This window comes from Lepidothrix coronata, unplaced genomic scaffold (assembly GCF_001604755.1).
Source record: "Lepidothrix coronata isolate B3197 unplaced genomic scaffold, Lepidothrix_coronata-1.0 Scaffold46, whole genome shotgun sequence".
Lineage (NCBI taxonomy): Eukaryota > Metazoa > Chordata > Aves > Passeriformes > Pipridae > Lepidothrix > Lepidothrix coronata.
Window position 1 is genome coordinate 3,726,719 of NW_016690226.1, and position 72,089 is coordinate 3,798,807.

The window sequence follows — 72,089 nt, forward strand, 5'->3', positions numbered from 1 at the left end:
TCCTGTGCTCCTCACTATTTGCTTGGCTGCTGAGAACTGCCATCCCTTTGATAGGCACAATGAATGGATGCAACACGGTGGAAAGGATGGTGGGAAATCTCATAATTTCTTGCAGGAGGATGATCTGTGGGTTGAGGAGGAGGAAACAAATCACTCAAGTTTTACCACAACAGGGAGCTGCCTGTTAAGGTCTGGGAAAAGGAAACTAAGGTAGGCACTTATAAAGTCATTTACCTGGTGCTTCCACATACCTTCATGACAGACTTAACTGTTCTGTTTTACCATGGCAACATGTTAAAACCCTTATACATCCCACAGAAGCCTGAGTGCACACTGTCCCTTGGGGGCTGCTAGCTCCAGGGTAGGTTGAATGCCTACGGAGCCCCATGGTCCAAGGAGCTCTGACTGGTATCTGTGATGGACTTCCACTGCATGGGTATTTCTTATTTCCACCAAAGTGAAAACAGCTTTAATGGGCATTCTCTTTCTCCCAGTTTTTCATCTCTCTTGTCTTTACTGCAAACCTGTGAATCCAAGTCAGTCAGATTTCTCTGACACCTTTAATGTATTTGGCCTGTTGCCAGAAATATGTGAGGCCATTTATTCTGCTGAAGATGTGTCTGTTCTCAACAGAGACACTTAGGCAGACTCCAACCCCTTTCCCCATACTGCAGCGTACCCAGTACTTATGGAGCACACATTGCAGAAAAATAGCCATTTGGTGAGGGAACAAGAATACATAAATGCTTCCTTCTTTGTACTTTCTTTTGTCTAACTACCCCCCAGATGTTTCAGATTCTGTGGTTCACACATAGCCAAGCAATGCTCTTGTTTTCGCACAGCAGGAAAGAAAGGGATTTCAAAAACGGACACATAACAGTTCCTTAGGTCTGCTGCTTATCAAATATTTCCTGGCAACGCTGTCTAATCCCTGATCCCTCTCTCAGATTTTCTCTCTGAAGCAATTGAAGCCTTCTGTTTTATAATCAGCTCCCATTCCATTTGATAAAGTTCAAAACAGCTTTAAGTGGAAATAATTTCACTTGGTAAAACCAGCTCTGGTGTGGCACACTGCAAATAACATCTAACCCTACTAATCAAGCATGTCATATGAATGAATTTCCTAGTTTACTCACTATTAAACATATTGTCCTCATCCAGTTTTACATTTTTTCCAGTGGTATTTGTCAGTGTATACTTACTCTCTTTATGAAAATGTCTTCCAAGGAAGACACTATATAACTACATTTCTTATTTTCCAGATGAGTACAGGGTCAGATACATCTAAAATTAGTTAGACGTCTAAATAGCATTGCATATGTAACCCACAATCTGTTGATCCTACCTATGATGATTAAAGATACTTCATTTTTCTCTGCTTTTAGAAGGGTTATTAAAAGTTCTCACCAAGCATCTTTTACCTGCTGGCCATCTTTATTCCCGGTGGTTCACTTTCTTCTACCATAGCACCTTTGTACTGTTGCACTCTAAAGCTGAGAACTTGATGAACTGAAAAAGTTTGTACTGGTAAGCTGTCAACTTTGCCTAGGTACTGATCTGATTTTACAGATTTTATTCCTTTTGAAACTTTCCAAGTGTGTAGTAATACAGCCATTAAATCACCCTACACATACTATGCTTTAAAAATTTACAGTTTAGGGGATATGGCTCAGGGTTTCCTGGTTTTGTCCTCATCTTGATTCCAGCCTGACAACAAAGAATATATTGATTTTATGATTGAGACATGCCCAAGAAACACCGTGTGTTCTTACAATCCCAGGCAATGGCAGATGAGTGTGTTAATTTTAGAAGTATAGAATCATAGAATAGTTTGGGTTGAGAGGAACCTTAAAGATTATCTAGTTCAACCCCCAAAGATCATTCTTTTTCAAAGTCTTGTCCCCTGTCTAGCAACAGCTCACAGAGACACTTGATTTTTAGAATTCAAGCCCTTCTGTTTTTACCACTGAATGATACTAAGGGGATAAGTGTTTGTCCAGTTATTAAACCAGAATTTTGTGGTTTCCCTGCTGGACATGAAATACTGATTTAGAATCCTGTTCTCAGACATTTACTTTGCAGAAGCCATTTATATTTTAGGACTTCTTAAATCTCCAATGTCTGCCTTTATCCAGTGGTTCCAATGTCATTCTTCATCCTCTCAAAGTATTTGATTGGCATTGTCTATGCTTCTGGTATATGGTTTGATTCTGTATGATATCATGCCAAAATGCTGCAACATTCAGGTTTTATTCCATCATGCTCACAATACATTCAGTATTGTCATCCAGAATTAGAGTGCAATTTTTATATAAATGGTCTTGCTACAGACCATGGTCCCATCTTTTTTTTGCGCATTCCTTTGGAATAAAATAAAACACAAAGAGGATAATCTGTTCACATGTATAATATTGTGTAATATTTCCATAAAATCTATTTTGGCTAACATATGGCTTAAAGTGGCAAAACTTCTCTCACGTCTTACTGACAAATGTAATGGGCTTTTTTCTTCTGCTCTTGTTTTGATTGTGTGTTTGAGGTTTATCTGTTCTTCCAGGGAAAAAGATCATTTATCCTTATGACTATGAAAAATTTTATCTGTTTGATACCTTTGACTTTTTTTTTCCCCAGAATGAGATTTCTCCTAAAAGAACAGTTTAATCTAGGCCACTTTTTGATCAGATATCATACCTCTGGGACACTTATCTGCCCTGGAGTAGCATAGTGAGTAATTTCTGCAACTTTGAAAGAATTTTAGCAATTTTAACAGTGTCCCTGTTTGATTTACTATGTGATGGAGATAATCCTTTTCATGGATAATTGCCACAATCTTTCTGAAAGAAAACCAAATTATTTTGCTTTTTGGGTATGTCATGCCTGCTGAAATGCCTCTTTGCTTATTCTCTGATGGTTACTATTGTAATGCCTGGCAGTCCATCTAGCTGCCTGAAGTCTATATAGCCATTAACAGTAGCAATGTAGTTTGTATGGATTCCTGTGGAAAAACCCCACATTTCTTCTTTTCTACAATGCTCAGGACCATACTATATTTTTTCTTTCAGTTCATCTTCTTTCTTCTGCTTTAACTATGTGTTTTTGCACACAGCTCTTCAATAGGTCTCTGATACTTGTAGTCCTACTTGCTCACTGTATGGCATTTGTGAACAACTTTTTCTGTTCCTGAGTTATGTGCTCCCAGCCCGACTGTTGTTTTCATAAGATGCTTCCTGAAAAGAGTTTTCTAAAGCTGTACCTGCGTGGCATGGTGCACTGAGCTAGTCCTGCAGCCCTGTGCTTTCTCTGCCCTAGCAAAGCATGATTCTCAGTCCAGCAGTGGAGGAGTCTGTGTAGAGCACTGTGCTTATGAAGAACTAACATCTCTGGAGCCTGTCTCATTATCTCTCCATGGCACTGTCTGCTGTGTGTACCCTAAATTTTTATATGTTGTCATAATATAGTGACCTCTCCTGGAGAGCACTCTGTCACTCTATCACTGCTACTTTATTTCTGTGGAGACTTTTCCACCATCATGGAAGACTGATTTTTAGCCAGCAGAATCATACTTCAGCACATGGAAATACTGCATTATATATAATTCCACTTTTATTTAATCTCAGTAGATCTTAATTTAAAATAGCCTAATAGTAATTTGGTCTCCCGTTGTTTAGTTGCTGCAATTCCAAAATTCTTTTAGAGGTACCTACCTCAATATTCTCCCGTTCTTACTCTTAAATGCATGCTAATTGTTGTTATTTGACATTCAGCAGCTATAAAGGTTGTAGTTAAACCAATTGCCTCTCCAACTGTGTTTAGAGCACTTAATCTGCACCAGAGAATTAGGGGATTTTCTCAAGTTCTTCTAACACCTCTGTCTGGGTGTAAAAGCACATTATATGTGAAGTCTACTGCATCAGCCCTCTGTTGTCTCAGTCCCTTGCAAACTCCCTCCAGATGTTAGAGTAACCTCCTGCTTCATAAAACTAATCAGAATCCACAGTGCACCACATTTCCCCTGCACAGACTCCAACTGTTGCTTTTTGTGCTCGAATCGCTGATTCCCCCCCTCTCTCCTGCCTCTGGTGTGCTGCCTGGCACAGGTAACAAATGCTTCGTCACTGACCCGTACTGGTGTGAAGGCCCCTGGGTTCAATTAAATGGAGCAAGAGGCAGTAAATAAACCACATGGGCCAGGGCATTAAATCACTCAGTGCAGAGAAGAATTGGATGCCGAGAAGGTTTGGTTTGGAGGTGGGCCGCGTGCACTTGCACCCACACTGCAACTTAATACCCTTACTGCAAGTTAATGACAATTGCAATCAAGCAGGGTGATGTCCCCTTTCTTCCTTCCACTCCTGCTTTTTTTACATTCCCAACGCTCTCCCCAATAAATTAAAACCTTTCTCCTCCGTGCCCCTGCTGCCCTCCCCTCCTTTTCCTATTTTGTTTTACTGCCTTCATGCTGTTCTCCTTTATTTCCAGCATTTTATTTCAAGGGGTGGGTTTGAAGCGCTCTCAGCCCATCTGCTGGTTTGGTTTAGAACAAGGACTGGAATGAGACAAGGGCTTTTGGAAGTCATGAACTATTTATAGCATATTTGTTCTTTCACATTGGCACTAAACTTTGTTTATAGAATCACCTGCAGTAGAACCTGAGCCAGGGGACCACAGCTCACTTGATCTAAAATTGGCTTTATTTCTTGGGTTTCTTAACAGAGACCACATGTGTGTGTCCGCTGCAGGCCAGGGCGTGTTTGATGCTTACACACGTGTCAAAAGCACAAACATGAAGTGCCCGTGAGTGCCTGTGTGTGTGAAGTTCCCAGTGTGCCCTTAAGAAATATTCTTAGACATCATATGTGTATTTGGAATGAAAAGGGAGCTGTACATGTGCATTACCACTGTCTAAAGAATAAAGATTCCCAAGAGAAAACTTCAGTGAAAAATTTTTCATTACAATTTTTCCAGTCAGTTTTCATTTTCTCCGAACAGTATTTTTGTCTTGGGTTGGCCTGTTGAAACGCAATGCCCGTTTTTGTTTTCATTCTGTGTTAAATATTTTTTTTTCAAAACAAAATAACAATTTAAATTGAAACTGAAGCAAATCTGTCATTTTAAATTTTTATTTTGATGTAAAAGCATTTCATTTATTTTTCTGACCAAAAATTGACATTTTAATTTGAACCAAAACAAAATTTTTCATTTACTTTCAAAGTATCAATTGCAAATGAAAATATTTTCATTACTTCTGCTCAAGAAAGTCAGACTATTTTGTGCTTGCAAAATTGTAGGCATGTGGCTTTGCAGTGTTTGTGTGTGCATAATTGTGGTGGTGTGACTATTGTGCAGGATGCGTGTTGAGTATTTGCAGGTGTTACACATATATACGTTTTGCAGAATGTGCCCTCATCCACAGAGTTTGTACATCCACATTTGCACAGCGGCGGTAAGATATGCACACATACGTTGAGTTCATGCCAGTAATATCGACATGTATTTACTTTTTTAGGTTTTCCTTGTGAATGTGTTTTTAATGTGCATGGGCTTGTTGCAGTGTTGCCAACGGTGTTAAAAATAACACGGCAAGACTGAGTAAGTAAGCTGTAAGTTTTGGGAAATTGATAGATATTTATTTCTTTTGTCCACTTTCCCCTTTGTTTTTTTTTTTTCTTAGCTTGTCAGATTCATGTTTTCAATCTGATCTTTACAGTTTTGATGACAGAAGAGCAACATTTTCATTGTAAAAATAGATTTCTGATTCTGTAGTGCATGAAGAAAATAGCATGACCTGCATTACATTTTGGGAGCTGGTAAAAAGGGTTTCTGTTTCTGTTTGCAGGGTAGATAACTGGGTATGTGCTTGTAATAATAATACTATATACTCATGCTTTGTGCTTGCATGCATCTGTAGTTAGCTAAATGTTTATATGTTTTTGCCACATGTTGGCGTGTATAATGTATATTTTTAGCCATATTAAAGTTTTACTTCTAGTCTAAATCAGACAATTACTTCATAGTAAGTAGAGAGAAACTTTCAAATCAATGAAGTCATTCTGTCCTAAGATTCATCTCCTCTGATAGTGGGGACACTTTTGGACATATATTTAGACTAGCCATCTAATTTTTAGGTATGCTGACTGCTTGTGTTTAGGATGTGTGTTTGCCTGTGGTTTATATATATGTTGAGATCCATATGGCAGTTCTGTTTCTATGTGCAATGTGCCTGTAGATGCTCGTGCAATGTCTATGTACATATACATGCATGAAAAGCAGTCAGCAGGAGTTTTTGCAGAGCATACTGTGAGTATAAAATCCTTCAGTCATCGTTCAGCTTGGATCAGACAGTTCTGCTATGTTCTGCTTACCTAAAATATTCCAGAGCAGCTTGGTACAGCATTAGGCCAAATGCTGGTGTTATAACTTAGCCTGATAACCTTTTCCCAGAGCTAAGCTCCCTGAAAGTCCCCATTTCCCGCAATACCATACAGGTTTCATGTTGCTCTGTTCCTGCCTGGCTCCAGAAGGCATGAGCCAACTGAGGAGAGGGAGTATAGTCTCATCAGGAAGCATAGTCCTTCACAGAGCATTATGTTCATTAGGGGACTAACTTGCAGTCCCTGCCAGGCAATTTACCACAATGAAGCAATGTAGATTCACAACGGCATTGACCCCCATGGAAGTGTTTTGATTTGGAGAATGGTGATGTGATATGTCAGCACTTCAGGACATGAAAATTCAATTTTCTGCTATTTTTTTGTAAAACCATAATTTTCTCTTTTTGAGAAATGTTAACATTTCAGTTGTTAAGCTGGGGTAAAACAAGAAGGTGAGATGTCAGAATTTTCTGTTGGATAAATATTCTGAATTTTGCTTAGTTTTGCATTTGCAGGTAGTCTGTGTATTTGAACAGGTGTATGAATATTCTGTATTTAATGGGAGCCCTTGTGGTCAACACAGTGAATACTTTCTGTGAACTGAATAAAACATATGAAACTAGAATGTGTCTAGTTTCATACCTAGTCACATACCTAAGCACTTTCTGGTTTGTAAATATTCATGTTAGCATTTTGGGGATTTGATCCCAAGCAGGTGAGGACTGGTATAGGCCCTCTGTCTTCAGCTGCCTCTGTTGACTGCTGCCAGGATGGATTGTGTCCTAGAAAACATGCTTACTATGAGAGATTAAAAAGGATCTGTTTGTTTCACTTGTAGAAGATCTTAAGAAATGATTCAATCATACTCTATAATTACTTATGCAAAGAGAAAATAACTGGTGTTATGGGGCTCTTCAGGCCAGCAAAGGTATAACAGGCTCTGACAGCTGACTAAACAGCTGTAAGGCACAGCTTTTTAATAGTGGATGTACTTAAGCTTTGGGACAGAGAAGACAAATCCTACATGCTCTTGTAAGATAAACATAATGGGGTATTCTTCCAAAGATGCCAAGGCAGTAGAAAGATTAAAAAAAAAGGTTTATTTTAAATGCAACGACCACTTTTTTATGATGGTGCACCCATCAGGCCCCTGGGGCAAAAGGCAAAGCCCCTCGTCCTCCAAGGCTTTTTGTATTTTCTCTTTCTCCCGCCCCACTCTGGCCCAAGGAGGTCTTGTACATGTCTGCAAACATGTTATCTCTCTGCGTACCAGAAAGCAAGGCTGAGAACTTTTCTTGCTATGCAGGGGTGGGGAAGAAACACTGAAAGTGTCTTTGAGAAAGAGCCACCGTCTATACAGAGAGCCTTCCTGGTGAAACAAGTTCTGACTTTCCATTACAAATTCTTTCAGAAATGTATCTATTCCTACACTGAACTTTTAAAATAACACTCTGTGATTCCCTAAAAGATGTGCAGTGGTTTGACTTTGAGCTGTTGAGTCAGAAATTGAATTACTGAGGAAAGATTTGTGGTGGGTACAGAGTCAGTGTAGACTGATTACCTGGTATAAAAGCCCAGTAAGAGCCACATGAATGCTAGTCAGTGATTGGTTAACAATTATCTGGTCAAAATTATCTGTTTGCATCAAAGAGTTGCCCCTCGCCCCTCTGTGCATGCATGCACACATAGGGCATGTGCAGTTGAGCTATTTATTCTGGGCTGTGATGTGTGTTTGCTGCTGGGAGCATGGGGCATATTTCTCGGGATGCTCCCATGCACAGCATGTCAGTGACAAGGAGTGGAGCAGAGAAGTTTATACAGTGCCTCCAGGATTCCCCAGTGGGGCCCTGCTGGTGAACTTTGGCTCCCCTGCTTGCTGCCAAGCATTAACTACAATACTTGCACTTGTTTTTGACAACAGCGTGTAGGTTGTATTTCACCAATTGCTATTTTGGTTTGGGAGTTATGGCAGAAATGTCTCTGGGTTCTTGGCTGGTATAAGCGGAGCAGGAGATTTACTCTTATTGTGTAATGTCACCTTTCAGTCAGTGCTTGGGGGTAAAATTATGGGGTGTCATTTGCTCTTTTAATTAAATTTTGAGGCCATGCACCTCTTGTGTAGGAAAAGTATCTGGGGACTAACTTGGCCTGATTCTGCCTGGAAGGATAGCCTCATCGATTGAGCACTCTTTAAAATATGAATTAGTCCTTTCTTATTTTTCTTTTTGTCAATAAGTTGGGACCTGAGGCAGCAGCAGTTGCCATTTTCCAAACTGCTGCCTGCGATGATAGATGAGTTTGGCCCTGGAAGGACAGAGAGATACTGAACTCAGCACAACACAGATGTTGCAAAGCAGCCAAATTAAGCTGTAGTGGGAATGTGCAGGTTGGGTCTTAGTCAGAGTATCTCATGCCTGTCTGCCTCGCTGAAAAGCAAGGGCGAAATATTAGCAGCTGACCTGGTGGGATATACGCTTGCCCAAAATATTCTGTTACTGGCTGCAGATGAACCAGCATCTGATCTGCTGTGTGACTTTCCTGAAGATCTCACAGCCCTGGGGTGGGGAGGCAAAGGAGTCCTCCAAAAGAAATATTGATTTCTGCAACCTTCATACCCCAGTTCTCCATACATCACAACACAGGAGATAAAGAAGAGATGTTACAATGGCAGGCCATGTTTATTCCTTAAACTTGGCTCAGTACACCCCAGGAAACATATCTGAACATTATAGACTGTGAGAAAGATTCCTGGGAGCTTCTGGTATAAAATAGAAATAGGTTGCTAAATTAATTATTAAGATGGAAATTATAACTGTGGTTATGACATAAATTGCTAGTCTACACAGCCAGAAAGATCAACTGACTAACATTATTCCTTAAATGAACACACCAATAAAACGTAACGAGAAAGTGCCTAGAGAGCCACAGTTATAGATGGCAAAAGCTGTCTCTAGGTGAAGGTCCTGTGCAACACTTTCAGTCTAATAGAGGGAAAGAGGAAAAACAGGATAAAGGTAATGGGAAAGAGTCAAGTGTGGATACAAGGAAAACAGTATCAGAAAACAAGAAAAAGTTCTCAATAATGGTTTCATGTTGCAGAATAATAAACATGAAATATAGTAAAGGTGGCAAAAATGTAAGGAATGAAGCAATGAATATTTTTTATTGTATCAGCCTCTTTATAACCTTGAGATTGTAATCAATGTGTTCTTGGTAATAAAGTGATAGGGTAACCCAAAATTAAGAAGTTAAAGGGGACAAATATGTCTTGAAGTCTTTCTTAAATTTTTTTTTTTTTTTCTCCAGCTGAAGATAAAGAAGAAGTAATAATAGAACCAGGGATTTCCCCCAGTAGAAGAGTGCAGTTCTGGGCATGTTAGTTTGAACTTCCTCATAGGATTTAACTAGATCGCAACAGGAGGGCAGAGGGGATCTAAAAATTGCCTGAAAAGCAATTCTTCCTTGTGACCAACAAGAGGGACAGACTGTAGACAAATATAGTTTCTGGAGGGTGCAAGTTAAAACTAGGTTGGATTGTCAAACACAAAACTCTGTAAGAGACTGTGTAAATAAAGAAATACAGATGAGAATGTGCTAGCAGACATATATATTTTTTTATATGACCTGCCTGTGATGTGACTTTGCCGCTCCGCATATGTAAAAATAAAACTGAAGGAGACTTAATTCTTATATACTCCTAACCTTATTATGTATATCCCTCTTTTAAAAATACTCCCTATAAAAGAAATTAATGTGTGTGGGGAGGGTAGATATGTTTTCTGTTTATACAGTGAAAAAGTATATCTGCTATAGGCATCAGGAAGGACCATTTCCACTCACACTAGAGGAAAACAGAGTAGCATTGAGTATACAGTTTTTTAGTTGTTTTTTTTTTTTTTCACTGTAAAACATATGCATGGATTAAAGCCTTTACAAAACCAGCAAAACTATTTTACATATAAGCCCCAGATACAAAATTGTTTCTCCTTCAGGTGAATAATAGCAGAATGTTTTTCAGTTTTTAGTGTTTGTACACCTTTTTCTGTTTTTCCCAAATGAAATTTAATTTTTGCTCTTCTTCTTTTGACCACTGAAAGAAAACGCCATTGAGAACATCAATGCTTTTATTTCACTTTTTAGTTCTTAATATTGCTTCATTTTGCTTTTTAAGACTGTGTCAAATTAGAAAAACTTAAGAAGGAAAATAATTGAAACTGAAACTGCTAACATGCAACTTTATCAGCTTCGAAAAAGAGAAGCTGAGTTGTAGGTTTTTCCCGTAACTTTTCCAGTGCCTTGAAGAATTTGAAAAGAAATAAATACTAAAAAATTGAACTAAATAAACTTAAAAAAAAAAAATTGAACGACTTAAATATCAACAGAGCTCTAAATATAATCCAGTCTGTTGTAATTCACATTCTAAGTGTTTGAAACATTTTGATTGTTAGAGAGCAGAAAAAAAAATTAAATAATGTTTTTGAAGAAAATCCTGCTCCTAAGAAAGGGTCATTTTTTGTGCAATACAAATTTTCAATAGAAATTTTTGACTGGCAAGAATTTAGTGTCATGCTTAAAATAGGTAAGGCAAATCAGAAGAGAATATTTTGTTCCAAAACTGATGTTTTAAAACTGGTTCCCACCTGGGCTACAGAAAGCGAATTAATGCATGAAAATTTGGTTTGATTACTGTGGTACAGGTTTTTTCCTGAGCTTGTAAGACATCTCTGACTGCACATCGATACAATATGGTCTGACATGATGGTGCTCTCACGTTCTCTGGTCCTGGTGACCCTGCTTGTCTGTTTTTCTTCTTTCTTCACTTTCTTCTTCCTTACTCTCCTGCCAAGTTTTCCCTTTCAGTCTTCCTTCTTGTGAGGTGGGTATGAAAAAGCTTAGTGTACAAAAACTCACATAATGATACTCTGAGGGCGAATTATGTTCTTGCTCTCCTAGGCAGTTCAGAGTTGCCTGGAATATTGGAAAACAGTGCAGATTTAGGCTCTAACAGTAATTTTTATCGCTGCTATTTAGGAAATGGTTCTGGAGTCTCTACTTGGCAGCTCTCTTTTACATCCATCAGCAATGCATCATAACCGAACCATCAGCACTAAGTACAAATTCTCACACCCTGCTGGGGACTCAGGACAAGCCTCCCACAAATAGCTTTCCATTTCCATCCTGAATTCAGCATTAGCCAATTTAGAGGCAATATGTGGTTCTAGGAATAGGCTGTCATGTACAGTATGCACAAGACAGCTCTCCCCTAATCTCATCTAATTGGCAACAGAAGTCGCTGTCATTAGGCAGAGTGTGAGAGGCATTAGAGTCATTAGCATTTGTGCAGGCTATCATAGGGAGGTCAAACATTTGGGGAGATTCAGACTGGTTCCCTGGGAAGACAGTTGCACTCTTGAATTACTACTTCCACTAAGTGAATTCCTCAGGACAATTGAATATTTGCCCTGCTACTACACTCATGAAGAAGAATGAGAAAATAGAGATTTTTAGCTCAGACTTTGGGACATATGGAAAATGCAATATGTTTTATATTTTTTATATAGAGATTTAATAATTCAAGATTCAATCATCTGCTTCTGAAATACAGATTCTCCTATAAAAAAAATTCTAGAAAATCCTATTTTCAGATAGATGAAAACCTTTCATTTTGAGACCCTCTTTTAAATACATTGAAATATACACTGCAAAGAAAAATATTACAGAAAATAGATTCAAGGTCACAGCCCAAGGCTTCATTCAGAGAAACCATCTCCCCCGGCTTTATCTCTGAAGCAAAACTTCCATGAAATCATCACAGACTTATGAAACAATTCCACTGTAATTAAATTAATTCCCCAGTGGCAAATAGTTCTGCTAGACACCTTCAACAAGCAACAGTGCAATTTGACCGTAGTTCTGGTACCCAGACTGGTATAAAATGCTGACTTAGCTTTTGAGAGAGGCCCCAGGACTGCAGAAAGTAATTTCCAGCAGAGAGTATGGTTTCTGTGTACTTAGTCAGAGACGTTTTTATTCATTCAGCTGGCAGAACTCCTGCCTGCAGGTCAAGGGGATTGACGCTGAATTGTCCCATAGAGTAGCACCAAGGACATGCTCTCGCAGGTCTGCGCAGAGGCTGTGAGGTGTAATGGCCATATCTTCTCCAGCTTTGGGCCATGGCTCATCTCCCTATCTCCAAGGCACTGACAGCACTGACTGTTTTCAGCTGTCCCTTCTGCTTCCCTGAGCATCTCACATGGCCTGCCTCCTGGGTCACCCCAACCTCCCTATCCTTGTCCCACAAGGCTTCTCTTCACTAGTCCTGCAGAAAACTCCTTGTTGCTTCGGGTTTATTTAAGCGGAGACTGTCTCACCACAAACACCTCATTTATGCCTTTTCTTTCTCTGGAAAATTTAGGATTCATGCAGGGTTGTGGTTCGAGGAAAATTCAAGTCCAAGCAGAGCGCTCGGTCAGACTGTGGCTCATGCAGGCGCTCTTCACTCAGCACTAGCATTGAATCTTCCAGGCCGCGGCGCCTTCACAGAGGCAGAGAAAATCATGTTTTTCTGTGAGCACAGCATTCCTCTGACATGTTTTTTGTTTGCATCAAGCTCTCTCATATCACAGGCTGTGAACGGAAATGGCAAGGTAGTTCAGTTTGCTACCAGTAAAGGTTTTCAGCTGCTCACCCTTCCCCCTCATCCTACTACCTGAGGGTTCTGTAGGTCTCTGTGCAGTGCAGATGATATGGTAGTAGATGAAAAAAGCCACTACAGGTACCAAGATGTTACTGAAGAGGTGTAAGCTGTAAAACGTACCCTGATGATCCAGTGCCCTGGAGCACAAGCAGGAGATGGTGCTAGAGCAGATAATGTGAGTTAGAGCTGCCATGGGAAATAGCTCTGATCTTGTCAGTGTCACAAAATTAGTCTGCAGGTGATAATAACAACAGCAATTACTGTTGTAAGAGGTCATATACTGGTGTAGTAGTTTAGTCTAGGCCTTCCTTGGTGACCAATCTGTAACCAAGAAAGTGCCCATATCACCCGGTATTCCCTACGATTTTTATGTAAACCAGGAGTATAAGAAGAAAGGAGGAGAGGCCTTCAGGCTCTTTCCTTCTGGCGGCTTTGGAGGTGCAGACTCCCTGCTGTTGAGTCTGCTGTGTTAGGGAGTGAGGCCTTGCCAACCTTGGGAGTCAGAGGTTGCTGGCAGTTGTTCCAGTGCGATTTTCTGCTGTCCCAAGGAAAGTAGTAAGATATTTTTTGCTAATTCTTTAGTTTGCTAGATCCTGAGTTTCTGATCGTGTGTATATCTATTTTGGGTTTTTTTGGGGTTTTTTTTCCCTTCCCCCTTCCCTTTCCCTTTTCCTTTTGAAATTGTACATATATTTCAATTGTATGTAAATGTAATATAAGTAAATATATTTATATATATTGCTTTAGCTGCCTCTCTCTCATTGTGGTTCTCTTGGTTTTTTTTCTTTTCCCTCGGTTTGGGGGGGAGGGAGGCAGAGCAGGGAGCCAGCTTCAAACCACCTCAACTGGACAAATGCTGTTGTGCTGTGATTGTAGGATGTTTCAGCACCTTATTGCAGGCAGAAGCATTGCTAATGGTAAGAAAACATAGTGAATCCACAGCTAGTATATTTGCAGTGCAAATTATCTGAGGCAGGTGAGCAATGAAGGGCTGGTGTTGTGTCATATCAACCCTCCGAATGCCATTCCCGTAACAAGGAAGTAACACAGGCAAAGTACCACTGAACTCCTGGTCCCTGATCAGTTTGCCTCCAAAAGTCTCCACCATGAAATCCCCAAGCATAGCAGGCAATGATGACTTTACTGTATAAAATTCTAACTCTTTTCCCTCCATTCTTTGCCTCATTTTAGGTGAATTTTAAAAAAAATCATGAAGTGCTGCTTGGCCAGCACATCTGGGTGGTTTAGCTAGAACATCAGCCACAGGTGAAGAGAGTGGTCAGTGCCATACTGAAGATAAAATAGATGGATATTTTCCCTGACTTTGGCTAACAAAACATTTTGCTGAGGCTTCTCATTAAAAAATCATATTAAAAATGCTTTAAGGAGTGTATTAATGGTGGGGCAAAAAAGACACAAATAGCATTCATTGGAAAGGAAGCTATCTAATTATCGGAGTGCCCACAAGGGATGGTGGTTGCACTGAGAGGTGTGACAGGTGCATACAGTTCTGCTCCAGATGTCCTTCAAACAGGCCTGGCCCATGGTTTCCACACTCACTTTACAAGCAGGCATTGAGCCAGCTCCACTTTGTCCCTGCAGAACAGGTCCTGCCTTGTCCTTTTCCTTGTACCTAAACAGCTATTAGCCCTGGTTTCTTTGCCAGGCTCCTTGTGTGGGTGCACAGACACTCAGAGCAGCACAAGAAAGGACATGGAACGAAGAGCGGGTTTAGGAGCTGGCAGTGGGGCTGCTGTTATTGCAGCAATGGCAGCTTATGCCACCTAAAGAATCAAGAGCAGGTTGATGGTGCTATTCGAGACTGCAGCTAAGCCTGAGACACAGAAGTCAGGAAAGGTGTTTGTGGGGCCTGCTTCCTCCTCCACACCATAAACATCTTCCCACTTCTGTGCTCCTGCTGGTTTTTTTCACATCTCTCCCATGCTAGTCTGATCCCACAGTGTTTAAACACCATAATATTGACATTACTGCTGGGCTAGTTGTGTGAATCAGTCTCTAGTGGGATCAGGTAAGCACAAAGGCAGGAGTAAATGACAAGGTGTTGAGACTGGTGCAGTCAGGAAAGGGAACTAATACCCAGGAGATGAATGCCTTTCAGTAGCAGCTAGGCAGACTGACTTGATCATAACATGAACTTGCCTAAATCTCTGATCTCCTGTGTTTTGCACGGGAAATACTGATTTTGAGTAAGGACTATCTCAATTCAATATGCTGAACAGCTTCCAGTGTTCCAAATCTCTTGTCACCAGAAGAAATGAAGGCAAACGGCTGTTGGGAATGATGCAGGTGGAGTTGATACTTTGTGAGGCAGAGAATGGAGATGATCTCTGGAGATCCCTTTTGGGACAATTTTCTGGAATTTTCTCATTGTGCAGGATAAAATGATGCACTGAGAATAGAAGACCTTGAGTCTTTCCTGGTATTTGATGTCTATGATGTTGCAAATAGTGTTCATTTGTGGGAAGTGTCTTATTGACACCAGTGTGTTTTTTATCTTAGGGTATCTGGCAGAAAGAATTTTAACAAATATCCTACTTTAAGAATTGTTTTAATCAGCTGAGAAGGTATATTCTAATCCTGAAAAATCACTAAAAGTAGATGAAGTAACACATAAGTAGTAAAAACAGTTAAAACCTTTTTAAAAAAGTATCCATTATGCATTTTTTCCCTAACAGGTGCACCTAGAAGTACACATCGTTGCATTGTACAGTGTACCTTTCCTGTGTGCCACAGGGCACTGATGGAAAAGATGCTACAATCACATCACAGGAGACCTCTTTTGCTATTAAGAGGTCTCCTGGAGGCTTCAGTGCAGTGCAGAACCTTGCCATCGTGCAAAATGAGCAAAGCGTTTGTTCAACTCTCAGTTCCTAGTTGCTGGCCAGGGTTATAGAATGCATGTGAAAAGGCTGGAAGAGGTCAAAACAGAGGAGCAAGAGTGGGACTTTGTGCTGATTCAGACCCATTCTGTAAGCCAAAAAATATACTGAAAAGCAGCAATTGCCACTAGCTGCCTTGCTGATCTTAGCTGGCCATTTATGGTGGATGTCAACGTAGATGTGGAACTGGAGACGAGACCTTCCTCTGAAGCTGCATCAGGGGTTAAAGAAATAGGCAACTCCCTGCTTATCACTAGGATTTCTAACAACAAGCCTGAATGTGAGGTTGGCACTGATATAATTATTTCAGCACTATTAAATTGGTGGAGCCCTCTATGGCTGTGGATGCAGTTACTTTATACCATAGTTCTACAGCTTGTTCTTTACAACACGTACAGATGATCTGTGATGTAAGGCATTGGTGTTAACTATCTGCTCTATAAGGACCATATCTTGGCTGTTACAAAATCTGTTCATTGAAGGACAGAAATGTGCCAGGAGGCAGGACATTGTACTGGATCTCACTTCTACAGAAGGAATCAGTCAGATCACGTGCACAGGGACAGTTAAATGAGAGCACAGAGCTGGGGAAATGACAAGGTAACCAAGAAATATCTGTATTGTAGATTACTGAGTCACGTTATTCCTACAGGTTCTACTGGTACTTGGCAGCTGATAAATAATAAAAAGCGTTTATCCTGCTGATATAAATCAAAGCAGAAAAGAGCCCTAGGATTCTGCCAGAGTATGCTGCGTGTTCCTATGGGAATCTGTCCCAGCATTGCTTTCATTTGAATCCTCCTTTGTTTATTTTGCAAAACAGAAGAATTATTCTGGAGGACTTTTGGCTGCTCCAACTCCTGCCTTGGATATTCCAACTTCCAATGAAAATCAGACACCCTCTGGCTCCAGACAAGTAACTCCCCACTGTTTTCCCTAACCACTAAGAGGTCTAGCACGTACAATTTTGAACTGAGTATTGAAACACAAAGAAATTTAAAATACTGTGACAGACTACGAGTTGTGTTTTTTTAATCACATTTATAATTTTTGTATCCTGTTACTCATTAGAGGTGTGGAAACTTCCATTTAGGCTTGAAGAAAAGAGTTAAAAATTATTAAATATAATGGGTCTCCACATAGTGTGTAAGACATTAGAACTCAACTGGCAATAAGGAGCAAGATGAAGCACTTTTTAGACTGGCAACTATTGTCATTATAGGCCAAAACCCAAGTGAGGCACTGAATTACCAATGACAATAAAACTGTGGGTCAACAAAACATCTCTCCTACTGACCTCTAAAGTGATGTAGGTTAAAATTAGACCAACAGGGAAAACCTTTGCAGAGCACATCTAATTTATTTGGTGAGAAAAGTACATCATTAGGAACTTAGAAAGAAAACTGTGATCTCCACCTAGATTTCACAAGTAAACATCTGCCAGCAACCAGAAGAGACACAACCCTGACTTTCTGATGCACCTGTATGACTGACACATTCATTCCTATCTGGAGCCTCTTAGTACTGCATGCCAGGACTGAAATTTTAAAAAAAGGAGAGAAAAGTCAGGGGAAGAGACTGCAAACAACAGAAAATGGTAAGGAGAAACTATAGACAAGCAGTGTCCTTTTTATCATCTTTCAGGGCATTTTTGGGTCAGTCTCCTTCCACTCAAGGGAAAGAGGAGCTGTCAGAGAAGAGGAAGTGTCCTAGCCATTTCAGTCTGGGGGTGGTGTTGGCTGACCATTCTTCTGGGCTCTTTTTGACAACCTAGGACAAAGATATCCCACAGATAATTGAATTCAGAGGTAACTTTTCTTTCCTCTGGCCAGAGCCCAGGCAGACTCAAGTTTCCTTATGAGTGTGGTCCTTTCTGACACCTCTTTCAATGTAAAAATCCCTTAAATTCCTAGCCAGGCAAAGACACAAATCCATTGAGTGTCTCCACACAGATCACTCCGTGTCAGCAATTCATGTCACTGCTAGAGAAGAATCACTTTCTCTTCCAAGTTAAAATTTCACTTGTGTTAACTGCACTTCTTTATGTATGGCTAATTAATAACTTAAGTCTCCTGCCTTCCTGGGGTCCAGATGAGGGATATTAGTAGGAGACTCCCTGAGCTAATCCAGCCTTCTGATTATTATGCATTGCTGGTGGTCCAGGCTGGCAGTGATGACATTAATGAAAGAGGTAGCAGGGTAATTAAAAAGGACTTCAAGGCACTAGGTTGATTAGTTAATAGGACAGGAGCATAGGTAGTGTTCGCCTCAGTTCCTGCAGTAGCAGGGATAAATGAGGAGAGGAGTAGGGAAAACCCATTTTATAAATAAATGGCTAAAGGTGCCACTGGCAGAATTTTGGTTTTTTTGACCATGGGGCAAATTCTATGGTACCTAGCCTGCTGTAGCCCGATGGGCTTCATCTATCTAGCAAGGGCAAAAGGACTTTAGCCCTTAAGTTGCTGGGGCTGATCAGAAGGGCTTTAAAATAGATTTGAAGGGGTAAGGGATTGAAACCAGGCTCTCCATAGATGAGCCTAAGGGTGGAAAGCCAGAGTTAGAAGTGAAATCAGCAGCTCACCTGAAGTGCATGTACACCAATGCACACAGCATGGGTAACAAACAAAAGGAGCTGGAAGCCATTGTGCAGCAGGAAAGCTATAATGTAGTCACCGTCATGGAAACGTGGTGGGATGACTCGCATGACTAGAGTGCTGCCATGGGTGGCTACAGGCTCTTCAGAAGGGACAGGCAAGGTAGGAAAGGTGGAGGGGTGGCTCTATATGTTAGAGAGTCTCTTGATTCCATAGAACTTGAAGTCGGTCATGATAAGTTGAGTGCCTGTGGATCAGAATCAGGGGGAAGGCCAACAAGGCTGACATCCTAGTGGGAGTCTGTTATAGACCACCCAACCAGGATGATGAGGGTGATGAATTATTCTACAAGCAGCTGGTAGATGTCTCAAAATCACCAGCCCTTGTTCTTGTGGGTGACTTTAACCTGCTGGATGTCTGCTAGAAACTCAACATAGCAGAGAAGAGGCAGTCGAGGAGATTCCTAGAGTGTATAGAGGATAATTTCCTGCTCCAGCTGGTAAATGAACCTACTGGGGGTGGTGCCCCACTAGACCTTCTGTTCACAAACAGGGAGGGGCTGGTGGGAGATGTGGTGGTCGGAGACCGTCTGGGGCACAATGACCACAAAATGGTAGAGTTTTCAATACTCAGGGACACAAAGAGGGCCATCAATAAAACTTCTATGCTGGGCTTCCGCAGGGCAGATTTCATCCTACTCAGAAGATTGGTTCAGAGGGTACCTTGGGAAATAGCCCTTGAAAATAAAGGGGTTCAGGAGGGATGGACATACGCCAAGAAGGAAGTCTTGAATGCACAGGAGCAGGCTGTCCCAGTGTGCTGAAAGGTGAGCCAGCGGGGAAGATGGCCAGCCTGGCTGAACAGGAAGATTTTGAAGGAAATTAGGGGAAAAAAGAGAGCTTACTGACTATGGAAAAAAGGGCTGGCTACTCATGAAGAGTTTAGGAATATAGTTAGGTCATGTAGGAAGAAAATTAGAGAAAAAAAGGCATAATTTTAACTCAATTTAGCCACTTGTGTTAGGGATAACAAGAAGTGCTTCTACAAATACATCAATAGCAAAAGGAGGGGCAAGGAAAACCTCCATTCTTTCTTGGACATGGGGGGAACATAGTCACCAAACACGAGGAAAAGGTTGAGGTATTTAACACCCTTTTTGCATCAGTTTTCAACAAGAAGACAGGTTGTCCTCAGGACAACTGGCCTCCGGAACTGGTAGACAGAGACAGTAAGCCGAATAGCCCCCCTGTAATCCAGGAGGAAACAATTAGTGACCTGCTGAGCCACTTGGATCCTCACAAGTCTATGGGACCAGATGGGATCCACCCAAAGGTGATGAGGGAGCTGGTGGAAGAGTTCGCCAAGCCGCTCTTCTTCACCTACCAAAAGTCCTGTCTCACTGGGGAGGTCCCAGATGATTGGAAGTTGGCAAATGTCACATCGATCCACAAGAAGGGCCGGAAGGAGGACCCAGGAAACGACAAGCCTGTCAGCCTGACCTCAGTGCCTGGCAAGGTTATGGAGCAGATCATCCTAAGTGCAATCACACAGCACCTACAGGATGGACAAGGGATCAGATCCAGCCAGCATGAGTTTAGGAAGGGCAGGTCCTGTCTGACCAACCTGATCTCCTTTTATGATCAGGTGACCCGCCTGGTGGATGAGGGGAAGGCTGTGGATGTGTCTGTCTGGACTTCAGAAAGGCCTTTGACACTGCCTCCCACAGCATTCTCCTGAAAAAGCTGGCAGCCCATGGCTTGGACAGGGGCACTGTGCTGGGTTAGGAACTGGCTGGAGGGCCGGGCCCAGGGAGTGGTGGTGAACGGGGCTGCATCCAGTTGCCGGCCGGTCACTAGTGGTGTCCCCCGGGGGTCAGTGTTCGGCCCAGTTCTGTTTAATATCTTTACTGATGATCTGGATGAGGGGATTGAGTGTACCATTAGCAAATTTGCAGATGACACTAAGTTGGGGGAGAGTGTTGATCTGCTAGAAGGCAGGAGGGCTCTTCAGAGGGACCTGGACAGGCTGAAGAGATGGTCTGATTCCAATGGGATGAGGTTCAACAAGGCCAAGTGCCAGGTCCTGCACTTTGGCCACAACAACCCCCTGCAGCGCTACAGGCTGGGGGCAGAGTGGCTGGAGAGCAGCCAGGCAGAAAGGGATCTGGGAGTTTGGATTGACAGGAAGCTGAACATGAGCCAGCAGTGTGTCCAGGTGGCCAAGAAGACCAATGGCATCCTGGCCTGTACCAGGAACAGTGTGGCCAAAAAGTCCAGGGAAGTGATTCTGCCCCTGTACTCAGTGCTGGTGAGGCCACACCTTGAATACCGTGTCCAGTTCTGGGCCCCTCAGTTCAGGAAGGATATTGAGGTGCTGAAGCAGGTCCAGAGAAGAGTAACAAGTCTGGTGAAGGGACTCAACCACAAGTCCTATGAGGAGAGGCTGAGGGAGCTGGGGTTGTTTAGCCTGGAGAGGAGGAGGCTCAGGGGAGACCTTATCACTCTCTACAACTACCTGAAAGGAGGTTGTAGCCAGGTGGGGGCTGGTCTCTTCGCCCAGGCAACCAGCAGTAGGACAAGAGGGCATGACTTTAAGCTGTGCCAGGGGAGGTTTAGGTTGGATATTAGGAAGAAATTTTTTACAGAGAGAATAATCAGACATTGGAATGGGTTGCCCAGGGAGGTGGTGGATTCACCATCCCTGGAGGTTTTTAAGATAAGACTGGATGTGTCACTTAGTGCCATGGTCTAGTAACCATGGCAGTTTTGGATCAACGGTTGGAGTTGATGATCTGGTAGGTCTTTTCCAACCCAGTTGATTCTATAATTCTGTGATTAAATTCAGGTTGACTAAATCTCACTTTCCCGATTCTTTTAGAAAGCATAGCCATTTTGCTGGTCACATCTGAGCACAGCCTGTGATTCATGAGTCCCATTCAGACCACATACACACTCTGCACAGTGTGATGGGGATTTGAGCTTCCATGTAGACAGCTAAACTCATTCAAGTTCTGTCAGTTTGCATTTTGTGTTCATAGCCTGCTACTGTGATCATGTCACTTTTTGTTTGCAACCTTCCCCTGCTTCTTCTGCACATTCTGCATTAAATCATAGAATCACAGAATCATTAAAGTTGGAAAAGACCTCCAGGATCATCAAGTCTGACCTTTGACTGAACACCACCATGCTAGCTAAACCATAGCACTAAGTGCCATGTCCAGTCATTTCTTGAACACTTCCAGGGATGGTGACTCCACTATCACCCTGGGCAGCTCTTTCCAATGCTTGACAAGTCTTTTAGTGGAGAAATTCTTCCTGATGTTCATCCTGAACCTCTCCTGGCACAGTTTGAGGCCATTTCCTCTTGTCCTGTCGCTAGTTGCCTGGGAGAAGAGGCCGACACCCACCTGGCTACAACCTCCTTTCAGGTAGTTGTAGAGAACGATAAGATCTCCTGTGATTCCTTTTCTCCAGGCTAAACAACACCTGCTCCCTCATTTGCTCTTCACACATGGACTTGTGCTCCAGACTTTTCACCAGCTTTGTTGCTCTTCTCTGGACTTTCTCCAGCACCTCCATGTCTTGTAGTGAGTGGCCAAGAACTGAACGCGATGCTCCAGGTGCAGCCTCACCAGTGCTGAGTGCAGGGAGATTATCACTGTCCGAGTCCTGCTGGCCACACTATTTTTGATATAGGCCAGGATGTCATTGGTCTTCTTGGCCACCTGGGCACACTACTGGCTCATGTTCAGCCAGTAGTTGAACGGTACCCCCAGGTCGTTCTCCACCAGGCAGCATTCCAGCCACTTTTCCCCCAGCCTGTAGCACTGCATGGGGTGGGAGTTAGTCTCTCCTTTCTAGCTGTCTGCAGTCAGTTCTTATACTACCTATTATCTCTCATTCCCTTGGAAGATACTGGATCTTTGGGCAGCCTATGGTCCATACCACAGTACCTGCATGTTACATTTTTTAATCTAATTACCATGTTTTCTCCTTTTTTGCCCCTCATTCCCGGAGGAATTCTCTGTAATAAAAGACAAAATCTGCTTCACCAGCTTCTTTCAGGCTTCACTGTCTGGAAAAATTGTGATGGAAGTGTTTTCATGGTCACTGACATGTGCCGGTTTGCTGCAACTGAAAGGTTGTGCAAGTCCCATGAGGATCAGTCTGACAGGGGTTGTCCCCAGCAGGGGCTCCACACCCCCTCTCACCCAATGTTGCAACAATTCCGGTTTTTGTTCTTGCTGGACTGCCACCAAGTGCTGAGATGCAAATTCCTCTGCAAATAAAATTACTCTCTTGGATCAGTTCTCTTTCCAATTGTTTCCCTTCCAGTGATGCCTACAGTGACAATGGTTAGGTTGCAGCCCATTGCACTGACCAGTGCTGTCTCTCTGTGTCTGTGTGCTCATTCATCTGTCTGTAGCTGTCCATTGTCTTTTGTCTTATGATCACTTTGAAGGGTGGAACTATGTTTTCCTTTTGTCCTTAGACCTATGGGACTTTGGTTGAAAAACAGGCATCTTATGCCCTACAGTAACATAAGCAAGAAACAATAAGATGTTTCTTTCAGTAAGAGGACAAATGTTGAGTCCTTACTCAGGCAAACTCCTATTATAGTGCAGCTGAATGCTGTTCGAGTAGAAAAACAGGAAGAAGCTAAAGATTGGTTCAAGAGAAAATATAAAAATGCACACTGTCCTCAGCCTTCTGCATATTGACAAGCATGCAATCTGCTCACTGGCATGATGAAGGGACCTTTCCCAGCACAGTGTAAGCAGCAGGCAGACACAGACATGGTCTGCTTACTGGGAGTAAGTGGAAAAGAAACCACATCATTTTGGTTGTGGTTTGCACAAGACATATAGCAGGACTGTATGTCCTGATGCATCTTCTGAACAGTCACAGGGTGAAACAGGCTGTCAGTCTTCTAGGTTTGCAGAAACAGAAAATGGCAGTGATAAGTGTATGTCAACCCTTAAAAATGAAATGAGCAGTAAAGGAGAGTGGCATTCCAACCATTGCCCAAAATGTCTATGGAAAATACTCATTGGCCTGTGTTGCCCCTTACACTGTGCCTTGGCTTTGTCCATGAGGGACTAGTTGATTTGGGGAAGCTGTGTCAGGGCATGAGCTAAAAGTTAACATTACCGATTGAATAGCTCTTGAGCCCTAGTTAGTTTATTGGTAGAACTACAGCTTATATACCAGAAGCACATAAATACAAAAGATGAGGATTCAGAAGAAAACTGCAAGCTCACAGGCAAGAAAACATAAATAACCCCTATAGATAAGAGCCTGGATAAATGGATTAATCAAATGACTAATGTTGAAATTCACAGTGTCTCCATGCCCTGTCGAAGTGTCCCCTTCCCTCATGTCCAAGGTAGGCATGCAGCTCCTCTAGGTGCTTCATAAACCAGTAGTATTGGATATCCCTAGTACATGACAGCTGACAGTCTGATTACATCAAATGCTTTAAAAAGAGGATAAGAAACAAAGACATAAATGAGGAATTTTTAAGTAAACCCAGTTATGCTTATTTTGAGTATAAATGCATTCATGCATATCTTTTTTGAGAAACTTTTCAAGAATGAATGGATGTCTCATTAGACACATTTGCATATTCTTTTTCAAGAACAGCTAAGACTAAAAGTACTGTGGCATTATGACTCTCAGGAAGCCATTCCGTAATTTTGGAGTCTCGGACTTATTTATTAAGAGATGTCATGAATCAGAAATTTCAGTGACTTGACGATGCAGATTATCTCCCTTCAAGCTTACTCTGAAAGTGCTGCTTTTATTCCATGTATCCCTGAAACAGTCAATGAGGTACAAATTCAATGACTGGCAAGGTTAATACAGGTCAGCATAATTCATCCTTAAGTGTTGATCAGTAGCATAGTTACAAAGGAAAGAATTTGCTTTCAGTGTTTGCAAGTAGAAAGAAACTTAAGTTAGACTTAATGCAAGTTTACCAGAAGGTGGAGCTGGATAGTAAATCTAAACAATAGCTTGAAATTAATACATTCCAAGGATTATTTCAACTCAGAAATATGAATGTAACTGATCTACCGGTAGTTTTGTGCACTGTAATTCAGATCCTGCAACTGCTAAAAGTTGGCACCTATTACCTGGACAGAACTCAAGTGATCAGAGTAGCCACAAAAGTGTTCATTAATAATATAGTGGTAATATGGAAAAATACTGCAGAAATATGGTTTGAAAATAAAGAAAATGAAATGCTAATTTTGAATCCAACTCTCTGAAGTGTTGAAATATATACATATATATGTGAAGAGCATGAAGACTTAAATTGAGGCTGCAGGGGAAAATAAACTTCAGACAATAAAACACATGCATCAAGATAAATAGTTTTATCAGAGTTATTGTGGGCTGTATCTTAAAATTATATTTCATTGTATTTTACATTTCCATACTCCTATCCGCTGTAGGTTGCTCTATTTCCAAACAAATACTTCTTTGGGCAAGTGAGGCAGACATTAACTTCATCTTTTTGTCCTGATTCATGAAAAATATCCTTGAAAGACCATCCTTCACTTTGGATGGCTAGACCAGCTTTGCTGGACCTTCCCATAGACTGTTTGTAAATCCATCCTCTCAGGGAAGGCGTGGGCTTGAAACTGACTGGTGACTGGAGAGCCTCAAACCTGACAGCACACGGTCAACCTGCCAAGCATCCAACTGCTCTCCAGCTGATCCCACGGCTTCTGCAGGGCATGGTGGCACAGCACAGACCTCAGCTTTCATCTGGACCACATGGCTTCTCAGAGCAATTGCAAAGGTCAGGACCAAAACATATTGAACTCTTGTGTTTGTCAGTGAAATACTGTTCGAACAGGTTTGAGGGACAGGTGCACGTTCTGGCTTCCTCCTTTTGGAAAGATAACCAGCCACTATTGTCCAGTGGTGCTGGGCATCAGGGCAGCATGACGTGCCCCTTTGTTGGTGATATTTGCAGTGATGAGTATTACGATGCCAAAAGAACTCCCAAAGCTAACAGGTATACACCAGCATCAACCACAGATGAAGCCCAAAGTGAGAAGGAGTGCAGATGTCCTCACAATGGTCCTATGCTCTTTCTTTGGCCATCTACAGATCATGATGGAAGCCAGTTTTGGTCAGGAGGTATCTGACAAATAATGAAGAATTGGCACCAGACTCAAGGCCCACATTCACTCTGTTCCAATTACAGGGAATCTCAGAATAAAGAGCTGTGAAAACCTGGTAAAAGCTGTTTGCAGAGGTTGTCCAGGAAAATGATTTTCCACAGGCAGAAAGAATATGGTAAACCTTTTCAGTGGAAGAAATAATAAATACAGAGCTCCATTGTGTTCCATCATAACTGACACAAGGTATGATTAATGATTAATGCCAGCCCAGTAAAGCCCTCTCAAATATGCCTCCCAAAGAAGGAAGAAGGCGTAGGGTTTAGGTCTTTAGCTGAGGTATCTGAATTAATTCAAATATGATTGTATCTCACATGCTTGGTCTTAATTGTCTCCTCCTGAAAATTCAATACCTGCATTCATGCTCCTGGGCTCCAGGGATTCCAGAGCACCACACTGTCCCCACTGAAAGGAAATGAAAAATCGGCTGATGCTAACCAGACCCCTTCAGCAACTTTACCCATTTAAGTGCTGTATCCTGCAGAGTGATTAATGATTTTTTTCCTTTTACATCTAACAGCAAAGAAAGAAGGAAAGAAAGAGCGTGTACTGTCGCTCACCTTCTAGCCAATAGACTACAAAGGCGTAGTTTGCCAGGATATTCACTTTCCTCCTGTGTGTGATTTATTTTTCATTTGTATCTGACATTGCCTCTTCCTAGGATATGGCTGAAGCCTGCAGCATCTTATCAGCAAAAGGTTTGGCTCGCTCTTGTATGTGACTAGCATTCTGCTTTCTTTGGGCCTGTTTAAAACTGCAACCTGAACCTGTTCACCAGCTCTTTATTAACATGTGTTTTATGGTACAGGTGTAATAATTAATCCAAATGGTTAGCAGATGTGGCTGTCTATCTCTGGGCATATCAGTTCCTACACACCACCTCTTAATCAAGCAGTGCCCAAGCAATGCCAAAATAAATGAAAGAAAATAAATTCCACCAAGATATTTATGTGGGCCACCTGCATAGGGAAATACCTTGGCCTTTGCCTGTCCCCTGCTCCAGGTGGCTACAAAAGGCTGAAGTCCCTTTATAAATACAAGGCAAATCAATCTTGCAGGGAGCTGAAAATGAAAAGCTGTGCTTGGCTCCCTAGTTTAACCATAATGAAATTTTGTACATGTGCTCTAAGAAAACCTTCCCACTTCACCTTATTTATTTGAAATTTCCCTTCTTTTTACCAGTGCCAGCACCTGATGAACTTCACATAATTCAGGTTGCTGGTTCTTGCCTCTGTTTCTGGCAAGCCAAAACTAAGGATCTTCTTTGTGTTATCAGCTGGACTCCGGGTGTTGCTTTGCAAATCACGAAGGCTGATGCCAGATTTTTACACTCCCGCCATTTCCACATTTCTTTTTTCAATTATTTATAGTCTTCACACAGGTAATTCCTGACAGATTTTCATCACATTCAGCTTCTGCTGGGACAAAAGGCTTTGCCTGTAAAGGGGTGGTTGTTCTAGCCTGCCGCAGGGGGAGCTCGTCTCTGATGGAAGCTGCAGCCTCAGCCTCCCTACAACATCATGGCAAAATGCACCTCCCACCACATGGGACACGTCCACACATCTGCTGCATTACATCCAGATGCTCCACTCCAACAACAACCCTGAGAACACCATGGATAAAAAGCCAGGTATCCTGGGCTGCATTGAAAGTGTGGTCAGCAGGTTGCGGGAGATGATTCTGCCCCTCTAATCTGCTCTTGTGAGAGTCTACCTGGAGTGCTGCATCCAGCTCTGGGCTCCTCAGCACAGGAAAGACATGGACCTGCTGAAGGGAGTCCAGAGGGGGGTCATAAAGATGATCAGAGAACTGATATCCCTGCCATTACAGGTCCCTTCCTACCCCAACCATTCTATTATTCCCTGAGGTGGTGTGATATCCCCAGATGGACGACAGGTGCTCTCCAAAGCCACTCTGTCACTTCCCTCCTCAACCAGACAGGGGAGAGAAAATACCATGAAGGGTTCATAGATTGAGATAAGGACAGGGAGAGACCATTCACCAATTACCGTCACAGGGAAAAGACACTTGATTGGAGGAGGTTAGTTTGATTTACTACCAACCACATCAGAGTAGGATAACAAGAAATAAAACAAAGTCTTAAAAACACCTTCCCCCTACCCCTTCCTTCTTTCTGGACTTGGTTTTACTTCTGATTTTCTCTATCTCCTCCCCACCAGAGGCTCAGAAAGATGGGGAACAGGGGCTGAGGTCATAGACTCATAGAACAGTTGAGGTTGGAAAGGACCTTAAAAAGCATCTAGTTCCAATGTCCCTGCCATGGGCAGGGACACCTTCCACTAGACCAGTTACTCAGAACCCCATCCAGCCTGGTCTTGAACACTTCCAGGGATGGGGAGTTCCCAGCCTTTGTGTGCAGGTCAGTTCATCACACATTGTTCTCTGCTGCTCCCCCCTCAAGGTGAGGACAGCTTACACTCTTCCCCTGCTCCAGTGTGGTGTCCCTCTCACAGGAGACAGTCCTCCACAAACTTCTCATGTGTGAATCCTCCCTCACGAACTGCTCCAGCATGGGTCCCTTCCATGGGGTGCAGTCCTTCAGGAACAAATTTCTCCAGTGTGGATCCCGCATAGGGTCACAAGTCCCACCAGCAACCCTGGTCCAGTGTGGGCTTCTCTCTCTGTAGTGCTACAGGTCCTGCCAGGAGCTGGCTCCAGTGTGAGCTCCTCCTGTGGACATAGCCTTCAGGCATCCACTTGCTCTGTTATGGGGTCCTCCACAGACTATAGGTGGATCTCTGCTCCACTGTGGCTCTCCATGGGCTGCAGGGAGACAGCTGTCTCACCATGGTCTTTGCCATGGGCAGCAGGGCAATATCTTCTCTGGTGTCTGGAGTACCTCCTCCCCCTCCTTCTTCACTGACCTTGGAATTTGAAGAGCTGTTTCTTTCACCTATTCTCAGTCCTCTCTTCTAGCTGCAATTGCTGTCACGCAGCAGCTTTTTCCTCTGTTGAAGTACATTTTCCCAGAAATGCTACCACTGTTGCTGATGGGCTTGACCTTGGTCAGTGGCAAGTCTGTCTTGGGGCCTCTATTGGACAGGGAGGAAGCTTCTGGCAGCTTATCACAAAGCCAGCTCTATAGCCCCCCACTGTCATATAAACCCAGTACAGGTGGGCAGGAGTTTTACCAAAAAAGTGTTGGAAAGTAAAGTTTATGAAGAATGGGCACTGAATACTGCTTACATTCATGGCCATTGGATTCTCAGTGAATGAGAAGCAGTTAATTCTGGGAAAAAGCTGTGCATGATAGAAGAAATCAGCTGACATCCTTATTTATAGCTATAAATCTGTTTTATCCACATAACAAAAAATGCAGTTATCAGTGCACCTAGTTCCATCACAGGCACTGCTTAATCCTTAACAACTATGATGTTAGACTATATAGGTAAAATGATGTGCCAAAAATAATATATAAATAAATTAAAGCTGATAATGGACATGTACCTTACTATTTTAACCTGTAAGCTCATTTCCTAATAAAAAAAATAGGAAAAAGTTTCCTTTAGGTTGTTGTTTATCTATTTGGCAAGTTTTGTCTAATAAGCCTATATATTCACTGCCGCCACAGATGAAAAAATTGAACAGGTGGATCATTGGAGTGAAGCTTAATGCACTGATTATGCTGATACAGTTTAAATATTTACTGAAAATTGACATTTAAACACAAGGGGAATCAAAACCTTTTTCAGTTTGAACTATTACTGCTTAAATATCCCCACTATTCAGTCATGTTAGAGAGAAATTGCTGAACGAAACCAAGCACATGATTCATGATTAAATCTGTGAGACCTATTAGCTATCAGCTTTCCATTAACCAGTCTGAAACTCTATGCCAAGAAGTGTCACAGTCTGCTTAGAACAGCAGTGGAGCCAACTTCAACCAAATGGCAGCAGCAGCTAAAAACTCCCAAACTATGCTGATTTCATAACGTCTCCCCATATTTTCATCCCCACTATGCAAGGTCTGAATGTTGGAATGAATTGTCCTTGATAACATGGAGATGCCTAATAGCTCTTGGAGTCTGAAGTCTCTTCTTTTCTTCTTACAGAGGTTTTGGAACACAGATGTTCACAGAAGTGTGTTAAATGGATTATGCTTCCATTATTTTAACTTGTTTATTTGCAACATGAGAACAGCATGAAGTAAACACCTGGGAAGTTTCAACTGGAAAAGATCAGATGTTCTTCAGTTATAAAGGCACAAAAATAGCATCTTTTTAGAACAAGCTCATAAAAAAAAGTTCAGAAAAGCCATATGTTGTGTAACTTGCAAACTGACATTTTTCTTGTGGCTTCCAAAAATATCCACTTCTGCACCGAGACTAATGCCTGTTACAGTTTAGCCAAAACAGGGTCAAAGCAGGTGGTTTAATATTAAAGTCCCATATCAAATTAAATATGATATTTGATATCTAGTAAATACTCTTCAGGGCAAGTTGAATAAGAGCCCTTATTATACACAACAGATTGGAGTAAATAAAAAGTGTGAGACAAACAAAACATCCACTCTCTGTAATGAAGCATTCCCTCCACCACCCATTCTCAGGGGAAGAAAAAGAAAAGGAAAACCAGCGGTCAGATGAAATACTTTAGATGTGAAGGAAGCATGTGTCTGGCAGCCTCAGACACGCACATGAAAAGTAGACTGTTGGAACTAAAGGGTTTCTCCATATGTTGAACTCTGACTCTCCCATTTCTTCCAGAAATGATTAGCTAAGGATATTTTCCACTTTTCAGTCAGAGAAAACAAAATGCTGCAGGGAGATGTTAGATGTTCCACTGGGAAATGTACATCTTCTTATCTCTCTCTATGAGTATTTCTTCCAATCTTTCTTCTCCACCTGCCCCAGACCCCAAGCCAAGTTTCACGGGACTTATAGTTTCCTGCATCTTCCTGTTGATCATTTATAATTACTGGCATGAGACTGGCTTTTTTTTTCTCCAGTTCTGTGCAACGTCCTCGGGAACCTAAGATTTATTTAAAAACTATGTTAATGGTTCAGAAAAATCCTTAGCCAATTCTTTTAAAACTCCTGACTGCAGTGGATATTCGTTCTTTGGTATCCTAGGGACAAAGCATGTATGTTGGAGGTAAGACATATGGCACAAAAGCAATGTGTGCAGCTCAAACAGGCTCTGTTTATCCTGTATCAGTGGTAAAATACACACAAGTTACACAGCTTCATCCAAATTTGTATTGTCATTCCCTTCACAAAGCTGCCAGAACCGCCTCCTTTTCTTGTTCTTGTCCATCTGAGAAAAGGAGGAGGATGGCTGAAGATGCAGTTGGTCGCTTTGTGGATTGTTGTCTGCCCACATTTCTACTCGTTCAGTTTTTTCCTAGACCCTGCTTTTGCTGTTTTAGCTCCCCAATCATTCACATATGTGAAATGTGCTTTGTAGATATGAACAGAGGAATGGTTGTCTCTCTGGTCACTGTACTCAATGCCGGTTGTACTTAAATGCCAATGCAGATATTCCAGATTGATGAAGCTTTGTGCTGTGCACGAAAGATGGAAATTATGCAAAAAAACCTGCTTGGCCAAAGGACCACAGTAAAAAGCCTTAAAGATGAGAGGGAGAATTTTGGACTTCCAGAACAGGGCTGTAAACTCTAGCAATCTTAAAAAATGTAAAATATGTACATATCTGTGTAAAAGTTTTCCGACAACATTGCTTATAAAGAGGAAAGTAGCATGACCGAAACAAGCAGATGCCTGTCTAAAACTGGTAGGTAGAATTCTGGAGGCTGAGGCAGAGCTGCTGGAATCAAAAATTAGTATGTTCAAAGTGGATTTATGTAAAATAGGTCTTGTCCAAGCAGCTTGAGATATAGGGGAGATCAAGTTTTAAATATAGTGCATAAAGATTAGTGTGTCAATAAAATAGTCTTCAGTATGAAATTTCACTTGGTGTCACTATGTGTTTTCATTCAGAAACTGGCATGGTAAAAAATTAATGCAGCATATGTTAAATGTTTTAGAAATGAAATGATAAATTGGAAAGTCATACTATAAATCTGGAATCTTTGTTAAATAACCTAGTTTTATCTGGAGCCCTATATGGGTCAGTTTTCAGAATTAAACTACTTAGTATTAGTATCAATGTCCAAGGGAAAAAATATGCAGTTACTACTGACAAAGACTGAATATGACACAAAGATTATGGAGTGGGAGAAAAGAAAAAAAAGAAGAAGAAAAAATAATGATGCAAACCAGATTGCCTGGTGAAACAGATGCAAGCAACATATTAGGAAGTAAAGACATTCTTCTGAAAAAAAAAAGAAACCAAGTCATACAGACGGAATATAATGTATGCGTACTCTGGAGGGTGCTTGGGACCACAGTGAGTACACAGCCAAATAGAGGCTCCCTGAAGACCTTCGGAAAGGATTACAGAGGTGAATTAGAAATGACAAAATCGAATATAGGCATGGTATTTGATAACAATGTGACATAACATCTATATTCACTGGTGTCCACAATCCAAGCTGGACAGCGAATAGGAAAAGTCTCATAGGAGAATTAGGAGGATAATTAAAAGGCTGCAAAACTTACACCAAAGTAAAAGCCTACAAAAAAAGTTCAGTCTCTTGAAGAATGTTGTAAAGATGACTGTCAATATCTACCTACACTGAGATCATTGTTTTGTTTTGTTTGGGTTTTTTTGTCTACTGGATAAAGATATCACAGGATCCAATATCTGGAAATACAAACACGGTAACTTCAGACCAAAAATAAGGCACATATGTTTTTACCAGAGAAGGACAGCTAATCATCAAAGGAACAGATCTCGTGGTTATATAAGGTTCTCTATCACTGGCAATTTGAAAATTAAGATTGACTGTTTCTCTTAAAGATATGTGCCTTACTTCCAAAAGGAAGTAATTCAGGGAAGAAGTGGTTTGGCCTATGCTCTCCTGGAGGTCAGGATCAACGTGCAGGCTGCTCCCCTCTGACTTTATAAACCATGAATCTGTTCCTTAATTCTTTCATGGGGAGGTCTATTCTTTTGGGCTTTGCTTTTCTTATTGAATTGAAATTAGACATGATTGCATTTGTAGCATTAATTCTCCCAGACAACTAATAAATCAGCCACATATTTTGCCTGGGATGTTTAGTTCACTTTAGCCACAAAAAGACTAAGGAGGAACTTGGACTGGAACATGGGTATTACAAAGGGAGGAAGAGATAGCTTTATGGGCTGTGATGAGATGACCTCATCCAACATTGCCTTCCTTAGATGTCAAAACCCTAATTGTTTGGAATTGTTGTTCTCCATTTGTTATTTGCTCATTTTCTCTTAATTGAGGCTAAACTTAAAAGCAGAGTAAAAAGTTACAATGGAGCCAAAGCAGGATGAGCGCTCTTTTTTCCACCCCTCTGAAATTATCCCAAGTTTTAACTTGAAGTGGGTTTAATCTAAGGACTCCAGCCTCCCTGTAGCCACATGTTGAATCAATTGAAAAGCAACCAACAGGTAAATATCTCTAGCACGGCACTGCTAATAATGTAGCAGACCTTTAGCAGAAGAGGAAACCCTTTTGACCCCTCTTGTGAAAGCTTTTCTGTGGCCTCAGGTTTGGTTGATTTTTTTGTTAAACTATCATTACAAATGCAAGAAGCAGACACCTGCAAGAAGCTGATAACTTTACATACATCAATAAGGAGGGAAAGCAGAGGCAAATAGGTTTTATTTGGCTTTAACGGAGCACCAGGGAGAAATACAGAGAGAGATTGACTGACAAGGGCTTCAGTAGAAACCCGCCAGCATGTAATGTGAGAAAGTGCTTGCAAATGAACAAAAAGCCCGCGGCCCTTTCCAAAACTAGGACACTTTGCCTAAAATATTCTACTTTTCCCCCATTGTTTCCTATCCTCCTGTGGTGAGGTCTAACCACAGAACAAGGCACCACTGACCCACATGGCCATTCTGTATATCTATCTGGAACATGTCAGGCGTTGGCAGCCTGCGCCAATAAAAACCCTGAAAAGGGAAGGAGGTAACTGTTATGTATTTTTAAAACAAAAGATTCTGCTGCGTGATACAATCCTATCAGAATTTACATTCTAAAAAGAGTTGGGCTAGGTTCAACATATAAACAGGAAACTCCCAAGAAACATTGAGTTTTTAGAAAAACAGTAACAGAAGATATCAGAAGCTGAAAAGATAGCATGCTCCTCAGGAAGTGAAGAATAAATCAATTTAGAGATAAAACACTTCTCCTACCTACTTCTGGGCAAATAACATTAATGAACACCGTAATTTTCTTACAGCAGACAATTGAAGAAATTATGAAGAATTTTGTTACTATTACTTGAAAATGTCTAGTCCTAAAAAAAAGTGAGACCGTTGATGATTTTACAGAGCTGCTTGCTAAAATTAAAATATTAACACAAATTCTCAGGCAAATTTTACCTCTGACACCACCTCATGTTCTAGCTTTTACTCCAATAGGCCTGGGGATTTTTCATTCTGCTTTTAGCTGTTTTAAAGAGCTGTGGTGTTTCATAAAATACTACATGGAGGTTCCGACAATAGACAAGCATATCCTTTGGGAGATGCAGGTAGTAACTCTTTTGTTTAACATGTATACCGTCATCTTATTTATGCATTGAATAAAGTTTAGGTCGTGGCTGTTGTACATGCATTATAGTGCCTATCTTCTATAATTCTTCTGCTTAGCAGAAGCAGGTAGGTTTGTCTCATGACCGAAATCACATAGGAAGTGATAGTTTCATTGTTTCAGTAGCAGGTAAGCTCAGGACTTTGAGGCAGTATCTCTAAGATAGTAATGCACTACCTTTTGTGCTGTGCTTTATCTTGGTAGTGGAAGAAAAAGTGCTTTACATATGTTTAGAATTTTTTTAGTTGCTCAAGTTGCCTCATTTACCATTGCTGCTGCAATTTCATTCATTTACTAGGCTTTACTACAACCTGAAAAGTCGGAGGTATCTAAGATGCAATACACATACAGAAGTTTAATGCATAAATATTGGGAAGTGACATTCTGTTCTAGCAAATTACTGGAGCTGCATAAAAATATTCATTTAGCACTGTTTAAAAATAATGTTTAAAATGCCCTTAAGCATCTCTTTACCCTAGCTCTTGGTTTCCATCAGTCCTGCACAGTATAAAATAAAATGATAGATAGATGTGCCTGTTAAGAGAATAGGAAAGGCATGAGAACATCAGAAGAAATAAGGACTCTGTGAGCTGACCACATTTCAGAGGTATTCTCTATCTGGGGGAACTTTTCAGGAAAAACCCACAAGTTTCTTAGCATTTTTTATACAGTTACACAAAGAGAAGTCTATCAATCATAAAAGAGGCTGAGGTAATGTTCTCATATTTTGTTTAATACTTGTTTTTAGGGAAGTTAGAATTAAGACTCTTGAGTCTGTGAGAAGGCACTCAGAATCACAACACCACAGAGGTTTTTGTGCCTTAAATCTTTTTCCTTCTTTTGTTTTTATTAAAATAAAAATGTATTGGAAATTGTCATTATATTATTAAAGACAGTGAAGTTATGATAGTTTCAAACAGTTAAAGTTTTGCTCTGTAGTGTTTTGATTACTTAACAACAGAGCAAGTGATGTATTGTGCCCAGGTACAGTGACTATTGTTCTATTTCTATGCAGAAGAAAGAGAAAGAGATTTCTGAGCTCTGAACTTTAAGACATGTATCACCTTCTCTTGTAGCTCAATGTCCCTCCCAGATTTTATTATTTTCAGATACATAGGTTAGTTATATTGAGTTGCCTTCCTTACCCAAATGACAGCATTCTTCCCCTCCCAGCCCCTGATCACTGACTGGTGTTTGAAATCTGTTTCTAAAAGTAAACTGACATATTTTTGTACTTCCATGACGGCTGTTGTGTTACTTTCAATCACTCAGCAACCCACAAAAATTGTATCAATGGTAGATAAGGTGAATTGAGAACTCCAAAACCTGCAGGGCTTCTCTGCTGTTTGCACAGGTCTTGGAGGCTTTTTGCTGGTCTCTGTCACCTGTAGTTTACATAACTTCCTTACAATCTATGTAAGAAAGGGATCTAATGATTTTTTTTTCAAAATCTCATTCTGCAAGTGACAAAAAATTCCACTTTTTAGAGTGTTTTCTATTCTATTCCTGTTCTTTTTCAAATTTTCCATTTGCTGCCTGTCATGTCAAAACTGTGAAGTAGGTCAGAGAAGAAGCTTCCCATATAGGTCCCAGAGCACAAATTCATGTTTGCAATGACCCTTTTTCTTTTTCTCATAAGTAAAAGGCAAGTCTGAAGGTCTAACAGACTGGATAATATTACAGTGTTCATTTTTATAATTTAAAAATTTCATTTTCATAATTTTTATGGCTTTGCACCTTATTGTTTGTCTGTTAGTGGGAATAGATCAACTTTCCCCCAATTCTGAAAGCTGATTACCTCCTTCCCTCTTTAAGATAAACAAAACAAATTGCATTTCCTTGGATAACCCAGCCAAGTGGTCTTGTCTTCCTGTAAGGCTCTCCTTGTTTAAGTATTTATACCTATTGGGCACACGTGGCCAAATGTTAGTTCTTTATCACAAGCATAATGCAGTGAGTAAAATCTATGATTCTAAGGCATCAGTAAGAGATTTAAGGAGGGAAAAAGAACATCTGAAAAACAAGGAGCAGTAGCTGCTTCTCTCTGATGACTTCTGCACCTACCTGGAGGAATGGCTGTTAGGGCAGTGCTTAAAGTATGTTTTGGTCCTTGATAGCATTGGTGTAAAGAGTGCTCTTGCAGATCTTTTTCCTCTGAGTGTCATAGATGTACGTGCTTAGTACAGATGCACCCTTTACAGTGAAGTTTCATCTTTGCTTTCAAGCAGTGCCAGCACAGCTAAGAGAGCAGTGCTTGAACTTGGCTCCTCCAAAGGCAGCAACCAAGTGGTTTGCTGAGATTTTTTTGGTGGCACCCCCAGCTGCTCCTGGGACTGCAGATGTGTTTCTGAGGGCATAGCTGCTCTGCTCTCTCAGGCATCCTGGTCCATGAAAGCCCATTAGCAGGAGCTAGTAAGGCCCAGACTGCAGCCTTGCACGATGCTCTGGAAAGACATTGGCATTTTCCTGGTGCTGAGTGATGGTATCCAGCAGCATCTGCAGCACTGTAGTGGGAGCCAACATGGAGGTGTGCAGGGGTGCAGAATGCAGAAAGGGGTCCTAGTTGTCCCTGCTGCAGAGTTTGTGCTCAGGCTTCAGTCTCCTTTGCTCTGGAAGAGGTTTGCTGACCCTGTGACACACAGCTCAATGTGCAGCACACCCTCTGGTGGGGGCAGGACCTGGGACGAGGGGAAGCTTTGGGGCCTTACAGTATGTTGCTTAGAGCAGATTTGGCAGCCTGCACTTTCTTTTTTAACAATATGAATTAGTAGTTGCTATTAGCATAAAATCACCAGTTAAAACACTCTCAGCTCATTTTTTAACAGCGGAGCTAATTGCCCTTAAGTGCCTGAGCTCCAGCAAAACGAAATGGCACCTTTGTGCAGAAGCCCCCAGTGTTTCCCTGGTACATCCATAACGACCTTTAAAATAAGCCGTTACAATTCTGACATGGTACCAGCCTGACACCTTGGGCTGGGATTTAATTTTGAGTTATAGCAGTGTTAGGAAAACATATGATGTGGCCGTTTGTTTGCAGAAAGAAGGGGGAAAAAATCATAAAACCCTCTTTTTTTATGAGCTGTCGCTTGATTCGTTCCTGGAGCCCCAAGTAGCAAGCGTCTAAATCAATGCACACAGCTGTTCTTGCTTCTTGGAGCCCAGCAGGTGTACTACCCAATGCGCCTGCCATGTCCCCCCACTCACATAACAAATAATAACGTCTTACACACACCAGCCATCCATCACAGTTATGGCCGACCCTGGTGAGGCTGCTGTTCTCAGGGTAGCGTGGAGATTATTTTTTCTTTTTCTTTTTTTTTTTTTTTTTTTTTTTGTTTTTTTTTTTTTTTTTTTTTTTTTTACTGTAGAAATACCCTGCCCGTGGATTATTAGTCACACTTTTTGGAGTCCCTTAATTGAATAACCTTTGGCACTCATGGCAAAGAAAAAAAAGAAAAGGCAAAAAAAAAACCCAAACCCCCCACACCACAGTGTTTATTTGTGTTAAAAAACAATAGGCATATTGTGACTGGCGAAATCAATTAGTCTTCCTCTGCAGTAAGGACCCACATCTGGTGCGATTTAAGTTAATGTAAGGGAAGGGCCGCAGAGGCCCGAAGACCCCGAGTTCTCATTTCAACAGGTGACAGAGAAGGCATAAAAGGCTAATATATACTACAAGTGTGGAGGCAAGGCTATAAATACTGGAAGGTTTACTTAGGAGGTAAAACAAAGCTAACCAATAGTGCAAAAATAAATACCTTCCTGAGACAGGCTGTCACCTGGCATGTGCAGAGGCAGGGAGGAGGCGAGGGGGAAGGGATGGGAACGGCTTGGGAGGCACAAGGCTCTGGACAGCATGAAGAAGCTTGATTTTCTGTTTGGCTTGGGACACCTTCATTCCATGGGGAAGATAACAGCAGGAAAAATATAACACAGTGTTTGTTTAGCTCCTGCATGATTTACCTTGCTGGGGTTTAAAGGCACTTGCAAGATCCCCTGGCTCTGCCTGCATCTGCCAGGGACCCAGGCAATTCCTGCCAGCCCATCTCAATTTGTTTCTGTCATGTTTGTTTTCCCTCACTTGTGCTACAGTGACACAGCACTTCTCAAAAATGTTTGTGAGTGTATCTAGAGTTGGTGCACTTCACTGAGAGGTAAAGACTAGCAGGTGAAGTAGATTTATATTTTTTTTGTAGCAAACTGATTTTGCAGAATTCTAGTAGGAACTATAAGCCATCAAGCTCCCAAAGCCTGGTTTCCTATGGATTTGTGTCCTACACCCCTCCAACTCTTCTTTTATTCTGCTGCTGCACAAAGCCAGCTCCCTGCCTCTCCCTTGGCATTATCTCCGTTCTTCCTGGTTTCTCCTAGACCTTTCCCTGTTCTGTCCATCTGACCACAATATCCCCAGCTCCTTTCTAGGCCTTTCCATTACTGAAAACAGTAATGTGTCCCTTTCTCCATTCCTAAACTCTCCATTTTAATGAAATTTTAATGAACTCACCTCAGGGATATTCAGCTCTCCCTCAGATTTGGTTGATATTATTCTTAAAGTTCAGGAGATCTTAGGGAAGAGGATGGATGCTGCAATTATAAAAATGCTTTTTTACTTTGTAAGGCAGACTGAAGAGTGTTCTGTAAACACCATGCATGGATTTGCAAATATATGTTTCCACACAATTCATATGAGGCCAGAACATTCAAACTGATGGTTTTGGCCATTTCTCTCCAACATATTCCTGTAATGTTTGAATCATTTGCTGGTGTCTGTGCATTCTGAACTTCTCTGGCCACTCACCCCAGTAATCCTGGCCTAGCTGGAAATTGAGACTCTTTGAACTAAGGAACCACCCACAGGGTGCATGCACACAAAGAGAGCAAAGACAAACTGAGGAGTGTCAGGACCCTTGTGTTTGCCTGGGAAGGAAAGAAGGCAGAGTGCTTGTGGAGCACCACCCTCCTTCTCTCCAGCCCTGCCGTGTCTGCACAATGTATAACAGCACAATAGATTGACTGGATTGGACATATGAGGCGAGATTTGCTTTTAAAAAAAGATGTTATTATTATAATTGTTATTCCTGGGCTTTTGGTATCCCCTTACTAACAGACACCTAGGAGGGGGAAATATGTATATCATATGGTCTCTGAACATGAACACTACTGGGAAAACACATCCTCGGTCTGAATCACTGTTACTTTGTAGTGGGGATGTGTTTTGGTTCACTATACCCAGTGACTTGACCAAGTGGGACATTTGATTTCATTTTAATTCCTTCACAGCAGTGATAAAAAGTCAGCCTGCAGCCACTGTCTCCACTGCTCTCTTTACAGGAACTATAGGCAGGTACTGGGACTTGAAATAATATCACAATGATAACAAAGGTTTTTGTTGCGTTTTTTTTTAAATCAGTTTCCAACAGCTGGTTGCCAGTTGCCCTCTGACACAGACACATAAAAGGGAAGTAGTGAGTCCTGTACCAGCAGGGATCACTGGAAGAAATGCAGCCCTCATAAATCAAGCCAGCACTGTTACATAGCTTTTGAACAATGAAGTGCACATGTGCAAGGGTGACTGAAGAGGGACCCCACTCACTAGCTGGGAGTAACAAACCTAGCTCTCAAGGAAGGGGTATTCCTGCCACCACGGCAAGAGATGGGGGGGTTAGACTTTGGATAGGGCAAGAGTGCTCACTGCATTACTCTGAGGAGAAGGTTCTCGTGTGATTTCCTGTCTTTTGCCAGTTGGTGAGACCACAGCAGTGGAGTTCCTACACTCTCCACAGACGATAAGATCACTATTTGGCATACCTTTGTAGCGGGATGGAAAGTATCTCTCATTTGCTTCAATATATCCCCTCTCTTTTACTCATGGCCACCTAAGTCACCTGTAGCAATGATACTTTTTCCTCATACTTTTTGAAGCCTTGGAGGGATTACTGGTGTCATCACTGCATCAGAATCAAGCCAGACTTGTTTCCTCTTTTAATCTTCCTTCAGTCAATTCATCAGCTTTACAGCCAGAGTGCCAGCCCTGAACATAACACTACATAGCACTAGCTGGAGAATATCAGCCCTAACTTCCACACTGAGCTATACAATTTAAGGCTCAAATAGGCTAAAGATGCCTATCATTTTCTGAACTAAGAAATCACAAACATTATTCCAGGAGTAAGGAATCATACAGAGCTGGAGTGGGCAGGCCCTGTAGGTATGATATTTCCTAAAGTTTCCTACAATTCAACTGTCCTGCTTATGCATCCCTTTCCAGTTTATTGTCTGTTCCTCGAGTCTAAATGGCCCTTAGCAAAGGTATAGGCTGGGAACAGACTTCCACCACAAGAAGGAATGATGTGGGTTTTTCCCAGGTGACTTCTTCCCTGAATACCATTGGCTTCTCCCACATCAACCTCTCAATGAGACAGAAGTCTGCGTCATGAGGTTCAGGGTGCCCACTACATGATGGAGGGATCATTCCGGCTTACTCGTCTAGAGCAAGCAGCTACCACCAGTTTGCTCCATAGTCTAGAGAAAGGACCAAGCAAGGAAATCCCTGATCAGGTTGAATTGTTTAGGTGCTCCATGGATATTCCGCTGACCTGTGTCATACATTTTGAAAGAAATGCAGCAGTAACTTAAAGACTTCAGGAGTTGAGAGTCTTCTGCATCTCATGTTTATTCCAGAGGTTAAATATTGCATGTTCCTCCTAGCTTAAATTCAAGTTAGATTAATTGGATTTTTTCATTTGCTGGATTGATTAATATCAGATGACTTCTCCCAGATACACACCATTTGAGGCCCTTGAGTGATTAATTCCTCCCTGTCCGGGAGAGAGGTAGAATTTAACAGGGAAGATTTTAAGTGTATGGATCAGTTATACAATAAACTCTTCAATGGTCCACTTGATGCAATTAACATGGGTGACACAACGGAGTTTATCAGCACAATGTTATGGAGACCTTGATTTGGGATATGCATTTAATGTTTCACACAGCTAGCAGTTGCACATCAGTAGCATTTCAAAACAAATGTATATTATTTTTTTCATCACAAAATCAAATATTGGTGGACCCCACATAAGAAACCCCACATAAGAAACCCCACAGCCACAGCCTTAGTCCCTGCTGCCATGAAGGAAGTTAACTCCATCCCAACCAGACACAGTTTAAATACGAAGCTCTGTTTTCAAGACATGATCTCTCCATCTGGTGCAGGTGGCAGAAAGAGCTAACACAGCCATGAGGTAGGTGTGAAAGTGCATGGAAGAGCAGTTGCTTTACCTCTGTAAGGAGCACTGGTGAAAATGGAATGAGGATAATTCGTTCAATTCCAGCTTTCCTATTTTTAAATATTTTCAAAGTCGACAGAAAAGCAGAGAAGAGTCATAACAATTGTGTGGGTGCTATGGAAACTTCAGTTATAGAAAAAGTGGAGAAACTTTGAGACTCCATTGCTCTCTTCCCTTGAATAGAATATTCAGAGGTGAGTGTGTTACACTGTGGAAATACTTCCATGGAAGGAAAACAAACACTAAATGCTTTAGGGGTTTTAATCGCAACAGAAAAGCTTAATTAGTACTGATGATAGAAAGCTAAAGTCAGACAAATTCAAATTGAAAATAGACACATATTTTGATAATAAATATAATCATTGCAAATTACCAGGAGCAATGTTGGGAGTCTCTATGTCTTCCTACCTTTAGATATATGTATTAATAAAAAACACATGGGGCTGAATTTCAAGGTCTCCTGCAACGTCTCAAGTGAAAGGGTGAGAGGAAATGGCCTTAAGGTGTGCTCAGGAAAGCTCAGATTAGATATTAGAAAAAAAATTCACTGAAAGAGCGGTTAGGCATTGGAATGAGTTGCCTGGGGATGTGGTGGAATAACCGCCTCTGGAAGTGTTCAAGAGGCATCTGGATGTTGGGGATATTGCTTGGGGGTGATTGTGGTGGTGCTGGGTTGAGGGTTGGGCTAGATGATCTTCAAGGTCTCTTTCAACCTTGACAATTCTGTGATTCTTCTGTCTTGTGGTAAGCATGAAAATTGATTAGATGTCTGAATGCTCTTGAGTTTCTGAGGCTGTGAATTGAATTGTCTCTTAACTATTTTGGATAAATCATATTGTCTATGGTTTTTTAGGTAAGGCATATGGAATAAACATATTCTACAATGTTGGAATATCTTACATGTGAATTACTGCTTCTGCTCTCTTCTCAAGTTCTGTAACATTAGTGAGTTCAGATAGATTCATTATATCAGTACAGACTTCATGTGAATGCTCTTAGGGTTTCCAGTGATCTTTTGAAGTGGGGACACCAGAAAATTTCCATGCCCCTGTGTAACACAATGGTTTATCATTCCTCATAAAGCTTTGCAGACCACTTCCTATAAATATATTAATTGCTGATTTAAATTTCACACTAGCTTTCGTTTTCTGTCCCCATATAAAGCCTCACCAGGTTTTGGGGCTTGTGCTCTCACCTCAATGTCACTGAAAACCTTTCCTAATAAAGTATATGACAATTGTTAAAAATCAGTGTCGTTGACTGAGAAGTTCCCAAAAAAACCCTGAACTCAGTGGGCCATACGTTTTGTCTTCATGACTTAGAGCTCCTACAGGTTTTCTCTTATGTGTTCTGTTTGTGCTCAGGCAGATTTGTGGATTTATTTTTCCCCAGAAATTACAGATAGTAGATTACTACATAATTCGTTTGCTTTGTCTGTATTGCCTACTTTTCAAGATGAACTCTGAGTAATTACTTTGCGCAAGCATATGAAGTGGAGTTTAAATAGCTGCTAAGTACTTTCAAACAAAAACTATAACAAATGCCCTGGGCTAAGCATTTACAAAAAGTTGGCTACTACTAGATAATGGAAAATGACTGGAAAGGTTCGACAGGCTGTGGGACTGGATCATAGGAGGGGGGTTTGCTGCATGTTTGCAGATGTTTTTTTTTCCGGTTCAGCCAGTTGTAATATATATACTGATGATTCATACTGTTTGATAAAAATGTGTGTTGATTCGTTTGACTTAGAGAAATGTTTATGAACAAATACTGAATAGTTTTATAGATAATTTTAAATGAAAATATAAATAAACATAGAGAATAAATAAAAAAAAATCTTCTTACCCAGTTAGTAAAATGAAAAGTCATTGAAGTAAAATTTTTCAAATTTGAACAACTTTCTCTTCAAAAACATAGTTCACAAAATACGTCAATAAACTATCCTTGGGATCTTTATCTTTTGGCTGACAATGAAATAGTATTACTCTAAAAATTAATTCCAGGTAATGGAATGAGTAGTGGTCCCATACTTGGTTTTGTCAGTGTGTATGACAGATGAATGTAAAGCTGTGCCTATTTGAAGAGTAATCGCACTCTTTTCAGAGGACAGCATGCGGCTTCAAAACCTATTGCAAGCCTGCATAAGAGTCTAGAACTAGTTGAAGCACTTTTTTTTTTTATTGTGATTTAATTTGGGCTATGTGCATGCTTTTACAATTACTATTTCCCAAAAGACGCTGACAACTGTGGTTAGAAAGTTCCCAAGGTAAAACTGCCTGTGTTAGGAGTGCTGAGCTCTAGGTATGGACAATCATGCTGTAACCCCATGTCTGATGTAGATCTCAGTCTGCAGAGTTGAAGACGATAGGCTTTTATTTAATCCTTCTTCTTCCATGTCTCCTCCAGCAAGGGCAAGTTGGGAAGCAGTGAGGGCAGAACACTGGCAACGCATCCTCCCTCCTGCATGCTCTTATTGACAGCCCTGTGGAGCCACCAGGGGTGACACTGGGCAGGTTTCTCACTTTCTCTTGCTGCTGGTGGCAGCACATCAGACTATCCTTCCCTCCATACTGGCCCAAACTGCTCTAGCAGTGTTTCATCAGTGATGCACACAGCGCAAGCCACTCCGAGGGGTTTCCAGACATTAATCAACTGACTGTGATTTGTAGCACTTAAGATGGAATATGATCATAAGTGCCTCCGTTTACTTATCTATAAATTACCTATAGCTATCCCCTGTCTTTCCACATCATGGTGATGGTGTGCAGTTAATTGATTCATGGGGGTAAAGAGCTTTCAGACCACCTGATGAAAGATGTTACAGAAGTAAGTGGTAGTAAGCAGGAGTGGTGTTTTGGCAGAATGGCGATGTGTGTTTCATGCCGTGGGGATGGTGTAAATGAGGTATTTGCTTCGCATTCTTGGGCTCCCTTCGTGTGTGGTGCAGGGAAAACGGTCACCCTCCGTGAAAGCAGGTTTTATGTTGTGTGACATAAACACTAGAGACCACTCTATGTGCTGGGACATATGATACAGCTGACTTGCGGGCAAAATAATATAACCCACACCTCTCTGCTACATTGGGATAAATCCCAGAGTGCACCTCTCAGAACAAGCATATCCTGTCGTGAAATGTCAAGCAATCAACATCAATAAATAATGAGTTGAAAACAGCAAGGTGGCGTAAAACTGCACAGTCGCGCTAGGGAAGGTAGGGAAGCTGATTAAGTGTTATTTCCTGATCTGTAAATCATCAATTTCAAACTTCTTTGTGTGTTGTCTATAAAATATTGGCTGTGGGCCTTTTGTTATAAAAAGGTAACTAATTTTTATAGCGGTCCCGTAAATAGTAATTAACGTGCCACAAACTGAACAACATCCTGCTGTAAAAAATGGGGAAACGCTGTGCCTGTATTTTAAGAGACCTGCAGTTGTACCTGGGTAGGGATGAATACTTGCTTGCCCCTGTTTGGGTGGGTAGGTGTACATGTGCTGCTATGTTGGAAAGCTCCAGTCCCTTCATTCTGTCCTACCTTAGAAACAGCCCTGGCATGAACCAGGGAGGGACCGGCAATCTGAAGTCCGCAGTCTCTTTTCAGTGTCTGCTCTATCAGAGGAGGCAGAAAGGAATGACGAAGTAGGCAGTTGGTGAATATAGCATTTTTCTTTCCAGCCTCTATCACTTAACATTTGGCTTAGGCCCTGAAACATGAGAAGGACTTAGATCTTGTCTCAAAGCATTTTTCTGAATCTGTCTAATAAAACTATATATGCTCTCATTATCCATATAAATCCCTAATCCCTTTCTGAACAGCAACAAACTGTTGACCTCATTGTTACAGTGTTCATTGATAGAGGTTCAGCATTCAAACTTAAAAAGAAGAAAACCAACTAACCCCTCACATTTCCCTCTCTACTTCCTCAGTTTTAAACTAATAATCTTATGGGTGTAGTCAGTGCCACTTAGAATTACAGAATCACAGAATCAGCGGGATTGGAAAGGACCTCCGAGATCATTAAGCCGAACCTTTGATCCACTACCACTGTAGTTACAAGACCATGACACATCCAGTCTCATCTTAAAAACCTCCAGGGACGGAGAATCCACCACCTCCCTGGGCAACCCATTCCAATGTCTGGTTACCCTCTCTGGAAAGAATTTCTTCCTAATATCTAACCTAAACTTCCCCTGCCACAGCTTAAGACCACGCCTGCTTGTTTTACTGATAGCTGCCTGGGAAAAGAGACCAGCCCCCACCTGGCTACAACCTCCTTTCAGGTAATTGTAGAGAGTGATGAGGTCTCCCCTGAGCCTCCTCTTCTTCAGGCTGAACAACCCCAGCTCCCTCAGCCTCTCCTCATAGGACTTGTGCTCCAGTCCCTTCACCAACCTCGTTGCTCTTCTCTGAACTTGTTCCCTAAGGACTGGGTAGATGGGCATGTCAGATTTGTTGTACATGTTACACACTATGCACATGGACCATGGGAGGATCTAGAGCTGGGAGGAGCAGGAGGATTGCACAACCCAGCCAGGCCTGTGTTAGATGACCTGAAGTATGTGCACAGCCCCAGGAGGTGTTAACGGCCTGCAACAACAGCCCTGCTCCTTTTGCCCCCCACTGCCCTCCTTTAGAAAGTTTGCACCTGACTACATAACTTTGAGAGAGACCTTCAGATGCTCTTGTTGGCAGCTACACCTTCATGTCACAGTGATGGAGCTGTACGCAGAGCACCCGCCTCAGCTTTTCCTGCCTTATGCCTGCCCTGCTTCCAGAGAGTCAGCAGGCAGTTGGGCTGCTAAGTCATTGCCCTGGTTTCTGCATGTGACTTTCTGGGAGTCTTTGCCAATGCAACTTCTTCACCTGGTTAGGTTAAAGGCTCTTATCCCAGAAGGGCTCCGATGAGAGGGGGTGTGCTTTGTCCTCAGATGAGATGTGGGTAGTCATCAGCAGGTGCAAAACTCTCAAATGCAGTAAGTGAGCATGGCAGAACATTAAAAAAGGGAGTGAGGTGGGGAGAACAACCCCACCCCACATTTCGGTGAGGTGGGGAGAACAACCCCAAGAGAAAGTAAGCCAGGTAGGGAAGAAGGATTGCTTGTAAGAAGAGGCAAGGTCATCATGTTCCTGTGAAGAGGAGTACTTGATCCTTCTGTCCCCCTCCATATAACACTGTGCCCCCTGTGTTCACCCTTACTTTCACAAACATTGTCTTCACTGTGATTACGGTCAATTACACCATCTTTGGGTCAGATTGTGTTAAAGACATTCAGAGCATGAGCACAGTGTGGTCTGATTCCACTTGCCTGGGACGCTGCTCAGGAACTTTGACCTGAGATACCATTTTCCTGTTGTTTGTGGTAACTGGTGTTTACAGTTCCACAAGGCAATGGTAGAAAAGCATACTTTTTAATATGTAAAATTACTGTATGGAATAGGTTACATATTGGTACAAGATTTCAGAATTTTCTGAACTTTTTGTGAGATTCAAACTGTGGTAACTCAAATAATTCATCTTTAAGGACATATTTTTAAGTAGAAAACTGAGTAACATCGTCAATTAAAAACATACTGATAAAGACATCTAGTGATTTCACTAGAAGTATTGATGCTTAAAAGTAGTTTCCTGCCCCCTAAAGCACGAGACCACTCCACAAACACTGAATTGCTATTGAAGTCCATAAAAATGCAACAGCTAAATAAAAATGCAACAGTAAAATCCTAATATACATAAAAATCTACTTTGACCACTAAGGCCATAGTCCAAAAGAGCTTACTATCTCTATGCTGTTGATTGTAATTTGAGTGGCAGTCAGGTTTCCAAGTACCTACCAGAAACTTAGCCCATGTGACAAGATAATACTTCTTTGTAACTCTCCAGCCTGATTTATCCACTTCTGACAGAGTTCTACCAACAAGGTCTGGTTAAGAAATATGAACTTGTTAAACCTTGCTGAAAGGTTTGGAGAAAGGCTGCAATCTCCAGTGAGCAAAGTGCATCTCTCCCAGAGCAGGCTGCATGCTGGGGCCATTCATCACAAGCCACGGGGAGGGGTCTGGCAGAGAACAATTGATATGGTTTTGCCATTGAAGAGACAGTTTCCCTTTAGAACATATGGAAGACAGATTACACAGGCCCGTCCTAATGTGAATGGAGCTCAGATGGGAAGAATACATGGGCGAGAGAGGGACATCAAGGAATCAACATCATCTGACACCTGTTTTCTGTTTCCAATATGCAGACCTGTGCCTTGCTGCCTCTGGAAGTGTCTTCCCCTGCTTAAATTTCAGTTCTCTCTGCAGATTCATCAACTGTGTCCTAAACACCAGGGTCTTTCATCTTGCATGACCAGTGGCAGACCCTAATGGAAGAGGCTGGTCCTCCCTACCACACCTCTATCTTTCTGTCTGCCCCTAGCAGGTTTTCAAAGTGACAAATTTGGGCACAAAGCTGGTTGGGTACATAACAGTGAGGATCGGAGGAAAATGCTTCTCCAAACACCACTACACACACATACACACTACAGATCTAGTTCTTCATCTTTATTTTCTCCTTTCCTGCCACACAGCAAACAGCTAGGACCAACCTTAACAAAGCACTGTCAGTCTGGGTGTTTTTTATGAGAAACATATGTGCCATAATCAAGGCAGCTAAGGAGAAATAAGGAGAACCTAAGTTAAAATATGGAATCACCCTTAAATAAGCAAAACAGCTCACAAAGCAATATTACAAAGCAAATATGCAAATTACAATGAGAAAATAGAGAAGAAATAGAAAGAAAAAAAAGGGGAAAAAGCAATCCATATCAATAAGTTCCATAAGGGGAACACAAAATGTACAATAAATACCTATTCAGAACACAGCCTTTCCTGGGGAAAATTTCATCAGATTTTTCAAAAGAGAAAAATTGGGACTTATGAAGGCTGTATCAAAGAAAAGAAAGGATATAGCAAAGTTATGTTTCAGAGCAAAATATGCAGAGACAGAAACCAAGAAAAAAGAAATGTTGCTTAGAATTTCTGTGAAAAAAACCCACTGTGCAGTGTCACCTGCCTGCCCTGTGTGGGGTAGCACCTTGGCCTGCAGCCCATTTGGTGAGATGTTCAGATGAAAGATGTGTGTCCTTTTTCAGACAAAGGGTGAATAGGGATCCCACATTAGTGGGATTGCAGACAAAAGGTGTTTGAGGCCACAGAAAGGTTCATTCGTGGTAGGAGTGGAGGTAAGTCAGGGTTACAAGAGCAGGAATGTAAGAGCTCTTGCCTTTTAACACTCCAGAGAAGAAGAAAGGCAGGAAAGGGGACAGAGAAATTTCTTAGAGAAGTCAGTGAGTGAGAAAATGAAAGGAATAACATTCCTCTTAATGTAGGACAATTCCTTATCTGCTGAGAGAAGAGACTGTTGCTTTGCAGTCCAGATGTTTTACAGATGTTTGACATGGTTACATGTCAAAATTAAGAGCCGTGTAGTATACCAAGCTTGAGATGCAGAAGATACCACAAGTTAACATACCTGCAAAGCATAAGATGCATTAAAGTTCCAGAAAATTGAAGTAAATGGACAGATCTGTTTTCAGGGAAAGGAATAGTTCAGCTCAGAGGAAAATTAAAAAAAAAAATACACAAAAACTATATAACAGTTTTCTTTGTTCATCTTTGTGGTGTCCTGGCATGGCATGGGATCACCTCTCCCCTCCACTGGCAGTATCTGACTTCCACAGTCCTCTGCTGAGGAGTCCCACGATGTGACTGCCTCTTTCAGTCCAACACACAAGGGGCTATACATCATTATTATTATTACTGAGGTTATGTGCTGGTTCTCCAATAATTCATTGATGCTTTGTGTGGGAGGTACAAAAACTGCAGCCTGGGGACTAGAGCTCACTGCTGGGGAGTTCCTCCAGAGACATAATTTTAAAAGTTATTCACTTTAAGTTATGTGAGATATATCTGTCAGGGTCCTCAATGCACTAGAATAGAATTATAGAATCATTTATGTTGGAAGAGGCCTTTAAGACCATCAGGTACAACCATTAATCCAGCACTGCAAGTCGACCACTGAACTATGTCCCTAAATGCCACATCTACTCATCTTTTAAATACCTTTGGGGATGGTGACAACCACTTCCCTGGGCATCCTGTTCCCATGCTTGATAACCCTTTTCATGAAGAAATTTTTCCTAATATCCAACCTAAACCTCCCCTGGTGCAACTTGAGGACATTTCCTCTTGTGCTATTGCTTGTTACTAGGGAGAAGAGGCTGATCCCCGCCTTGCTGCAGTGATCTTTCAGATAGTTGCAGAGAGTGATAAAGTCCCCCCTGAAACTCGTTCTCTCCGGGCTAAACAACCCCAGTTCCCTCAGCTGCTCCTCATAAGACTTGTGCCTTATCAGTCCTGAGCAGTAAGGTCACTCCACCCGCCAACACTACCCATGTGCCGTGGGCTCTGTTTTAGCTTGGGAACCTATCTTGTTGCCTCATACCCAGTCTTGTCTCTGGGCCCCTTCTCTAGCTATTCCTTACTAAGATCCCCAGATGGACCCTGGACAGGATCCATCACCTTGCCTTGGCTGGGGGTCTCAACAGAAATGGTTATAAGGCCCCTGGCACTGCCTTTCATCTCCAGGTCCCTACCTGGGCTGGGATCACCCTTGGATCTTCACGTGTGTGGCAGCCCCACTCTGCTTTCTAATGATCTCACTGCTTTGTGTGACCTTGGTTTGCATTAGTACAGGGGCAAATGCCTGTCCCCTCTCTCGTCACTATATAGTGGATGTCGGGAAATAGATGAGAGGGAAGAGACAGGTTTACAGCAGATGAAAACGTAATGTTTAAGACAATGTCCCTGTAAAATTGCTGAAGGGCCGATTGATGCTGCTCTTGGGCTATTCCACCTGCTTGCTGAGGCCACAGGGCACTCACTGAAGAAAGGTTGCCTGAGAGAGAAATTTCACTGGGGTTTTTTTTAGTTTGTTTTTCAAGGAATGGTTTTGCTCCTGGGACAAGAGAGGTTATAATTCTTTGAATCTCAATCTGACAGACCTTCCTATGGAGTAATAAACACTGATGAATCTAGAAAAAGATGCCAAGGCCATTTATTTTAAGACTAGCTAAAATGATTACGAAGTCAGGGAGGGGAAGTCTGAGTGCACTTAAGAGGACACCTTGCATTTTAGGAACTTGCAGGCATTGGGGAAATGTGGGAACATACCAAGAAAGGAGTGGAGTCTTTTTTCTCTGCGCGGCCACAGCTTTATAGCAGTTACTTCTTGTAACAGGCTTTTTGTATTTGGCTTTTTTTCTACCCTCTAAGTTGAGCAAACATACCATTAAGCTGTTGCACCAGCTATGTTACTCTCTCAGCATGGGTGTGTTAGAGGAAGGCTGGTGCTGACTTTTCTTACAGCCAAGAAATAGATGCTATGCTGGGTGTGGAAGATTTACAGTGTCTGCAAGAGTCATAGGGGATTAAAAATGAGTTGAGTGAGGCTCATGATTTGGGATTAGCCTGGACATCACATACCCACAGCTGAAAGGGAGAACATTTGGCAGGAGTGGGAGGGCCCCTTCATAAGACTTAAGGCAGAACGTCACTGGTTAGTGGCCAAAACTATGGACCTGGAACTTATCTTTAGTGACATTGTTTTTAGCGGGGAGAAGTTTGTGGGAGGCTAAGTCAGTAAAAAAGGGACTGCTGTGGTTGCAATTCAAGATGAGAAAGTTTTGTGGTATAGAGAAGGAAGAAAGACAGGAACTTCTTTCTCTTTCTTTTCTCCCAGATTATTTAGCTGGACTAGCAAAGGATAGAAGGTCTGAGAAGAAGGAAAAATGGACTATGGAAGAAGAAAGATGGGGACAGAGCTTGGTAATACTTATTCTTATTTTTTCTTATTCTTGGAACAGTGTCCCTTATCTCCCTCCTCATCCAGAAATGGAGTTGTTTCCTCGAAACACCTAGTAAAGGTATTGCTTGCTGTTGCAAATCAGTGATCTTACTTGTTGAGTGCTTTCTTTTTCTACGAGCATCTTCACCTAGATGGTCCTAGGTGAAGATGTTACCTATCCTCTTCATCCTAGGTGAAGAATTAACCCGTGTGAATCAACACAACTTTGTTAAAGTTCTGTCATCTCTCCATTTTCTTTTTCTCTTTTTTTTTAAACTCTTGTTCGTCCATAATGCTTCTTTATACACTCTAACATGTAATGCCACAAGTTGGTTTCAAAACAATTTTTCAAAATTGACTTTTGGACTTTTGTAGCAATCATATTTCATGAGCATCTGTAGTGATGCTTAAAACTTTTGATACATCAATATATTAACTTTACTCCTGGCCTGTACACATATCTTAACCTTCAACAGGCCCTTGAAGTTAGGCAACTTCATTAGTGTATTTTTTATTTCAGCATCTGGTAGATGTATGTATACAGCTATAGTACTCTTCCCTTTACTCTGTGTGTGTGAGTAGCTATATTACAAACCTTATATCAATGAGCTCATTGAAATGAATGGAAAACCAGTCACATTTATCTAAATCCTCTGCTAGTTGAATTGCAAGGCCATCATCCAACTTAATTCTTTAACTTTATCTCTGCTGTTTAGCATGCGTTTTGTATTGAATCATTTCAGTTTTGTTATCATAGGCTTAAGATAATGGCTTGGCAAAAGAGATGCTCTTTCCTCATGTGAAATCACCATCAGATAGCAGTTTTTGATGTGCAGTGCAGCCTGCCACTTGAGATCTTGCCAATAAAATATTATTTACTGTCACTGGAAACTTCTGCAGTGAAGTGCAGTTCTTAGGAATGTTGGTCATTTCAAAAGGGAAGGATCCCTTTTTTGTCCCCTTTCGTTTGAAAGCAAGCTTCTATGATGTCTTTCAAAAAAGCATTTAGCATTAAAATATTCTTTAAAAAAATCTACTTTCAGAATCCAGAAGATGTAATAATGGCTTCCAATTTTGTTTTTATCATGCAGTACTTCATTGTTCCCTCATGCCTGAAAATCTCAGTCTACTGCTTTATTGTACACTTTTGCATTTGGGCTCCAAAGCCACAGTGAAAATATGTCAGTGATCGCTTGTGCACAGAGCTTGGGTGTGTTTATTAACATGCTCAATCACATAATAAATATTGCAAATATTTTTGTCTACATCACTAGCAGTTCTACTCTACTGGTTTTTAAAGAACATCTCCCTATGTATGAAGCCTGCTTTTGAAGCCCAGTGCCCATAAAATACAAAGCAGCTCTTGCATGGAGTGCTAAAGTCATGTTTGCAGTACTGTGGATGAGGAACAATTTTTTTATGTTTATTCTCAGAGCCTGCATATACTGAAACCGTGTCTTCCAAAATACTGTTGTATTCCGAAAGGAAAAAGCCTTCGATAAAAAAAAGATACTGTAATTAATCACCACTGGTGTGGTGCCAGTTCTCTGCTAGGGCCAGCATTTTGCCATCATGAGTTTAATTCTTTCCCTGTTTCATTTCCATTTCCTCTCTGCTCTATCTTCATCTGGAAATTAATTTTCTTTTCCTCTCCACCTTGGTGTCCTCACATTCTTGTGAGCTGTGCATGCCCAAACTCCTAGTGATACTTCTTGCCTGGTCTCTGCTTCTTTTGTCTTCTCCTGCACCTGCTCTCTTGCCGTGTTTCACGTCCACCAGTGAATGTCCACTCTGCTCTTTTTGTCTCCTCCAGTCTCTGCCCACAACCACCTTGTTCCTCCCTGCACCCCAAACACATTTTTCCTCTTCCATCATTTTCTGAAGAGGAGAAAGAGAGACATGTTTATGGGAAGAACGTGAGAAAAGTCCAAGTTCTTTGTCTCTGTCTGCAGGCTGTCTGGGGAGAAGAAAAGGTGGCTCCAGGACAGTATATCTTTTTGAGTACCAGAGCAGCCCTTCCAGCTTGGGACAGTACCTGAGGACCTCTCCACTGCCTTGTGACTACTCTGAGCACAGCATATCAGGGCTGTCCAGCTTTCAGTGAACGTGTTTGGCTGCTTTTAAACAAAGCAGTTGTGAAGGCAACTACAACTGTAGAGCCATCAATCCCCTAGCCTGAATTTTATGTCTGATATTAAGTATCTGTTGCTACAGTTAGATTGACACTTGTACCTCTGTCAATCTTAAAGCTTAAAACTTAATGCCAGATTGGATGAGCCCTCTGCATATGGCAAAATATGTCCTCTTGTTAAGGGGACAAAAGGGGGAAGAGGGCGTAAAGTGCTGCTGCTGCTGCTGCTGCTTAAAATCAGGAAACTCAAATTGATCCCCTCATTATTTGTGAATGCATTTGCAGGACATCAGCAAAGACAAAACTGTGCAGAAATGACACGAAGGTGAGGAGGCAGGAAGAGATAGTGGCTGGAATATTACTTCCTCCTCCTTCTTCCCTGTTGTGCAGAAGTTCATATATGATGTAAAGTGTTTCTGAGTTCCTTGAGTCTGGTATATCCCAGAAGGGCTCAAAGCTCTGGTGAGTTTGGTTCTTCACTGGGAAACACAAGGAGAAACATGAGGCATTGTGTCTCCTGTGACTGTTTATATGTGCCCATGGAGTGATGCACAGTAAATAAATTACTGAGTCGTGTGATTAGGAATGAAAAGGTTAATTTTAGTGACATTTAAACTGTTATCTCAGGGCATTGGAGAGCTTATGTGCACCCAAACTGGAACCAAAATAGCTACTTGAGTTTAAATCTGAACTTACCAGTGAATCTTGGTGTGACAATGCTGTGTTTTTACGTTCAGAGTGGCCTTTGTTAAACAAATCTCCATCAGATTTGCAGCAAAAACACTGGAGCTGACATATGGGTTTGTCTATCACCCATTCTGGTGATTTACTAACAAAATCAGGTTAGTATGTGGATAAGCCTCCAAAATATTCATGTACACACTTGAACTGCAGGTAGGATTTGTAGGATGGGTATATTTTTAGTTCCAGCCTATGTATAGACCAACCCTGAATTAACACCGTGCTGAGATGAATGATATGGTTCATACCTCTTAGAGCTGTTGTTCCAGTTGGCCTGAAGATAAAATAACATCTGTTCAGAGCTTGAAAAAATATAAGGGAAAAGGGGGTGTCTTCTCTACAACGATACATGAATACTGTGTCTTGACTTGATTTTTGGGATGTTTGCTGTGAATGCATTCATATGTATAACTAGATCCTTAGAAAAAGAAAAGAAAAAACAAGTAGGAAGAGGCTCAAATTAAAAAACATAAATACCCAAGGGCTGTTATCAGGCAATGACAGAATGAGAAAATTTGGCAACGCAGTCCAGAAGTGGAAGTGTTTTGTTATTTCATACTTGGACAAAATGCTAAGAGCTGAAGGATCCATAAAGACATCTACCTTGTGCCTGAGTCAGTGGTAACCATAAGTTTTTCAACAAACAGATGAGGCAACAGCTCTCACATTTTTAATGAATGTTAAAGCTGATCCTGGCAAAACGAAAAGGCATCTTTTTCAAGCAGCTATGTAATTATATTGCTACTTATGAGCTCTATCTCACCCCTATCAAATTATTATGTTATATCTTTAAGAGAAAATTTATGTGATCTTCTACTCTCCTGCTTCTTCTGCCTTCTGATACATGGGCATTTTTTCCTGTGGTTTGCATCCCACAGTACTTTACAGTCCTAACCCACAGTCATTTACCACTGTCTTGAGGCCAAAGCATGGAAATGCAGAAGATCTGGGTGCAGATTTATTGAATGTGTGCTGGGATATAATTTGCTTGTGTGAAAACTGCTTTATGGAATGAGCCGTTGCTGCTCAATGAGGAGTTTTTCGAGCAAGACCAGAGACCGAAGTAGTGTTGTCAGAGGTAATATATCTGGGAAAGAGCTACTTATGAGAATTGCACTTGCATCAAGCCTGTAGCAAAACATTTAGGATGAAGGAAGAAACTGTGCTTTTAGCGGTCATTAGCTCTTGGTGTATAATTTCTGGTGTTAATTAGGTTCTCTTTGAATGGCCCTTCCAGGTACACAGTGATGCAGTGAAATTTCGTTTGCTGTTCGGCTTTCTCAGACCATGAAGAAGGGAACTGCACTTTATTAAAGGATTTTTCCCCCCTCTTTTACAAGGTTGTTTGTTATCTCGGAATGCAGGCCTGCACTGGAGCGTGTAATTACAACACCATGTCCTGGGTTAGAAAGAACTCAGACACTAAATTGTCCATGTCATCACCTGAATTTGACCATGAAATATAGCACAGAGGGACTGGGAAGGCAGCCTGTAAAGAAGTGAAGACTGAATGGGCATTTTGGTGCACTGGGCAAATCCAATCTGCTCAATCCATTGCTGCAGTCCCACCGTGGCCATTTAATATTATTACCTGCTTCTTGCCCTTGAAATGGTGCTTCCACCTCTCTTTCCATGAGGTGTGTCTGAGTGAAGGAGGTCAGGGTTAGAGAAGATTGCAATAAAACATGACTCATTTTACATGGGTGATCAGAGTCCTATTAAGTTGCAAAGGAGTTGATTTTTTAAAGAATGTCTTTTTTTTCTCAATCAATTTTTTTTGTGTGCAGACACTAGGAAGTAGAGGTCAGCTCTACTGTTCAGGGTGTTCAGAGATACCCCCAAAGCTGGAATAAAACCACTTACACCCCTTTTTGTGGAAATTCTTTATTTTATTCACTTGAGCATCTTAACATTACCACAAATTTTGAATTTAAGGCCTTTTCTGTACTTCCACAATGTGTTGGAGCAGAAAAAACTGCCAGATCACTGATCTCCAGGACCAGGAAACAGCTCTTGCAGAGACCTTCTCAGAAGAGAAAGGTCTGTGTGAGGCAGCTGCGCCAACCTGGTGACTGGTACATGACTGGAGAGAGATGACTGTACTCAGTATTTCTTTCCTCTGTCTACAGGTATCACTTGTCATGGTGCAAACAGAAAGAAAGGTTTGCAGAAGGGTATGTTTGAGAAACACAAGTCTTGCAGGGAAATGTTTGTGCTTCATCAGGCTTAGGGACCCAAACTGATCTATGATGTCAAAAATGATGGACAAAAAGATGGGCAGAAAGTAGTAGTTTCAGGATACGGAGACCACCTCTATTTCTGCCTTAGCAGTTAATAACTCCACAAAACAAAGGTTTGGTATGAGCATGTGTGTTTGTATATATGTGAAATACCACCCTGGGAGTTGTAGCAAAAAATTCCACTCTTCAACAAGAAATATCTAGCAAATTTCTGATGGTTGCATTTCTGGGATGCACCAGCACATCTGCTCTCCTGGGAGTCTCCTAATCCCTTCTTGGATGTATGGAAGACTGAAAGTATGCTGCTGTCCTCTAGATGCTCTGCACTTGATGCTGAAACACAGCCCTTAATTGTGGCTTTCTGATTAGCAGTGTGAAAAGTATTACAAGAGAAGGACCATACAACTTCCTTGTTCTAAAAGTCTATCTGGAGGAGTTATAATTGTCTGTCTGCTTCCAAACCATTTCTCTTGATGTAGCAGTTCAATTTAACAGTGCCAGAAATCCCAGCAGCACGTGCAAATCAAAATGATCCACAGTTTTGGTAACCTGCCTGCAATAGCTAAATCTGAAGCACTGTCTCCCTGAAGGGAGAAACTGGCTGGCAGAAGCCCAGGTGCCAAGATAATTGGCCCCCTGTGGACCACTGGTTGGATGGAGCAGCCCAATGGCACAGCGCTGTGGAGAATGGCCAGTAGGTGACAAGGAGGTCCCATACTGGCTGGCTGGCTATGAACTGAACATCTGGAAAACACGCAGATGGTGTAATCAGAAGTGTAGAGGGGCACACTCTGACCCTTGTCTGTGTTTGGTGGTTTTGGTAAATTTAAGGGACATTAAGGACTACAGAACCCAAAATTTCTTGGCAAAATAAATGCTTTTATCTAATGGTCGATTTACAGACTGTAATTAGAGCTCTCAGTTCAGAAGAATGCAGATTTTTAATTTTAAAACTCTCACTTGCCCTTTCTGTCTAGCATTGATGGAGCTGCTACTTGCCTAAATAGGCTTTACGTTCTGAGATCTTCATTGTGTTTGCTCATAATTTTTAAGTTGACTGAGTCCTGAAAACTCATTTCCAATTTCTTCTAGAGAAGGTTTCTTAAGAAATCAGTCAATGGAAATACCAGTCTCACTGTTCTGTCTTTTCACAGAGAATTACACGGTCTGTATACATTCCTTCACTTTCCAGTCTGCATAACCAGAACCATTTTAAAACAGCCAGAATCAAAGAAGTTTTATAAGTGCTGAGGAAAATTTCAAAATTATTTTAATTTCATTTGTTCTTTACATTGAATAACTATTTGTTTTTAAGAATGGTCATCTAAGTATTAATTCTAGTTACAATGCTTTCGTTTGTTCATTTTCCACATATAAAATGTTTCAGAACTTGGGGTTTTTTTCTCTCTAAAAATATCCCAACATGTGGTGATGCCGATTAAACAACATTGTCAGCACAAAATCTCTTTTTCTGCCCACGCAAAAATGAAACAGTGACTTTAACCAAAAAAAAAAAAAAAAAGAAAGGCAATATTTGAGGAAAAAAACAGAGTAAGAGAATTCTAGTGGATGCAGAAGGGAGGTTGCAGTGGCTGAGATGCTAAACAAATTTAAGAGAGAATGAATACAGCGATCAGAAACAAACCAAAGATTTACTCATGTACAGAAAACAGCACAGGTATGTTTGGTCTCAGATCTTCTGAGCACTTGCTGTGGCACCTTTCAGGTGGGGACATTGTGTTCAGGATCCTTTAGGCCCAAGCCTTCTGCCAAGCTTGTAAGTACAAGGATGACACTCAAATGCAGGATGAATAAGAAGACAAATTCTGAGCAAGAAACAAGCATAAGAAAAATCGCATGATGGTTACTGCAGACTTGGAAAAGAAGACCATGATGCTGACTACAGATCAAACTAGAAAAGCAGGAGTCAGAAATTACAAGGCAAAAAAAAGTTTACAAAAAGTTTACAAAAGACAAAATTTTTTTTACAAAAATCAAAATGCAAAAGCTGGTTTTTAGTGCATCCTCAAGAATTAAAAAAAAAACAAACCCAAACTAGTGAGTAGGAAAATCAGTTCATCCATTGCTTTCCTAAATACAGTACTGGAATGTTTCATGCCTGCCAGGCACACCAGTCAAGCATGTCACTATGCTAAAATGAACTGTAGAGTGAAAAGAAATTAAAGGAAAAAAGAATGGAAAAGCTGGAGAGAAAAACAAATATCAAGTGGGAAAAAAGGATTAAAATGCAAAAAATAGAAAAATGAGTGTAGTGTAACTTTCTTATATATGGAAGCAATAATTGAACTGAAAAGAGCACTTGTTCGAAGTTCTGAACTTCAAAATACCTGCTTTTTCCATTATCTTTTCTTTTTTTGATGATTTCCATGTTGTGCTTGCTGGTTGTTCCACGTGTTGTGTTTGCTGTTTGTCCCATTGTCCTCATTGCATGCAGTTTTCTATTTAGCTCAGCATAATAAGCCGTTGTAGTTCCAATGGTCAAGAAAGGTGCTTAAAATATTGGTGCCCTGAGGTACAGCAATATTGTGTTTGAGAACCCCTGGTTTTTCTGACACACTTTTGGAGAGGTATTATGTGATTGTGAGGATCACTAAGTGCTCTACAAAATGTGCATTCATTTTTTTTACAGATTTGCTAATTTTCCACAGGCAGCAGGCTGTCTTCTCAGCATGAAGCTTTGCTCTGGGATGGAAAATCTGATTTTTTCACCTTTCCTAAACGTGATTTTAAAGAATAAAACCTTTCCTACAAAGCATGCCTGACTTTGGTAGTCTACTGCCATGAAAGATTTATCTTATCTTAGCTGCTAACAGCTAGTTTGACTTCTGACTCTCCTGAATTTCAGAAGGAAACACAGTTCAACACTTTATTGCTGCTCCTGCCAGAAGACAATATTTTCAAAGAAGTCCTGTAACAAATCCACAGAGTACTTTGAATTCCTCTGGTTTATAATATAAAAAGCCATAGGGAAAAAAACCCTACCTCCTCATTCTGCATCTTCCAAGCAGGACATTAAAGTTACAGATTTAAAGGACATTTACAACTCCATTGAGCCAGGAGGACTTGGTTGCATTTTTTCACATAGGAAGGAGGTGTTGGATATGTGTGTGTTCCGGGATGATATGTGGCTGCTGCTGGCCTTTCCAGATGGCCTCTGATGTCATTCCTAAAGATCCTGAAATCTGCTGCATGAGAAAATTCATTTCATGGCCCTCTGATACAATTTTAGATGGTTGTTGCATAAATTTAAGGGACCAAGGAGATGGGACAGTAAACAGAAGATGACAGAAAGGAGCAAAGAGGAGAGAATTCACATCCCTGAATGGGGAAAAATGGTGTGGTTACCTCATCTATATAACTATTTAGAAAATCTCTGTCTACTGACTGATTAATATTGGACCAGTTCCACAGGAGTCCCCCTCTCTTTTAAGAATAGCTGTATTTCTTCGGGAAGATGAGATCAGGGCCACCGAAGATGAAATGCATGGGCTGGACCATGTGGTTCACACCTGGAGGACGTCAGGAGTCGACATGCTTCTGGTCCTCAAGGGGAGAAGAAGAAGTCTCAGCAGGTCTGTACTGCTTCTGCTCATCATCCTGCCAAGGCAGTAGATAGGGCTGGCAAAAGGCACCTGTTCCCAGAAACACTCTGAGCAGGTCAGCCAACAAAGCAAAACATATGGCAAAATGCCCATGCTGTTGCTGCACAAGCTGAACGGACAGGCTTTCTGTGAGACGTTCTCAGGGGAGAGGGGGAAGAGGGATGCCTGTCATCCAGAAGCAAGTCTTGTTTGCAGGGCATCAGGAGAAACCTTGGCAGATGTTCCTGCACTGTGGATGAGCAGAAATCTGCATTCTGTGAGGCTCTGACTAAACCTGCTCCATGCAGCTGAACTTGCTGCTTTGGGAGCAAGCAGTGGTGCAGAAAGTATACTGGGATGCAATAGATAAGCATCCTGCCCCCAGCTCCTCTCCCTTTGCATCCATTCATGCGGTCAGGAGCCTTAGAAGAGAACCTCTGCAGCCTTCCATCAGCCTAGTGACTTCACATTTACCTGTCAGAGCACAGAAATGCCAGTGGTCTTGGCCTGAGGTCTGGATTACACATTTTAACAGCAGAGTCTCGCTTTTGTTCCTTAAAGCCATCTAAAAAAGAGAATAATTTCAAGTGCAAATAAAAAGGACTTTTGTTTTCCTGTGAAATGTACCTGCCCAGTATCTAATGAGAACAACATAGACAGCACAGCTAATGGGGCCAGACAGCCTCATTACATGAAACTGTATCCTGAATTGAGCTTTGAGCTTTGTGGGTTCCTTGAACCATTTTCAATTTGATTTTTTTTTTAATTTTATATATTTGGAAGAGCAACAAAAGTGCTGAACAGTGCCAAAGAATTTTTGCTTGAAAATACTCTTAATTGAAAAATAATTCTTATTTTTACTGTTGATGCAAATGTTCTGTATATCTTCAGTTACATCTAGATCTTACTCACAGCTGCACAGAAACTGGTAGGATCATTACACAAAATGAAACCTATTGTATCCACCAGAAGAATGCATCTTATGAAAAATTCATTTTTCTCATGAGAATCTAACAGGTGCAAGAAAGCATTAAAGAATATGCCATAGACATGCAGCTCTAGACATGATATGTGAGTCTTTGCTGAGCGTATGGGAGTTTGATTTACAAACTCCCAAAGTTATCAGCAAAGCTGTTGAATAAGCAAAATTTTCAAGAGTCTTCAGCAAAGAGACAAGTAAAGAGAGTCCCTCAAACAGTGAAAAACACACAAATCTATTCTACAACAGAACTTAAGGAACGCAAATAAATGGTAGCACACGAAATGGTCTTTAAGAAAAGACGTTCAGTGCATGATAAGCACCTGGGAATGAGATAGTGAGAAGTGAACAGAAGAGGTTATTGCAGTGTTATGTATCAGCAGTTGAAAAGGGGAAGACTACCCAGGAGAAGAAAATGTCTTAGACCTCAATCAAAAGAACTTTAATGAATTACCCATAAAATCTTACCAGACACCTCTGATAAACATGGTCTCAGAATGAGATATTCTGTACTCTTAACCAGGCTAGAAACTTGCCACTGTACAGTATAAAACACATATTAAATGTATCAAAATTGCACAAATACCTAGGCCTTTTTTGACCACATGCAAAGTGAAGGACCAGAAGAACTGACATCTCATACTTCACTGTGCTGTCTCTGACACCTGAGTACACTGTTGGAAGATGGTGTCCTGTCTGCAGTTGTGGGTGACTGGAAACGAGGGGGAAGGCAGCATTTTTGCCATAAAATCCCGTTCTGTGGTGAGATCAGATGCACTTGTTGATAAGGTTCTGGTAAGGAATTGAGAATCTGTTCCAAATTAGGAAAACTTCACTCCCTAGAAAGTCCTGTGGGAGCGTAGAGGAAGGATTGCAGATGGGATCAGTGTGGCCATCCCTGTGTAGATAATTAATGAGAAACTGGCACAGTTGTATATACAGAAAGAAAAACACTTAAGTCTTTGATGAAAGGCCAGATGAAAAAGGAAAGTGTTATAATTCAACTGAATATAAAAGACAGCAGTGGACCATCCTTTCTTCTAAGAAGACAGGTTACTATATCACTTTCCTGAAATCACAGCAGGAATGATGGATTAGCTGGAAGGGAAAATTGGTGCCTGAGGCACTGCTGACTTCAATGTTTCAAGTTGTCCATAATCCTTCCTAGCCTTCACCCAAACATGAAACCCTGTAACAAGCACAGGGAATTACTGAGGGCAATAAGTGGTCTTCTTATTTCCTGAAATCCAATCTTGATAAAAGTACCAGCTTTCAGGTTCATGCCAGACCCTTTGTTTTCATTGCACATTCAAAAAGGGGATGCCTCTGGGTTGGACCCAAGCCTAGATAAAGAGATGGTCTTTGTTTTAAACTGCAAGTGAAATTCTCATACTCCAATGAAGGTTTGTTCCATTCTGGAGACATAAAAAATGTTTCATACTTGTTTTACAGTCTCCTTGGTTGACAAACCTTGAATGAAGCTTGAACTAACATCTTCTAATCTGCATATGTAGAAGAGGGGAGGCAGAACTGGAAACAAGAGGTCCAACTATCTACCAAGACAGGGGAGGCCAAGCTGCAACATATGATTGAAACCTGCCCTGTTTTTGCTGCATAAAGCATAGAAAGAGCCAGCCAGTGGAGACAAAAGTAAGGTGAGGGAAGGGTGCTATAATGTTTTGAAAGAAGCATGCTTCAGTGCACCTGTGTCTGTCTTGTTCTGCTCCACACAATCTCAGCTTGTAAAAAGGAAAGACAGAATCTTCCATTTCCACAATTGTCAAGAAAAACTTAGAGGTAGGATTTGACCATATCTGAGTGGGAGACACCCATAGGGGTCAGCAGCCAGTATACTTGGAAAGGTAAATTACTTCCTCCAGTCCAGCAAAATAATCCCTTACATTAAATATGATTATTTAAACATCATGATTGTCAGTGATATAGTTACTCACATGAAAAGAAGATGGAGAGTTGCAGAACTGCACAGTTTACTGAGCCATTAATTGGTGGCCTTTGGGAAGTGCTGGATCTTAGGTTTCTACCCCTAGTCAAAAAGGAGCTAAGGTCAAGAGCCCTTGGGCATATCCAGTGAAAGCTGAGCTGATGGGATCCCAGAGAGCACACGTCATACTCTAAATCTCTATAAAATCTGCTGTGAGCTGCTCTTGTTTAGGTGCATGCTTAGGATTTATTTCAATAGGTGGAGCTTGGAGAGGCACCACATCCCCTTCTCATCTGATTCCGGGGACACCACTGGGAAGAACCGAAGTTGTGTTGCAACAAATGATGGCCGTAATCTGGCTACAAGCTACCAACGCTAAACCTGCCTGAGAGTGGCACCCATTGGGCCTCCACATTCATGGCTAGGGTAGATTAAAGCATCATAAGAAAATGCAAGCTGGCCTGTCTCAGGTCAAGGAAGAAATTAGCAATGAGGCATGAAAGGATATGCTTTCTGAGACATGTAATTGAAGATCACACGGCAAGAAACTGCGCAAACTATTGCAATCCCTTCTGGAATATATCCCTAAATTTGGCTTTTTATATGCTTTACAAAGAAAAAAGCTCAAGGTTTTAAGTAATAAAACATTTGTCTCTGAATAAATAGTTGTAAGAAAAAGGATCAAGAGCAACTATTAACGCAGGAGATACAGGAAAACATTTTTTCTTTTCAACTTTTAGCACCTTTGCACTTAGATATAATGGATAATGTTTCCTTTCTTAGGACTTCTTATAGGACCTTTGTTTCTCTTCCTTTTAATCTTAAATGCCAGGGCATTTTCAGCAGTAGTAAAGGGGGCTGGCAACAATTCACTGTTCAGTTTTTTATTATAAAAATTAAATTGGGTATGATGAGCTTTTGTAAAAGAAAGCGAGAACTGAAAATATCCAGAAAGTCACAAAGTGCCGCCAAAAAGACATTTGGGAAGGGGTGAGGCTGTTTAAACTTACATTCTTCCCACTCTGGGCCAGCTGTGTTTCTCTTCTTCTCTCACACCCATCTTGTAAGCATATGGAGTATGTTGAAGTGTTAATATAACAGAAAATAAGCCAAGCTAGATTTTTAAAACAGCTCCTAATTTAGAGTAGCTTAGCTTAAAACAGCCTGGCTATTCTCAGTAACTGCTAACCAACACAGTCAGTCTAGGTGAGGAAAAAACTAATTTGGCTTTTTTCACTTTCAGGGGATTTTGGTGGTGATTACTGCAGGTGGAGCTGAAAAAAGTAGGTAGCGAGCCTCTCTCTGCCTGTGGCTTGTATTTCAGATTTAAGTACTTGCCAGTGGAAGTTGCATGAAAGATGCAGTGGGGGAAAAAGAAAGAAAAAAAGAAAAAACAGGACTAAAGGAGATTACAGAGTCACTGAAATTTACTTTGTGCACGAGTCCACTGATGAGTTTTTGAGACTCTTTGTCCCACTCCTCACATGGATATGGACAGAGATAATGAAGATTTGCGAAGATGAATACTTCTTTTCCTGAAAGTCTGATAAAGCAGCACATAGTGATGGTGGTGAAGGGTGGGCTGAAAGGGTTCTGTGCCTGAACTGGTACACTTCATGATAAATATTCAAGCTGGTGATAAAGCAGAAACTTGTCAATGACGCCAAAATGACTTATATGTTATCAGCAGTGACTCATGACTATTTCCTGATCCAGGAAGGAAAATTCTCCCCTCTGCTATTCCAAAGACTCCTCAAAGAGACTGAAATCTTGGATTCACTTGTCTGGATGTATTGCTTTCCTGATCTGTGTTAGCAGTGTCTTCTAAACAGTGGAAATAGGTCCCTGAAATCTCCCTGAGTCTGTGCTTTGAAGAGGACTTTTCACTACAGTGTGATGCCTTTAGGTCTTCATAATTCTCCATCTAGCCTTCAAAAGGGTAACAGATTTCAATTTGGCTGATTTGTGGAGGATCACAAATTCAGTTATCTGCATTGTCTGACTGTTTTGAAGAGGGCTTCTCAGAAACCTCTAAATTCTCTAAATGTTTTCATCTGACTACAGGAAGATGGTTTGAAAGGGGAACATCCAAGTGTACCATGTTAAGGCTCCAGGTGCAGTACTGGAACTATACAATACCATACAAGTGGGAATTAGTTCCTTTGCATGTTATTCCCCAGACCATGAGGAAGGGCAGGGTGAAAGTGTCCTTTTATGATGCTCAAAGAATAAAAAGTTCTTTGCTTTCATATTACAGACTTAGATGTCCAGCTGCAAGGTGCAAAGCCTGCACTTCTGGAAGAATGTCACTGGTATATAATTCCATGCATTTTTCCAGGATATATGATAAAACAGAAAATTGGAATATTTAAAATATATTTTAAAGCCAGGATGCATGCAGTTAGCATAGACTTTTCTAAAGAAACAGATTAAGTGAGAGAGAAAAATATTCGCTGAATGTTTGCAATCAGTGTGAGAACTTTTGAACACGTTATAAGAGGCAATTTTAGAGACATTAAACTTTTTCTTAAGTGATTGCTTGATTTCATTTTTTTAAATTACTTTGTAATAGGAACAAATACTCTGGAAGATCTCTCTCTCTTCATCTGCAGGGAAGTCTGCTTGAGAGACTGAGAGGCTGCTCTGCTCTTCTGGCCTAGGAGAGTAAGTGGAATGTTGGTACATGGACCACCTCTACACTCAAAATTTATATCAGTATAACTAATACAGGTAGCAGTTGAAAAGGTTGAAAAGTAACTTCTATTTGTTTAATTTGCCTTGATTCTTCACTGATTACACTAACTCTATGCAAGGGCTCTGTACATTTAGCTATGTAATTTTCTAAACTGATCTGTTTAATCTGTGTGACCTCAGTGTGCAGAGATGGCTATAAAGAGAAAAGATGGAAGAAGAAAGCAGTTAGTCTGCAGAGTCTGTTAAATGTAAAATAGAAGATGAGTGAGACTTTTTTAATTTCCAGCTTTATGCACTGTGCAGACAGGAAACTGTGCATTTTATTTATATGATTATATTAATTTTGGTTCAGAAGTTAATGGCATCATTCCCTTTGTGGGACCTGCCATGCATTGAAACTAAATCATCCCCCACAGTGTAATACGAAAAGGGGACTGTGGACCCAGGGGAGTCATTTTCCTGTCATTAGAAAATTTCATCCTTATGTCCGGATACTGAGTACACTGTCCACAGCAGAACTGAGTCTTTTTCCTAGCTGCAGAGAATATTGTTGCCTTTGAAGAGTACATAATTTAGCAATTACAAATTCTGTTTTTCCTCCTTGGAGAGGATTGTCTGGGAATATTTTCATGGATATAGCCTCCCTCCTTGTAATCTACTTCACCATACCTCAAAAAATGACACATGGGACTGTATATTGCCAGAGCAAACCCTTGAGCTCATCCTACTAAAAGACATCAATCACACTGTTGTGCCAGTCCCTCAGTCATACCTGGATTTGGCAGATTTTGCTTAAGAAGTGTGGACACAGCTCATTTTCCTCAGCTGGAGTGCTCTGCTCTGTGCACTCCCCAGGCTCTGCCTGGGGTTCATGGTGAATTGTGGAATGCAGGCTCACTTTCACTTATGCCCAAAGGCAAATGGAAATGAGGATGGAATAGTCTCCTTCTGAACCCACCAGGGCAAGAGTCCCACCAGCTGGCATCACCCCAGCAGGACTGGCACGTGTCCGGGTACCTGCAGTGCACCAGCTGGGTAGTCTGCTGCCTCGACCAGTGACAAGAGAAGAGCAGAAGGGGCTTTGGGAGCGTTCTTGGTAGACAATGAATTCCCATCTGGGTGGAGGTGGGAAAACACAGTGTCCTCATCAATAAGGAACATGGGGATTGGAACCATGATATGGAAAACACCGTATCAGAAGCAAGATCTGGTAATCCTAGCACAAGGGAATGACAAAATACAGTAAGGAGACTCTTTTGGTGTCTTTATAGCCTGACAAAGGAAAAAGAAACTCTGTGTGTATGTGAGTGTGTGCATGCTCATGAACAGGCACATGTGCACGTTTGGGTTTGCACTGTACTGGGAAGTAAATAATTCTGGAAAGAATAGGAAATGAATTTCCAAAGGCATGGACTGAAGGACCTGCTGGTCTCTGTTATGTAGCTGGGAGTGGGCATCTGGAAGCCAGGTGACCTGCCACTAGCCCAGTGTGCGCTGGCCTTCTCTGATGAGGAGGGTATTGTCTAAAGGGCTGTCAGGTCTTAGAGTGAAAGGCACTGAATGCTGCACAGGAAGAAGCACCCAAAGTTTGTTTCTCTGTAAACTCTCCCTCCTGTTTCTCTTTCCAGATGGCTGGGCTGGCGTCACCCATTAAAAACAAAGAGAACATTAGGGAAATAAAAGAGAGGAAAAGAAAGATATACAGAGCAGCAATTAGAGAAGAGACAGCTAAAATAGGTTCATGATGGCAGGGATTCCTTCATGTTTAAGCAATGTGTCTAAAGTGAAGTTTTCTACTGTAAAGGCAATTTTGTGTTAATAAATGGCTCCCCAGATTCTTTCCTCCTGAAGATAATATGATGAAACCAGTAGATCTGAAACAGTTTGAGAACAGCTGAGCAATTACAGATGGGTCTGTGGTAGACAGAGGAAGCGAGAAAAGGTCAGCCTATTTATGAACCCTGTGTGTTGCCGGTTCACACAGAGTTAAATGCTTGAACTGCTATTAGTGCCTTTGGAAATCTCCCACAAAGTCTCCCTAGAGTCATGTTTGTGAGAAGTTTGCACCAACTTAGAATAAACTGGTTTAAAACAATAATGAATCAAAACTATTGTAAATCCTTCAGTGACTATTTTGCAGTTCACCAAAGCTCGTGGTCATAAGGAGTTTAATCCAAAGGTGTCTCCCTACATAAAGGCATATGATTTGTCACTGATTCATTTGAACATGTGGACATTCTTAATGTGCTTTAGAAATGAGTTACATTGATTTACCACTCTAAGCTAAACTGATTATAAAAATATTAAAATTGAAGAGTCTGGCACCAAATGTTAGGAAATTCCTCAAATAAGGTGCTGCAGTCTTTTATTATGAGATCACATCATCTTCTTTCCAAAGATGCCCCCCCACTCAGAGCATGGTGTTCAGTTACTGGCAAGTTTTTCAGTGTTTTGTTTTAATCCTCATTGTTCGGTGTGTGGTCCCCAGCCCTGTGTTTCCAATCTCTCCTTAGCCCTGTGTCCGAAGGCAAAGCTGTTAGTCCATAAGTAGGCCTTTTTACACAACATGCTTTGTGAACGTGTAAGTGCCAAGCTTGGGAGCCTGATGTAAAATAAATAAATAAATAAGTGACTCCTTCCATGGCACACACTTCAGACTACAGCTCCCACTGACTCAACGTTCATCTCTGCAGAGCAGGCTTGGCCTCTCACAGAGGTGGAAGGAATGCACAATTACTGACCACGTCCAAAAAAACCCCAGTTGGAGTGATTTGACGGGCACTGCTCCACAGCTCTAAGGCAAAAGCAAGACTGGACTCCAGCTCTCTCAGGATGGCTTTCAGCTGTCTAAGCCATGATTCTCTCTCCCTCTCTCATCCTCTCTCTTTTTTCACCAAGCATCATATTTATTTGGAAGGTTCTGTTTTCTTCAGCAGTTGTGCGAGCTCTGGTAGACGACAGCTTTTTTCATTATTCAGCACTCTTTCCTCACCAAAGCACCATCCATCTGCATATTGCATGAGATGGGTATCCTGGAGATAAATGATCGGGTTCATAATTAATCATTATAGTGTACATGGGCAAGAGGACTGAACTTAAGATGGCTATCTTAGTTTTGATCCCTCTTAACTTTTAAGTAGTTGATTTTACAGCCCTAATGATATTTTAATATAGTTTTCAAGTAAATTTCCTCATTTTTTTTAAGAGCAAAGTGAAAATCTGGGCATTTCTTCGTAAGAAGCAATAAATACTCCAACATGGACCATCAGGAGGGCTGGTTCCTTTGTTCATGAGTCTCAGAAATGTAAAAGAATCACAGAGGTCAAACAGAGGAGTTTCATTCTGACTTTTGTTTTTCATGTGACATATTAATAATTTTGATTCAAACTAAAATGAGATGTAAATTCACATGGAAGAATCAAAATTCTTCCTTTTCAGAGGGTTCAAATGAAGCATTTATATTTTTCAGGATTGTCACATCAATGGAAATGGTTTAGCAGTATCAACATACACTGGATTTGGTGGTAGTGGTTTCTCCTCTCTGAGACTCATATCTCCAGAGCCCACCCTGCTTCCTGCCTCTTGAGGAAGCAGCACAACTGGCTATAGTAAAAAGTATTTTATATGTGGGCTGGGGAGCAAGGTGGCAAAAAGGCCCAGCAGCTCTGCACCGATTTGCTAACAGAACATGACCCAGAAATCCTGACTGGATGTCACCTGAGAAAGTTGGCTGTGTGCCCCTTCTCAGAGTGCTCAGGATCCCTCTGCCTTGCCCTGAGGTGCCACCATCACCTACTCCTGCCCTGGACTGTGTTGCCCACCTTGAGGGCTGTGGCAAAGAGGTGTCTATCCAGCCCCACACAGAAACATCCCGGAGGCTGGCAGGAACCAGAACTCTGCGTGCAGTGTGTAACATGCCCTGTGCAGCAGTGCCTGTGTCTCTGCAGTGAAGACCACTTTCCTGGTACAGAAGCACTGGATCAACTGATTGCAGACACTTATTTTTCTTTTCCTCTTCCAGGTTGTTCATGACCCTCCAGCCTGCCGTTGTCCTGTTGCCATATTCCCCTACCTTCTACTCCTCATCTCCACCTCCTCATCTCAGTTTCCAGTCACCAGCTGCTTCCTTCAGTCCCAGCCTCCCCTTCTATTTCTAGTATCCTCTCTCAGCCTTTCGCACAATGCTCTCACCCAGGCCTGTATCTACCCTTCCACCTGAGCTCCCACGACTGCTGATCCTAAACTTTGAAGCACCAAATTCTTGGTGAAAGCCCTGTCATAAATTTATACACAGGATGAAACTGCATTTTTCTACCTAATCAATTTCCTGAGACATTTCAGAAAAAGAACAAATGAACCTGAACAGTACCCCCAGTGAGGCAGAAATCTGTTCCAACAACTCCAACAGTGACCCAATTCAGCACAGTTCATTAAAACAGAGAGAGGGAAGGTGTTATAGGAAGAGCAGAGCAAAATTTAGTGTAGGTGTCCTTTCTACCTCTGGCTGTAATATTGCCACGTGACCTTAATTTCCCAAGACAAGGTAAGTAAAGAGAGAGGCAATACAGCAGATTATAATCCCAGTTTATCCTGTCCTATTCTAAGGGACAAAGGGCTGTATCTAGAGACGTGTGGTCATGCCCAGCAGTAAGCACTAGTCTTCGTTCACTATTGAATGAAGATGAGCATAAATGGGCTTCTTCCATCTCAATGTGGAAAGTCAGAGGTTGCTGCTTGTGAAGCACACAGAAAGCACAGAAAGCATTGTCCAGAAAGCACACAGCATTGTTGCTACCCTCCAGCTCCACAAAAGTGTTTCCCCTTATATTTATTGGGTACTCCTGTATCTTTCTGTGGATTTTCAAAACCCATTAATAGTGCTGGAAGTAAGTTGCCCTTTCCAACAAGAGAGGAAAGAAAGGCTTTGATACCCTTCATCCTGTCTAGTTTGTCGCCTACAACGATAGGAAAAGGAAAGCCTCCAGTTGCCCACTTTGTGCTGTGCTCATATATCTCCATGTATGTGCGTATATGCATATGGGGATGAATGTGATTGCGCATGCAAGAGTATGCGTGATAACATCATCCAGATGCCACACCATACTGTTGGATTATGTCAGTCTCACCCAATGAAGCACACTGAGCAAATGCTAATAGTTAAGAGCTAATAAACACTACGCTAGAAGGTCAGTGCTGAATCGTTTGGATTGTGCACATGGTTCTCAGATACTTTCCCCCAGTATTTCCCTGTAACCATAGATTAAAGATCTCCCTGTAGGAGGGGATTTTTAAAGCCCTGCACTTTACTGAGTCAGCTGAATATGTTCAGAAAGAAACAGCCCTGATACAGTTGGACAGCATTGTTGCCAGAAAGCAGACTTCACAGGTTTCAAAAGGATGCTCTCAATGAGAGTTTCCATGTTTTTGATATGGTTGACTCAAAGCAAAAAAGAGATGTCACATTTACAGAAGTCAGAAATAGGAGAGCATATAATTCTTTGCCTCCTATGTTTTATTTCTCTCTACCTTCTTACCTTTGCTTTCTTACCAATCCCTGTACATGACTGATAATTCCAGTAGACTTCAGGCTGTGTTCCTGTCTTGACAGCACAATCTATATGTAAATCAAGTGAAAATGTCTTGGTTACTCACATGATAAAGTGCTCTCTGCTTTGCTGTCTGCTATCCTTTTGACCGCCTGTAGCAGTTCAAAAACTGGAGCCTTTGTTGACCAAATCAGTGCCCACTTTCTCCCTTCAGCTGACCCTTCTGTGAACTTCAAGGAGTTCCTGTTGAGACAGTAGATGCAGTTAGAAGTTGGCTACATGGTGCTGGAAACAGCTGTGGGAATAATGAAGACATCGAGAGAGTTTAAAAAAATGTGTTAGATCAGTAAAATCATTTTGCGTCAATCTCCAACTATTCATTTAACCCCAGACCTAAAATTCTTCTTCTTTAGGATTATTTAACCTTTCAGCCTTTCTAAAATTTGGGTGAATGTCAAGAGAAATAGAACACTTCACTCTTAGGGTAGCAGCAGATACTGTTAAAGTTGTAGGATCAATATTGGACCAAGATTGATGTGCCTTCAAATGTGGTCTTTGTTGAGAACTGAGCTCCAACTACTTGTCAGTTCAAGGCAACCTCCTGACCACAGAGGCAGTCTGGGACCCGTGTCTGGAACA

The 72,089-nt window shown here is 41.4% G+C and overlaps 1 long non-coding RNA gene across 1 annotated transcript; it reads right to left on the minus strand.

The window, feature by feature from the left end:
• Window positions 1-24,264: 24,264 nt before the first annotated feature.
• On the minus strand, window positions 24,265-27,946 carry LOC108497258. Its single transcript, XR_001874726.1, has 3 exons — window positions 27,873-27,946; window positions 26,105-26,156; window positions 24,265-24,376 (listed from the first exon to the last, which is right to left on the minus strand). It is a non-coding gene; the product is annotated as an uncharacterized LOC108497258 (long non-coding RNA).
• Window positions 27,947-72,089: the final 44,143 nt, after the last annotated feature.